The sequence below is a fragment of the Opisthocomus hoazin genome, chromosome 8 (genome assembly GCF_030867145.1).
Source record: "Opisthocomus hoazin isolate bOpiHoa1 chromosome 8, bOpiHoa1.hap1, whole genome shotgun sequence".
NCBI classification, from domain to species: Eukaryota; Metazoa; Chordata; class Aves; order Opisthocomiformes; family Opisthocomidae; genus Opisthocomus; species Opisthocomus hoazin.
Genome location: NC_134421.1, coordinates 3,144,228 through 3,198,116, shown reverse-complemented (window position 1 = coordinate 3,198,116; position 53,889 = coordinate 3,144,228). Strand labels below are relative to the sequence as shown.

Sequence of the window (53,889 nt, the reverse complement as noted above, 5' to 3'; positions counted from 1 at the left end):
TTCTTCAGATTTTTTCCAGCACAAGTTTTCTGCTCCAACTTCCTTCTCCTTTTTTTTTTTTTTTTTCCTATTTGCCACTGTTGAAGGAAGAAGGGAGGGAAGGCTGAAGGGGGAAGGAATGCAAAAAACGGGAAGGAATGAAACAGAGAATGAAGAAAGGAGATGGAAAATACAAGACATTTTGTCTTGATTTCTTTTTTAATAAACTCTTTTCCTGGCTTTCTTTTCTGGAGAGAGGGGTGAAAATGGCCTTTTTAATGAAAAAAACCCCCGAGATCCCTGAAGTGGTAATTAGGTGCTTGACAGATATCTGTCCTTTCTTCCACATACAGGGGTTTTCCTCCAACTAGGATGAGCAGCACAGTATGGCCACCTCATAACTCCCCTTGGACTTCAGCTGCAAATGCATCATGCCTTGGCACGTTATTAACAGTTATAGGGTGAAAAAAAATCTCTCCCCTCTCTCCATGCTATCCCTTCAATAGAGGATTTACAGCCCGGCGGCGTGCAGGAAGGGAGCAGTTTCCCATCAGACTCCGAGGCCTCCAGAAGCGCCCGCCTCCAGGGGCTGATGGGGACCCGTCCGTTCTGTCGTGTGCACGTGGCAATGCCCGAAGTTTAGCAAAACCATTGCCTGGTCTCTAACTATGCCGGCGTGCTGAGAGTCTCGTAGCAAAGGGCAGCCACTGGTGGCTGTTCCCCCAGCTGGGTGTGCCTGGGTCGCTGAGCTTTCCCTTAAACTTCCTGAGACTCTGTCAATCCCATCCAAAGCAGATGGATTAATTTCCTCATCCTGGGAATTTTGTAATTGCTTTCAATGGGGGCAGCAATGCTTCCTCTGACTTTATTAAAATGTGCTGCTTCCTGGCAGAGGTGAGATGCTACTATCAGATTATGTGTAAGCAGCAGAGGAATCAGTTCATGCAGTATTTATCTTCAGAAACACAGCTCCACGTTTGTGCTCAAAACCGAAAAGTGATTTATTTCTATCTAGGATCTTTGCAGCGTTATCCAACCACCTCAGAAAAAGGAGTGAACACAAGTCCACAACTTCTCTGACAGTATGACACTACCTTACACCTTAAAGGCACGGCAGCAGGAGCAAAGGGGTAGAATGTCCTACAAGAACAGAGACAGCCAGCATGGCTTCACCAAGGGCAAGTCCTGCCTCACCAACCTAGTGGCTTTCTATGATGGTGAAACAACAAGGGTGGACAAGGGAAAACCTATGGATGTCATCTATCTGGATTTTTGTAAAGCCTCTGACACGGCCCCCCACAACATCCTTCTCTCTAAATTGGAGAGCCATGGATTTGATGGGTGGACCATTTGGTGGATAAGGAATTGGTTGGATGGTCGCAGCCAAAGGGTAGTGGTCAATGGCTCAATGTCCAGATGGAGACCAGTGACGAGTGGAGTCCCTCAGGGGTCCGTACTGGGACCAGTGCTGTTCAATATATTCATCAATGACATGGACAGCGACATCGAGTGTACCCTCAGCAAGTTTGCAGATGACACCAAGCTGAGTGGTACGGTCGAGACACCAGAAGGACGGGATGCCATCCAGAGGGACCTGGACAAGCTGGAGAGGTGGGCCTGTGTGAACCTCATGAGGTTCAACACGGCCAAGTGCAAGGTCCTACACCTGGGTCGGGGTAATCCCCGCTATCAATACAGGCTGGGGGATGAAAGGATTGAGAGCAGCTCTGCTGAGAGGGACTTGGGGGTACTGATAGACGAAAGGCTGGACATGAGCCGGCAATGTGCGCTGGCAGCCCAGAGGGCCAGCCGTGTCCTGGGCTGCATCAGGAGAAGCGTGGCCATCAGGTCGAAGAGAGGTGATTCTGCCCCTCTACTCTGCTCTGGTGAGACCTCACCTGGAGTCCTGCGTTCAGCTCTGGAGCCCTCAGCACAAGAAGGACATGGAACTGTTGGAGCGGGTCCAAAGGAGGGCTACAAAAATGATCCAAGGGCTGGAGCACCTCTCCTAGGAGGACAGGCTGAGAGAGTTGGGCTTGTTCAGCCTGGAGAAGAGAAGGCTGCGGGGAGACCTGATTGCAGCCTTTCAGTGCTTAAAGGGAGCCGATAGGAAAGATGGGGACAATCTTTTTAGTAGAGACAGCAGTGACAGGACGAGGGGTGATGGCTTTAAACTAAAACAGGGTAGGTTTAGGCTGGATATAAGGAAGAAATTCTTTACAATGAGGGTGGTGAAACACTGGAACGGGTTTCCCAGAGAGGTAGTGGAGGCCCCATCCCTGGAAACATTCAAGACCAGGTTGGACAGGGCTCTGAGCAACCTGGTCTGGTTAGCGGTGTCCCTGCTCGCTGCGGGGGGGTTGGACTAGATGACCTCTAGGGGTCCCTTCCAACTCCAAACTTTCTATGATTCTATGAGAAACCCATGCTGATGCCTAAGGCTGAATCTGGATGCCCAGTCCCAGTTCTTTATCTTTCTTTTTCTGTTTCTTGAAGAAGAAAAGGCAGGTTTCCTTCTCAAAACCAACACCACCATTCTGACCATGGGTACAGCCAAGGCGGCTGCCGCCCGTCCCTGAAAGCAAACCTCTCGTGCACGGCCCTGCTGCAGCTCCAAGTGCAGGGACGCAGCTGCGGAGCAAGCACCCAGCGGACACCCGGCACCCACCGGGGCCGGTGATTCCTCCAGCTGGTCGGGCTGTGCCACCCCGGCACTGCTGCTGCTTGGCTTTTGCTCCGGCTGCGTGTAGAGACCCCGCCGCAGGGAGCTGCTCCCCCCACCAAACTGTGAGCAACACCGCTGGGACGGAGAAGGAAAATCACCAAAAGACTTACCGTAGGCCTGACTGCAAGCTTTGGGATGTCACGCTCTTCCCACAACTATTGCTGCAAGGTGACATTTAGCTCTTTCAAACATACAAATAAAATAAATGGTCTCTTACAGAATCACAGAATCACAGAATAGTAGGGGTTGGAAGGGACCTCTGTGGGTCACCCAGTCCAACCCCCTGCCGAAGCAGGGTCACCCAGAGCAGGCTGTAGAGGACCTTGTCCAGGAGGGTCTTGAATATCTCCAGAGAAGGAGACTCCACAGCCTCCCTGGGCAGCCTGTGCCAGGGCTCCGTCACCCTCAGAGGGAAGAAGTTCTTCCTCATGTTCAGACGGAACTTCCTGTGCCTCAGTTTGTGCCCGTTGCCCCTTGTCCTGTCACTGGGCACCACTGAAAAGAGTCTGGCCCCGTCCTCCTGACACCCACCCTGCAGATATTTGTAGGCATTTCTAAGGTCCCCTCTCAGCCTTCTCTTCTCCAGGCTGAACAAGCCCAGCTCCCTCAGCCTCTCCTCATAGGAGAGATGCTCCAGTCCCCTCATCATCCTCGTAGCCCTCCGCTGGACTCTCTCCAGTAGTTCTTTTGCAGGGATCAAGCAGGAGGTTTGCCAGCTGTCTCTGCCCTTTACAGCAAACCATGTCCAACCAAACAACAATGTCGCAGGGAAGTACAGGTTTTGATACTTGACTTTCAGTGTTCATTTCACCAATAGTTTTTAGTTTTTAAAGGGAAGGAAATTAAATGGGGAAAAGATTGCCCTATTCTAGTTCACCAGTCAAACTCACAGGAAACTGCAGAAGATAAGGTTCCCATAGCAATTGGAATAGGTACCGTGTTGCACAGATGAGGCCCGATTTTCCCGCTTACTTTCAGTACTGGTGGTTTATCTCCACACAGCACAGGGAAAAGCAATTACTTGGAACGAGGAGCAAGGGAAAGGAGCCTGTGGCATCTCTGGTTCCTTTTAATGGCCGTTCTCCGGTGTGGTTTGATGCGCCACGATTGCGACACAGCAGTGCGCCAGCGCGTATGCCCTCAGCCATGGCAAAGATCCTGTGGGGATCCTGCCGCTGCCTTTTCCTGTGGTTTTAGCTGTGAAATTCTTATCGGCATCCAAGCAGGTTTTGGCAGGGAGTTTTACAGCCCCAGCCTCCGCAGGACAGAGCTGCGTGGCGTCGCACCAAACGCCCCATCCGAGCGCAATCTCTCCCAGTCATCGCCTCACGTTCATGACTACCCTGGCAATGAGAGACCTTTAATTAGACACAGTCTGCTTCCAATGAACCCATCTTACCTATTAATTATCGCTTTATCTTGCCTGTGCTTATGATTATTGCACCCGATTAAGTCGTCCTCATCCCCTGCACAGCCATCTGCAGCACGAGCCTTTTCCCACCCTCGCCCCAAGGCTGCTCTGCAGCACAGTATCAGGCACATCGGCTCCTTCATTAATTCCTCTACAAAATGCCCCAGCAGTGCAGTTAAATTTGTGGGCGTGCAGTCCCCAGGGTCTCATTTCTCCCCGCTGTGCTGCAGCTCATTTTTTTTTTTTTACCAGCTGTGGTGGGACTTCTCCTGCACTCCGTGAATTTTCTGAAAGAATTGTCAGACATTCAGCTGTTTCACTCTCAGATGTGTTTTCACTGAGCCGTGTAGTTTTGACCAAGAGCGAGTCCCCTAAATAGTTATTCCTCACCCCCTTTCCATCACAGAATCACAGAATCACAGAATGGTAGGGGTTGGAAGGGACCTTTGTGGGTCATCTAGTCCAACCCCCTGCCGAAGCAGGGTCACCCAGAGCAGGCTGCACAGAACCTTGTCCAGGCGGGTCTGGAATATCTCCAGAGAAGGAGACTCCACAGCCTCCCCAGGCAGCCTGGGCCAGGGCTCCACCACCCTCAGAGGGAAGAAGTTCTTCCTCATGTTCAGCTGGAACTTCCTCTGCTTCAGTTTGTGCCCGTTGCCCCTTGTCTTGTCACTGGGCACCACTGGAAAGAGTGATCCTGAGACTGCCTTGAGATCCATCATCAGCTATGATGGCATCGAGCACCCTGCCACTCTCTTTCATCTCAGTGACAGCTGAAGCCGTAACTACTAACACTGGAGCCTCCTCTTATCGTTGCCTGTGATGTGTTCCTGGCTTGCTCTCCCTCATACGCAGATGACCTAGCAATGCACTTTTCTCTATCTTCCTCCAGCTTCTTCTGTACTTCTGAACCAGTTTACTCCCTGTGCTAACGCCCCATCGTTTTGTGCCTTTGCATCACTAATTTTGCTCCTGCAGACCTTTATTCTCTGCTCTCTCTCACCACTGTGGTTTCCTTTCCTCCTCCCAACACAACCGTGTGGGTTTTCTTGTTTTCTTTTTTTGTGAATACGTTGTTTTTCTCGTCCCCAGCAGTGTCAGTACTGGAGGACACTTCTGACAAAAGCATCCTGCTCTCTCCCCAGCTGCTGACAGGGAGAGTTGTCCCCGGGGAGTCACAAGAAACACGTCCCTGGCGGGTGCAGCCAGCTGGCTGGAAGGAGAGGGTGTCCCAGGTGCTTCTGTCTCAAACGTGAAGGAGAGAAGGGAAGAGCCCAGGAGAGAAAAGAAACCACTTTGGGAAGGAGAGAGCAAACCAGTCAGGGTATGGAGGCGACGTCCCCAGTGCCTCAGCAGTGTGTTTCTCTCTCTATGATGCTGAGCACCTCCTGGACCGGGGGGGACCATCCCTCGCGCTTCGGTTCAGACAGACCGGCCATGTGCTGCTTTGGCTGCGGCAGGTCCTCCGCTGGGGAAATCAGCTGTGCCAGCCGCTGCAGAGAGAAGTATCTGTCAATTAAGCTGATAAACCACCTGACACCCGATAGTGATCCATGACCATTGCTGGGGACAAAGGCATCTGGGGAGCTACTGCTCCCAGCTCCCCACTCCTGTCCCGCCAAATGGCTGTGAGAGGGAGAGGAAGGAGAGCAGACTCTCTTTAACTGCTCTTGATGACAATTATTCTACCTCTGGGCACAAACCTGGGCCGTGGACTGACAACCTGATGCACAGGGCTCCCTCACAGACATGTTTCTGGGAGAAAGGATGTTAGCGATTAGCCCCACAGGCATTTCCTGTGGCCATGGAAAAAGCACCATAAAGCCCTTTTTTTTCCCTATGCCAAGTACCTGTGCTTCCCGTTGGCTTTGGTGGCAGCTCTGGAGCCTTCCAAATGGTCTGACCATCAGAAGGTGCTGGGCATCTCCTGCCATGGTCTGAAACAGGGTGGCAGGCGATACCTGCCTTAGCAGCACTTCCCTGGTAAAGCAGTCCCTCCGCAGCAGGTTCCTGCCCCCAAGCCCTCCCAGCTCCCCTCTTCCAGCCAGCCAGACTGCCACGGTGCAGGCAGGGGTTGGGGGGCAGCTGCCTGCCCTTAGCTCCCCCCCGTACTCTGCAAGGTAGGGGAGCTGCCGGTTGCTTCACACACACGTGCGCTAGTCTTGTGTCAGCTCTGGGGAATTTATTCTTCAAAAATGCAAAGAATTCGGAGCTCTTTGGGCAAAAGGTGCTGGCCCGCGGAGACAGCTGCTGTGAATTTCTGCTCGCTCTCATCCTATTTCTGGAGCCCTTCTGGTGCCACACACCTTCCCGAGTGCCTGGGCAACTCCCAAAGCCAAGAAACACGCAGCGTCCTGCAGCCCTCTCCATGGGCCAGCAGATGACTTCCCTGATGAATACTGGCTTTCAGAATTACTTTTTCCGTCACGAGCTGTTCAGGCCAGGGCACGCTCCTACCTTGCAGAAAGCATCACAAGCAGAGCTGGCAATTCATCCGTGACTTGGATTTATTTCAGCGCTTCCACTCCTTGTGAAGTGCCTGCTAGAATCCTGGATTTGCTCATTTATTCATAAGTATTTGCCCCACGATTTCTGAAATCGGCCTTGGCCTGTGCTTGCCCTGTGAGCAGTTCATTGTGCGTTTTCAGTTTTTAGAGCTTGAGCTGTCTTAATCAGACACATTAGGAAACAACATTTGTGTTTCTTGGTCAGTCAAGTGTAACAAGAGGAATCAGTTCGTCACAGTGACTGATCGTAATTAGCAGTTACAAACTTGCTTTCAGTGAATGGTTTGCAATATTCAGTTGAAAGGCACTGTGCCTGGAAGCATCTGCGTCAGGAAATTAATTCACTACATTTCTGGGGTGTGAGTGGAAAAAAGGAACAGCTATATTTTGAGAAAACACGTTTTGAAAACAGGAGCAACTATTCCAGGAGGCATCACGTACTCGGCTTTGATTCTCCCCTCAATCAACCCAGGCTTAGCAGCTGATTCCTTCCTGCATGCCTCAACCACATCCTTGGAAGGTTTTTCATGCTAATATAACGGAGAAGTCCCTGGAAATTACAACTAATATCATCTAAACGAGGGCAAATAGAAAACCCCTCCATCTGAAATTGGCCAAATCAATTCCTTGGATGTGCTGTAAAATAAGCATTAACACTGCTCAGCAACGTTTCAGTCCAAAGGTTCAAAGCACTTCGCAACAGGTTAAAAATATTGCTTGTTTAGCAGGCAGGACTTCTGGGCAATTAGTTCACTGACAGCTCCAAGTCCTCATTTAGACAGCAGAAACCTCTGAGCTGTGGGGAGTCAGATGTGTTTTCAGCCACCCAGTCAAACTCTTCAAACTGGCCATGGGAAGGGACACATGCATTACCACTAAATGGCCCGGGGCACAGGAGAGGGCTGTAAGAGGCAGGAGTGAAGGTCTGAATTTGGAGCAAATTGTATCACAGGACCTTGGCACAAGATTCACTTGGAGTTCCTCGTACTGCAAAGTGTACAGCTCCCTCTCAACCTTGTCATCTCTTCATGGCCACCAACAGCAACTCGGAGGCCCAAGGGCCAAAGGCATCTAGACAGGAACTATTTCATAGCATTGTACTTCTCCTCCACCTCCCTACCTGCACAGCTTATGCCCCTCTCACTGTGTCACTGAAGTCTTTCATCACTACCGTTTCTGCCTGGGCATCACACTTCGTCTTCTCCTGAGCCTGAGATGGGCATTAGCCAGCTCTGCCACAACCCCTGTCACTCCCTATTAAGTCACTTCTCCCAGCCAGGAAATAAAAGCCCCCAAGGGAACAGATTAACCTTCTCTGCGGCAATGGAGCCAACAAGGACATCCTGCACCCATCCCATCCCCGGCTGTGTTGGCAGTGCAGGTTCCTCCTTCCCATGACCCCACAATGTGACTGTCACACCTACAATGCAGCAACAGGGATGCTCCTGTACCCTGTTCCGCTGCTCCCCACCCCAAACAGCTGCAGATGAACCTACAGTCAGAGAGGATGGGGAAGGACCAGAAATTGTGCAGAAATTTATATGCACCGTACATCACTCAGGTCTTTCTTCATGGGTCAGGTGGGGTGTCATCCCTCTGACACCATCTTCCTAGGCATGCTTCTTCCTAGGACAAGGTGTCTACAGTGAAAGAGGACAGGCTTAGTCATGGCACAGGGTAGATCTTTACAGCTCTGTGAGCATGTCCTCTTTAATAGCCACATGTCATTTCTTCAGAGAAAATGACAGTCCTTACCCAGGACTAACAGGGGAGCAGGGGCAAGGGACAAGAAGTAAAGGCAAAACAGATCCTGGTTTTGCACCTGGTTTGCACTGGCACTAGTTAGTAACAAAAGAGGAGGCAAATGTGGTGGCATGCCACCTTTACTTACATGGTCAACGAGACCACCTGAACCATAAACCAAACAAATCAGGTCGCCCACACTGAGGGGGTCCTCTGCCATCCACTGGAGCCAGCGCTAGAGACACTCTGCACATGTCCACGTATTGCAGTGAGCATGGTGGTACAATGTCTCACAGGAGACTCTGGACATTTGGTGATCACCCTGGGAGCTGTGCTGAGACTCTGCAAGCCCTCCAAACTGCCAGCAAGAGCTACGTCAGGTTCTGGTGAAGGGCCACTCACACCCCCCCTTGCCTTCTCAGAGGAGAAATGTGCCACGTACATCTTTCCTGGGGCCCTTCCCGTGAGCTGTCTGAGGCAAGCAGCAGCAGCTTGCCCAGTGACCACAATCCCAGTACCTGCTTCAGGGGTCCTTTGGTTTTCAGGAGGATGAAGATGGCGTAGAGAGGAATGCAGACCATGGAGGAGAGTGCCATCAGCCAACCCACCACATAACCCCAGGGTGGGTACAGGTAGGAATTGTTGTATTTCAAGGGTGTGTACTTGATCAGGGAAAACAGGAAGACGGCCTGAGGAGCAGAAAACACAGACATAGCCAGAGCAAAGTGAGCAGCAAAGCCGGGCACCCTGGCCACCCTGCAAGCACCATCTGGGCGGCAATGAATGTGATGTCTTGCACGAGCTAGCATGGACCTTGCTAGCTGCAGCAAGTCGGGGCTTGGTGCATGCTGACCACACAAGGAGTTACCTTGGAGCCAGGCTCCTCTGCAGTATGAAGCCTTCAGGCTTCGTAAGGGTTCAACCTAAGCAAAGTTGACAGCAGCTTTGATTGTCCAGCAACATTGAGACAGTCATTTATTCATATTAAAAGTCAGGAATTATTGTTGTCCCTGGCAGAAGCCCTCCAGAAGTATCACGTGAGCACAGATTTACCCCTCTTGGGGCTCTCTAGCCACAGAGCTCTCAGATGGTACGGGCTGGATCAGGTTTGCTTTGAAAACTACCCTGATATTCAACTCCTGCTGGAGTCCGAGCACAAAGAACTAGAAATCTTTCGTAAAATGTAGCTACAGATCCCATCTGTGTTCTCACTGAGGTCAAAGAAAACAACTCTGAACATCAGACGCAGGGGCAGAATTTGGCTCAGAAATCATGTAAAATTCAGTGAAGCGAGACTGGACATAAACACGAAACAGGCAAGAACTTGCCTGACTTAGGGTGCATTTTCTTTAAACACAATTGTCCCAGAAGTTTTAAAAGAGATTTAATAACATAGAAAGCAAATGTCCATGGAAAGACATTTCTGAACCACGGGAGGTCACAGGAACACAGGCTGAAGCAAGTATCTCAGAACGGGGTAATTCTCACTGGTCTGCTATTTGAAAGTAATTTGACCAAACCTCTCCAGCCTTTGCAAATACATTTCCCTTTGCCTTCACAGTAAACAACTGGCTTTCCAGGCTCAATTCATTTTCCAGGCAAAAGATGAGGCTTTACAAAGGAAATAAATTACCGCCTCAGCTATGGACAAGCTTCTGCTTCTTCACAGCAGTTTGAAAAAATTACAGCAGCACCTTGAAGACAAATCAAGAGTGCAGGGACCCAGCACAGTATGCCATGTTGTCATAATTGCACTTACCAAGCACAGACCCGGGGTGAACGCCATCCAGCATAGCTTGATCAAGGGCCACGGCCGGAAACCAATCATGTCCTCAATGTTGTCGTAGAAGCGGTTGGCACCTTGGCCACCAGCCAGCACAGAGACAAAGTCAGAGGTCAGATCATTGTTGTTTTCTTCAGCCACTATTCACATCAGATCCCAAATTTCTTCGTCCTCAGTATATACTCCTGGCAAAAACGTGGCTATCCTAATAATATAGCAGCAGGTAACGGGCTTTTCTAACATTGAAAAGGCCCATCTGTGGCTAAATACAGATGAAGGTTTTTAACTTCAGCCATAAATTATCAGAAAGCTTGACACAGAAGAAATGCCCTTTCCCTCAGACAGAAGCAGCTGTAAGTGGGAGTAAGCAGCCCAAGTGCCACCAAGCGCTGGCAAGGACCGGCACAAGGCAAGGAGGGGTTTATAGGTCAGCAAGGGAAAGCTCTTGCAGTTTGAGCGCAGAGTGCTGAAAGGAACAAAGATGGTGGCAGACACCAAACAAAATCCTCTCTTTTTAACCAGATCAACACACCAGGGAAGTCACGTCAAGAATTCCCAGTGAGCTGGGCATTTCCCCTGTCATGAAGAGCCTGCTTTCTACAGAATATTTTATTTTTGGCATAACCCCAGAAGACCTGGCAATCACAGCTCTGCTGGAAATCAAACATTCCATCCGCAAGTGCTGCTGTACTGTCCAATGGGAGATGTCCTGTGGGTGCCTGATCTCCTCCTTCTCCTCTCATTAGCTTCACTTACTAGATTATCTTGTTCACAGTATGCGAGACCCACCTGAATCTCATGGTGCACCAGAGTGGGATATACCTCTGAAGAGCACCTAAAAGTCCTGCCACTGGCCAGACCCTCTCCGTTGACTCTTCCCAACCCAAAGAGGAAATGTATGCAATGGCACATAGAGGAGACAGCGTAATGCAGATGGACTTCAGCAGACCTTGTAATAAGCTCTGAGACCTCTTCAAGGAACAAGAGCCTAATGTTGGCCAAAAAGAGATGTAAAATGAAGAAGAATCAAAAAGTCACACAGAAGATGCCCTAACTTCTTCCTAAATAGATCTGACCAGAGGTACTATATCAGATTGCCTCAGGTAAAATAGAGTAACAATATTAGACAAACAAATGGAGCTAGACTATCGAAAGGGTTACCAATTAAGCACCTCTGGGATGAAGCAATATTGTATTCATCTTATCAAAGTTTAATCACAGTGCTCATCTGATAAAGAAGGGCTCTGCCTTTAGGGGTGTTCATCCTGCTGTGAACTCAAGGTCACGCCACAGTTCCCACCTGCAAGCATGATGAGACCCTGCTTCTCTGCGTCTTAACACCAGAAGGCTGGGCTGGGTAAAATATGTGCCCAGAGGACTGGCCGTATTTGCGAGTGTTAGAGGTTTGGTGAGTTTTATTCTGGTTTGTGTTTTTTATGCCTTAGAGTTAAATTGCTGTATTATGTTTCCTTTAAATATATGAATTCTACAAAAGCAGATTATGTGTGCTTTTCTGTAGTGCTTTGCATTATTTTCTATATCCCATGACTAATGTTGGCAGGAAAGCTCTTTTATACCCAGATTTTTTACTTTCTTAGGTTAGGGAGGGCAGGTTCTTTGAACACCTCGTGGTTCCCATCTTGAGTTGGCAAGTTAACAAGTAGCCTCAAGCAAAGACAACAAGCTGTGGCATATCAAGGGACGTGCAAGCTTTGTGTGGGAGCCCAGCCTACACCAGAGAGCAGAACCCTGAAACTTCCAAGCTGTAAATATCATGAGGCTCCAGATAGCATTTCTGAAAATATACTGGGGATGAAAGGGAGACAGTATAAAAAATTTATATTTCCAAAAAGCCAAAATCTTCCACAGGGTGAAAAAAAAAGGAGAAAGATATAAATGATGTGACTTGCAGTTTAGAATATGAGCATAGCACAGTTTCTTCTACCATACAGGGTTTCCACAGAAACACGCTGTGATATCAGACATATGACGAATAAATTCATTCATGCTACAACTTGGTGGAAGCCAAAGTTTCACTGAAAAATTTGGATCTAGGATCTAGTGGAAGAGATGCAGCAATTAAAGAAATACAAAGATGCCAAACAGAAAAAAAGACGCAACAGACATTCATCCTCCACCAGGAAAGCAACTCAAAACTTATGTTGTTAGTTGTGGTGTGCCTCCACCGGTGCTTATCCCTGTTCTCTGTAGCACAGCCATCAGTTCCTGCATTTCCACAGCCACTGTGGCAGTCAGTAGGCGATGCAATGAAACACAACGGGGACTGACATGAATGTCCTCAGAGAGCATATGAACAGGAGGTTTTATGAGTTCTGCGTTTCTCAGGCAGAAGGAAAAGTAACCAAGCTTAAGAAGTCATCAGTTCAATCTCTCAACATTGGCTTTTTGAGCAAATTAGAAGCTGGAGGACGCGTGCAATCCCCCTTCCTTCCCAGCACATTAGAAGAATTAGATAAAGCTCCTGCAGAGAAAACTGTAAAGATTTCCTCAAAAAGATGTTTGTTGGCATGAACAAAGATGTTTGCTGTTATCCCCAGTATCCCAAGACGAGGAAGACAGGCACAGGGCAGTTATCCATGCATGCTGGTACTGCTTCTCTTGTGCTGACCAATCCCACATTCCTTCAAAGCTGTTGCATGCCTTCCTGAAGAATCATTTAATTTTGCTACACAAATTCATGGGAATAAATTTGATATGAACCCAGCAAGACATTTGCTTACACCCTTATATCTTGCCCTTATGGAGCCCTGCTCGTTTTACATAGCTTATAACAGCTGCAAGCGATACCCAAACTGAAAGGACAAAGATTTTATTTTATTTTTATGATATCCAGAAACAGTGAGTTTTACTGATCTGATAGTTTGGAGTCTATGAAAAATACCTCTCTTTTTAATCTTTTTCTCCCAAGCTGCATTTATTTGCCTTCAGCTGTAGCAAATTCCATCCACGGGACTTCAATAGGTGATGACCCCGGCTCTGTGCCATGGTGCTAAGCTTGTATCTGCTCGCTCTCTGTCTCAAACCTGCAGCGTCAGCACCTGTGCCAAACCTGTGCCAAATGCCAGCAGCAGAGGCACTATGCAACGACTGCACACCCTTTGGGCACCGGCTGCACAGAGCAGGCCCCTGATGGTCCATAAATACGCGTGGAAGACTGACTGTGCTGCTACTGGTCGCTACACTGCGTGTAAGCAAGAGAAAAATTTATACCAGCACAACTTGGGTTCACCCTAGGGCCACCCACAGGTACCTGCTGGCGTCGGTTTGCTTTAGCTCTGTAAAGTCCTGATGGTTTCAGCCCCAGCTCTCCTGCAGTGATGGGGGCACTCGCTTTCTCCTGGAACAGCTAATCCTGATGGGAATGCTGTGACCGCCTGGAAAATCTCCTCCCTGCAGCATGTTTTGGTGGCACCACGTTGTGACTCCCAGTGCTCAAAGCCCATGCCTTGTTATATGAGGGCTGCCGGTCCCAAAGTGGAAGGGAGAGAGGAAAGGGGGTGGAAAAACCCCCAAAGCCCTTCAGCACTCCCCTCTAGGGAAGGTGCTCAGCAGGTCCCACACCATGAGATCCTTTCACAGGCGGGGAGCAGCGCGCGAGGAAATCCTCAGATCTTTGCAAGAGCAGCTGCCTGGCAGCAGAGGGAAGCTGCCAAGTGGTGGGTGGTTGGCGTACATGCTGGGAGAGGGGAAACTCAGAACACATATTTGTGTTAGCAAAAACGCTGTAATTCTTCACAGTGTAAGCAAGAGGCTCAGCCCTGCCAATTCTGAGGCTGGGAAAAAAAACACATTAATTGGCACCAGGCACGTTTTTTTTTCACTGATGCTTCACCTTGGCCCTCTGACCACATTTCAGACCACAATCAGCTCAACAGATGCAAATGAAAACATGAAGAGGGTAAAATCCTGCTGTGTGGAGTGAGACAAATGAACACGTGGTGGTGAGGGAAAGAGCCATTTCTCAGTCCCCAGCTGCTCCGTCCCCCTTCCAGGCTGCTGGGACAGCATCACCTCTCCTGCTGCTCATTGTCTGCCATTACTCCTCTCCATGGGTCATCAGAAAAGGCACATGGCTTGTGTGACTGTAAAAAAGGAGGGGGGTTCTATACATTAAAGCATAATTAAGTTTAGTGTAACTGAGCATGGGGATGATGAAGCCATGTCACAGATGGATGGGAATCTCCATGCCCCCATAAATCCCACAGGGATTGGGTAGAAAGCAACTCTAAATTAAAAATCTGGCCAGGGTCTGGTATTGCAAGCTCTCAGGTGAGGTTCTCTTGCAGGACACCTCTCTAGAATAAATCTCTTCTACAAATCTGCTTCTCTCGCATTCCCCGGAGGTCAAGCCCAAGCAGCTGGACCTGCTACCATTTCAGTAAGAGAGGAGTCCATTCAGACTAGAGACTGGCTCCTGCTGTACGTAAAGCATTTGGAGAAACTGATAACCCCTTCATCAGCAACTGCACTACAGCCAATGCAACTTGTATAAGCACCAAAAAGAGAGCACAGGGACAGGTTCACTGTCTTCTAAAATCAGACAAAGGTGGCACCAAGTGAAATTATCAGGTGGTGGATTCAAAACAAAGAAAAGAGAGTGACGACTCACACAAAACCTGACCAAGCCATGGAGCTCCTTGCTGCAGCATTTTGTGGATGATAATTTCTTACCTGAGACAACTGGAAAAACTGACAGAAGAGAAACAAATAGGTTTTACTTCTGGCTCTGGAAATCCCTGGGCAACAAGCTGAGTATTTTAACTGGCTCCAGGACCCCCAGCACAAGAAAGACATGGACCTGTTGGAGCAGCTCCAGAGAAGGGCCATGAAAACAATCCGAGGGCTGGAGCACCTCTCCTGTGAAGAAAGGCTGAGAGAGTTGGGGCTCTTCAGCCTGGAGAAGAGAAGGCTCTGGGGAGAGCTTATTGCGGCCTTTCAATATATAAAGGGGGCTTGTAAGAAAGACAGAAAGTCTTTTTACTAGGGCCTGTAGTGACAGGACATGGGCAACAGTTTTAAGCTGAAAGAAGGTAGATTTAGATTGGATATCAGGAAGAAATTGTTTACTGTGAGGGTGCTGAGACACTGGAACAGGTTGCCCAGAGAAGCTGTGGATCCACCATCATTGCAAGTGTTGAAGATCAGGTTGGATGGAGCTTTGAGCAACCTGATCTAGTGAAAGATGTCCCTGCCCATGGCAGGGGGGGTGGACTAGGAGAGCTTTAAAGGTCCCTTCCAGCCCAAACCATTCCATGGTTCTATAATAAGTTGTTAGAAGCTGGAAGAGTAGTCACAGAAAGTATCATTGCTGACTTTTCTGCTATTATACTCCTTCCCGAGCATCCACTCCTAGCCAGTGAAAGAGACAGAACATGACATTCACGCCTGCAGCGTTTTTCTCAGGTTAGATGGCCACACTGCTTGGCATAGCTAGGAGCCAGCAGCTGTGTGACTGGGATGTTGAGGGTCTGGTCTAGGCTGGCATCTGCTATAGCTTTGCACGATGCTTACAGGTACTGAACTCCTGTAGCTCCATGAAGCTAGGAAGAGAGATCAGCTGCTCTGCATCGCGCACAACTAGACCCTTTGCCCGAAACCCACCAGCCTTGATGTGAACTTCAGGGAGATGAACTGCAGCCTGAGTGCTCAGGCACCATTCAGCAGGGAAGAGATCTCCCGTAGGATATCACAGGATACTCTTCTTACTGCACAGACTAAGAAGCAGTTGGTTTCCTTCTGATAGTTCGTGGAACTCAGTTTAATCCTGCTCCCGAGTAGCTCAGTTACAGACTTCACTGAGAGCCAAAGCAGTCCCTCCCGTTTCTTTTAGGAGTGTCATCACCGCAGCAGCAACACACAGCAAGCCTGCATCCCAGCATTTTGTGTTAAATTGACTGACAGGACTAAACTAAAGACACAGTGCAAGCAGCCAGTAACACAGACCAAAGAACAGCCATCACTCATCTACAGCTGATTTTCTAATTCGAACGGCAGATGGGAGGAGCAGCAAGGTAGTTCCAACATGAGGAACCTTCAGAGAGGGAAAAACCATACCTATGCTAAATGTGGAGCAATTAAGAAAAGTTGTGAGGAAACACAGTGGAAACCAGGCAAGAAAGAAGGTAATTACAGCACTTTTTTGCCCCCTAAGGATCTTTTGTATCCACTCCCACTTCTCAACCCCCCCATCCTTGCCTTCAGAAAAAGCAACACAGGTTTCTGTTCTCCACTTACCATACACCCATCCTACACAGATGACTTCAAAAATGGCCAGGAAGAGCAGGCACGTGCCGCTGGCAGCGTAGTAGTCAAAGAGCTGGAAGATGTACATCCCACCCTGTTGAATAGGTAGAGAAGAGAGAGTCATGGCAGGACTGTTCCATGTGAGGGAAAAATGACCGAGACAAGCAGGTGAATAACAACAGGAACTGCACCTAGAGCAGGTAGGAGAAGCAGAAGAGCCTTCTCTTGGGGCTGCCCCCACTCTGACCCAGAAAGACAGTCAGGCCTGGTGGAAGGAAAGCGTTTCATCCCAATTTTATGATACTGGTGGGCTAGGCTGGTTTCTGTGTCCATAGGAGCAGGAGCTGGTTTGTTTGCTTGTTTTAAATCAGTTAGCATGTTTCCTGCAACGTTTCAGAATACCATGTAGCAGTGCAGAACTTTGTACCCAAGAAACTGGGATCCTGAGGAGCAGGACATTCAGATACCTCGTTTCAGCTGCATCCATCTTTACATACTGCTCAAGGTCCAAGCCCTGCGATGGCAGAGGCATGTGGCTTCCCTGCTGCCCCTGCCTGTGAGCTGAGCCCTGCATAGTTGCCATCAGTTACCTTTCTGGGTCAGCTGAAGACCCTCTCTCATACTTTCATGTGTTTTCTCAAAGAGAAAGCCCCTCCAATACAAGCCAAGCAGATGCTTTCAAATACTCCTGAAGGGCTGTAGACACAGAGTAGCAGAGCAGTTACCCCTTCATCCCACCACGTATGAGGGGACATCCTGCAACGATGGGGGTAGATGCCTCCAGGCGAGGAGGCACGCAAAAGCCATGGGAACCCATGCTGGAGGGTCATTCAGCAGCCCCCAAGGGGTTTAGCAGGAATTAGTGGTCCCTACGCAGCACGTGGTGGCACCATGGAGGAGTGCTAAGGCCCCTGGCCACGCACCGTGCAGGAGGAGGTGCCTGGCCGTTAGCTGCAGCGCAGGGCAAACACCGAGCACTCAGCACCGCACGGACACAGCTCTGCTCCTCCTGGTCCAGGGGATCACAGCCTCCCCTCTGGCTCAGGCAGGGTTACAGTGCAGCCATTACCCCTGGCCTTCCCTCCCACCGCTCTGCTCCTGGTGGAAAGCATCCAGCAAACGACCGCTGCCCTTAGCAGAGCTTCTGCTTGTGCGGCTCGGCTTGTCTCAGCCACCAGGCCTGGGATTTGCTCAAAGCCGCATGTTGGGCAGCCTCTCTGGGCTGTGGGACCATCTCTCTGAAACCCTCAGTTGTGCAGCGAGCGCACTAGCATCACGCAGGGTAAAAGCAGCACTGGCTGTGAGAGACACCAGCTCATGCATTAGAAATGATGGATAATTAACAGCATGAAAGACGAGCTTGCTGTCTCTACCCGCTCCTCCAGGGCAGTCTAGCAGGGTTTCTGGTGCTTGGCTGTGTACCCCAGCTACTCCTTCCTTACCTCAGTTACCAGCAATAAGCCCAGCAGGTAGCATATGACTGCAATGGCCAGGATCAGCAGCTCACGACGCCCCTTCTTCCGAAACACTCCCGGGAACATGTCAATAAGAGCTGTCACCACGCTTTCCACACAGACAAACTGCAGAAGAAGAGAGGTCAGAAAAGCCAGTGTCTCTCCTTCCCCAAGCACACATTCCCTGGCACTGTCCTTTTTTCCTCCAGCCATCCAAATCCTTATTCTTTTGTCTTCTCTTTTTGTCTGTCTTGTTTCCACCAAGGGCCAGATGCCACTGCCACAGATGCTTTAAGTGTAAAAATATCACTTCTAATAATGTCTTAATGGTGTTTTGCAAAGAAAAAAAGATTTTATTACATTTCTTTGGTTCTGTTCCCTGCTCATAGTTCTGTTTTATGCATTTTGATACAAATTCATAAATGTCCCTGGAGCAGGAACTAAACCCAGGATATTCAGCCCTTCCCTGGAGAATGTCCTTCTGACTTCAGTGATGCTGTGTGAACATTAAGCTCTTCTCCAGCCCTTCTGAAAGTGGTTCTAGAATGTATTTTTTCATTGATATCTATAGAAATATCATACTTATTCAATATTCATGCACACAGGAGGTAAGAATAATTGTTCAGCTCATAAAAAACAAAACAAACAAACAAAAACAAATTTAAAAACCCATTGACAACATCAATCTAAAGTAGGGACCCGAACACAGCTCAGTCGATCTGTGAGGTCTCCTCTGGAGCTGCAAACCAAAGCCATGAACAGTACAGCCCCATGCTGGGGGGATGAACTGTGAGATATACAAGGAATTGCCTCAAACCCAACAGAGCATGCTGGTGCACAGCAGGAACGACCAAGAAATGGGCAGGCAAGGGGCAGACTGTCCCCCTCAAGTAGGGTGAGGAAGCACCTGAGATGGCACAAGGAACCCCTGTGACAGAGGGGAGCTCCCACTGCCACTGTGAAGCTAAGGGGAACCAAGTGACTGTGGGGGCACAGCTCAGCCCTAACATCAAGCAGACCCCTCGTACAGCAGGTCTGGCTGTAAAATATGCCACGACTCCCTGGGACGCTCTGCTGGGTTTTGCTTCTGGCTTAACAGGGGTATGGGAGGGCAAGAGATGGGCACATCAGTGAGGTGGGCACACAGGGATTGCTCTGGTGAGATCCAGCTGGGAGAAGACAGCCCCATTCCCCTTCACAGATTGTCCTGCTCTGTGCCAAGCCTTACCCCGCAGTGTGCAAGGTTTTGGTGCTGGCACAGAGATGGGAGGGGATGTAACTGGGACATCCTCACATATACACACAGAGAAGGATGCCAAACAGAGATGCCAGCACACATAACCACTGGCCTCCCGTCGGCCCTGGCTCTGAGCTCCCACAGCGTGAAAGTGCTGCGGACAATGTGGAGAATGTATATGAGGTGCCAGCAAAGCACACAACCACCTTATCCTTTCCCATGGCCTTGGGGTGTGCTCAGGGTGGGGACAGGCACCTGGGTGTTAGAAGAGGAGGAGGCATTTGCTGTACCTGGCTGTCCAGTCCCAAGAAGATCAGCATGAGGAAGAAAAGGCAGGACCATAGCTGAGAAGCAGGCATCATCGTTACTGCCGTTGGATACGCGATGAAAGCCAGGCCAGGACCTGCCAGTAGACCACAGGATGACCACGTGTGCCCCTGTAACCACCACCTGCCACCACCACCCTGCAGCACAGAGTGAGCTCACATACTGCTTCAAACCTCATCTCACCACAGCTCCCTGCCCACACCGGGCTGAAAGCCGTGTCGAGGAACACTGGCCCTGCAGACCTCTCTGCAGACACCCATAGTGACAGAGGATGTAGATAACATCCTGCGCTCCACTTCAGAAAAGTCCCCTCCCCTTCAGGCTTTCTGTTTTGCCTTGGCTCTGAAGTAACCTGGAACAACCTACCTGATTCGGCCACTTCTGCAATGGGTACACCTTGCTCATGAGCCATGAAGCCCAGCACAGAGAAAATGGCAAAGCCAGCAACGAAGCTGGTGGTGCTGTTCAGGAAGCAGAGCATGATGCAGTCCCTGCAGGGGGGAGACCAGAGAGAAATCGGTGTTTCTCACTACAGAAGAGGTCCGCTTGGGATCATGGCTGTGCTCAGCTTCCCCAGTCAGACAGCATGGACAAAGGAACAGCAATGCTGCTCTTAACTCCCTCAGAATTAAAAAGCTCAGAACAGAGCCTAAAATCAGCCTACCTACCTTGCACCCCACTGTTCAAGAGTTACGGGACTATACGTGCCACAGAGACACAGGGCACCGCCAGCGACTTGTGAATATATATGTAGGGATATGGCAAAAAAAAAGTTGACAGGAGTCAAAAGAATAACAGAGAAAATGAGGAAAACAGCAAATTAGAAAAGGGAAGAGGTTGCAAAAGTAAATTCAAGAAAGAAGAGCATCTTCAAGAAGGAAGAGCATCATTTCTTCAAGAAAGAGGAGCATCTGAAAGCATGGATATGTACAGGTTCAGCAGGTGTGGTAAAACAAGGAGTAATGGGTTAATAAAAATCCTCACCTGGCAAGGGTTGTGTCTACACTGTCCGTATTAACTGTGCCCAGAGGGAAGCTGGAACGTGCTACACCACTTGTCCCAAAACATTTGTGCACTTGCTCTCTGCGAAAACGGGGCACCAGTCTGAGCTGGCTGGGCTGGAAACCCCACACCCCAGCATCCTGCCTGGGCAGCTGCCAGAGCTGACCCACAGTGTCAGCTGCCATGGGGCAGCTGGACACCCAGCGTATTTGGGCCACCCAGAGCTAAGCTGCCACTCCAAGGCACCTAAGGCGTTAGAGGAAGGTGTCAGCACACAAGCTCCATTGGTGACAGATACATTTTGAGAGAGGCGGGGGAAAGTATTAATTGCCTGACCAACAGCCATGGCAGCACCTATTTGAGAACAGAAGAAGAGGAGAGATGATTGATGTCTCTAGTGTAACATTACATTTTCCTATCCGTGCTGAAGCAATACACAAAGCAATAACAAAGCCCCCATTCCTCGTGGTGCTGTGGAATGCGTCAGAAATGGTCCTCATGGTTTCTCTGAGCTCCATGTCAGGCCATGGATAAAATAGATCTGTAGTCCACAGGCACGGAGGAGGCCAGACAGACTTGATTAATCTCCTTGGTAGGATCAAAATGCCACTGGCAGTACATTACCCTGATGGCAGTAAAGCACTAGCGACAGGGAGCCCGGCCATCATCTTCGTACCATCTCCCCTGCCTACCAAGTGACAGCAGAGCTGGCCGTGCCACCCCTGCTCACTCACCCTCTCAAAATAGCCATTGGTGTCTCCACAGTGGCTGGAGACACGGTCCGTTTTCATTCCTCCCCCTCCTCCAGTCTCTCCCGTTGCCAGGCTGATAGAGGGGATTGTAAGAAACGTGAAACTATAACAAAAAGAGCCTTAATATTTTCTGGTTTTTAGTAGTCTTTAGTACTGTAACTTCTTCCTGCATGCATAGTGATCTAACGATGTAACTGTTACACTAATCCCTCTTTTCTTATTAAGGAACGTAGTGGATGGACATGGGCACAAGCTATCACTTAGTCGTTAGACAAAATAATTGAGACAAAAGTGGCCTTGGTTCCCAGCAAATAATTGGGATAATTGTGGGATAAAAGAGACTCCTAAATAATTCCACTCCAGACAGCTCGGCCTGGGGAGGGCAGATGCGCCAAGCTCCAGAGATAAGGAGGCACCAAGAGAGCAACAAGACCAGAGCCAAACAACTTGAAGGACACGATGGACATGATCTGAGAACTGAGTTTGCGCAGAAACAAAGGTCAATCAGCAAACACTGTGATGAAGAGGATGGGCCTTCATCTTGGGACCCCTAGAGACCACCCAAAGATGCTAACGACATGCATGAAAGATATTTACATATGCTAATCAGTTCTCAGAAAAGTAATGAATATGCTAATTAGTTCTTAGAAATATAATTAATATTTACATGTGTGATTGTATTTAACCTGAAGTGACAGGGTGTCTGGCACGCACGTCTGGAGGAGAAATCCCCCGTGAGCCCGGCACCGCAATAAAGAATCCCTGCTGAACACCAGACATGGTACTGTTAGGTTCTTCCTATCGGATCACAGAATCACAGAATGGTCGGGGTTGGAAGGGACCTCTGTGGGTCATCTGGTCCAACCCTCCTGCCAAAGCAGGGTCACCTACAGTAGGCTGTAGAGGACCTTGTCCAGGCAGGTCTTGAATATCTCCAGAGAAGGAGACTCCACAACCTCCCTGGGCAGCCTGGGCCAGGGCTCCGTCACCCTCAGAGGGAAGAAGTTCTTCCTCATGTTCAGACAGAACTTCCTGTGCTTCAGTTTGTGCCCATTGCCCCTTGTCCTGTCACTGGGCACCACTGAAAAGAGCTTGGCCCCATCCTCCTGACACCCACCCTGCAGATATTTAGAGGCATTTCTAAGGTCCGCTCTCAGCCTTCTCTTCTTCAGGCTGAACAAGCCCAGCTGCCCCAGCCTCTCCTCATAGGAGAGATGCTCCAGTCCCCTCATCATCCTTGTAGCCCTCCGCTGGACTCTCTCCAGTAGCTCCTCATCTTTCTTGAACTGGGGAGCCCAGAACTGGACACAGTACTCCAGATGAGGCCTCACCAGGGCAGTGTAGAGGGGAAGGAGAACCTCCCTCGACCTGCTGGCCACACTCCTCCTAATGCACCCCAGGAGAGCACTACTAAAGCCATTTTCTGGAGCTCCCGTGTTCCCTCAGCCACTCTCCATCCCTACGCTCTGCAGCTTCCACACTCTGCGCAGCTCGTTAGCCAAAGCAACGTGACCCAAGGTCTCCCCTGGGGACAGAGCCTGCCTCAGATGCAGCTCTGTGCTGTTTGTCTCCAAGCGAAGTTCCAGAAGGATACAAGGAGTCCAGGCTCCTCTTACCTGTAACAGTTGTTGTTATATTTGTTGTAGCTGCCCAGAGCTGTCAGGCACCCCTGGCAGATGGCATAAGAGAAGAGGATCTGAGTGCCTGCATCCATCCAGACCTGGGAAAGAGAAGGTCAGTGATCTCCAGACCTGGCAAAAAAATAAACAAATGGCTGTGCCCTGTCTAGCAACAGTCCCTCCACCCATGCAGAACAAACCCCATGAGATAGAGAGGGGCTCAGTGGATGTAGAAACCACGATACCTCTCTAGGAAAACTGAGCTGTAACACTGAAATTCCTTTAGGAAAAGTCTCCTGAGGGGATGGCATTTTCACATCCCACTCAAGATGACACCACTTCTCCATCCCACGCCTTTGCATTCTGGGTGCAGACGGCATCCCTGATCGCATGGCTCTGGCTGAAGTCAAGGCTGCAGGTGCCTGTGGTCCCTGCCTGGCTCGGGGTTTGCAGGGTCACTGGTGGGTCGTCCCAAACAAGGGCTGGAGAGTCCTTTTGTGTGGTCAGCGTACTCCCCTCCCTGCTCTCCAGTCTCATTTCCCCCACCTCTGAGGCCACGGGGAAGGGCAGAAAATTGCCGGGCTGAGATGTCAGGCCAGCGGGGTGTCGTGCACCCAGGTTCCTTTTTGCTCTGGCATGCATGGGAAAAGCAGAGTGGGCTTGTTCACCGCCGCTCCAGCCCTCTCCCCCGGGGAGGGGTCCCTTCCTTCCATGTGTCATGGGCTGAACTGCGGCTTAAATTCACGTGGGTCTCTCACAGACGGGCACGTACGCGGGAGCCCTTCGCGCACGGGCACAGGCAGACATCCCGCTCTACACCAAAGCCCCACGTTCTGCCTAGACTCAGTAGCAGGATCTATCTATGGTGGGTTGCAGCAGCCTGCAAAGACCATGTCAGCTTTAGTTAGGCTGTGAAATAGAGGGAGGTTTTCAGTGAACAAGCTCTGGCCATGAATAAAACACATTCAGCCCCACTCACCCCCCCTGTTATTTATTGTGATATTAAAATGCCATTTACGTTCAGCTGGCTCTTTGCATCCAGCACACCACGGATTTTGTGTTGACAACACATAATTGCGTCTGAAAGCCATTTGGGGGAAGACAGCGTGTTTGGCAGCTGGTTTGGGAGCAGTCGGGGCTTTGGCCATCTGGGAAGAGGCGGGAGGTAAGCTGAGACCGTGGGCTACGCGTATCGCTTGGCTGCCTCCACGAAAAGATTCAGCGGCGGAATAATTGGCAGCAGCGTCATTTAAACGCTCTCCTGGGCTGGGGTCTGCATGAACACCTTCCTGGGATGGCGGAGCCAGCCTGCACAGCGTTGCTGAGCCCACGGGGGGAAGGGAAGCAACCTGCTCCTCTGTAGGAGGGATGCTCCAAGGTGGGGGGTCCTGCTCCCTGCCCCCAGGAGTGCTGCCCACCTCCTGCCAGCTTCAGCTACCATGCAGGTCCTGGGTTTGGCTGCACCCTCTGTCCAAATCTGGACTTGCCCTCCCCGAGTACACAGCATCCTCCCCTGCCAGAGGAGGGTTTGCATGAGCTCCGGTGAGCGGTGGCAGGGGCTGACCCTTTGGCCAGTCCCTGACCTGGGCAGGTGGGACCACCTGGGACAGGTGAAGGGAACCTGCTGCCCAGCTGGGGCACAGCCCACGTTACCTGGGTGCATTTGGTCTCTGCAAGCACAGGGGCTCCCTGGGAGTGCTAACAAAGTGCTAACCAGGCTAGAAAAAATGAATAGTGGTAGATTATTCCTCCCCCCTCTTAATTATTTGCATTTAAGACCCAGCAAAACCATCTGCTGCTTGCTGAATACTTCATATACTCTTTTGGTTTTGCTGAGCCCATGAGTGGAAATGACCTAGTATGCCCATATGCCACAGATGCACGAGCAAAAGGGCTGTGCTGTGCAGGGGGACCAGACCCCCTCTCGGCTCTTAAGGAGGTCTCACTGGTTCGCCAGTCTCCTTTCCGAGAAGACAGCTAGATCCTCAGTTAGCAGCAGATGCAAGGGCCAGTGCTTGCCTGACCTCCACCCACCTGTGGGTCTGCCAGCCTGGAAACGTCCGGCTTCAGGTAGAAGATGATCCCCTCGCCAGCACCCGGCAGCGTGACTCCTCGCACCAGCAGGATGAGAAGCATCACGTACGGGAAGGTGGCGGTGAAGTAAACGACCTGCGGGCGCAGGGCAACGAGGAGAGGGGGTCAGCGGGGAGGGGATGCAGGCATCATCTCATCACATCTCATCTGTAGGGCCCCAACCCCAGAAAACGTTCCTGGACTCTGCCGTTGGCTATGGCTGCTACTGCGTGCGTAGAAGAGGGGTGGGAAAGAAATTAATCAAGGTTACATCTCACCAGTGATTTAGTTCATCTACACTTTGTTCCTCACCCAAGACTCTGCCACTGGTTGCTCTGCTTTATTTTCTCTTCCCAGTCACTGTAATTTCCCTGCTCTCCAGCTGTTCACTTCGTCTTTCTAGAGCTGCAGAAGAAACCTAGATCTCTTCCTGTCACTGAGTTTTAATGAGGAGTTATTAAAATGGTCCTATTCCCAGCAAGAGTTTTCCAAATTAAATAGCAACTTTTGCTGCCCAGTTTGAGACCCCTCTGAGGGGTCTCATTTCCAGGGGTGCTCATGAAGCTCCCTCATCCCCTCAATGCCTCTGAGGTCATCGGTAAAAAATGGGGGCACCTAAAAGCCTTTAAAGAAAACGTGGACCATGACTTTTGCAAAACCTTCTCTTCACTTCTTCTTGTGTGTGATGTAAATAAATATTGCAAAGGAATTAATCATCTCTAATCCATTGCCTAAAGTTAACTTTTTTTTTTCTATTTGCAAAATATCCGTGAGCAAGTTGCAACTTCCTAACATTTATTCATTATTAAAATTCATCCAAGAAATGTGAAGTCTTGTTTACTCTATGGAATTAATAGTGAAAGGCCTAAAATGACATTTTTTCTCCTTAGTGATAATTTGTCGAGTAAGTCACAGTACGTGGTATTTTTGCCGTTTCCCATTTGAGTGAGAATGCAAGCACTTTTGGCACAAGTACTAAAATCTACCTTTAGAAATCACTTCTGGGGAACATTTATACACATCAGCTGAACGCACAAGGAAATGAAACACGGAAAGAGCACAAGGGTGGCACAATGAAGAAAAGAAAAAGGCTTTTAAATAAAATGGGTCTTCACAGAGTTATCTGAAATTGTTTTCCTGAGGTCACTATTATTTCTTTAAGTTTGGACTCCTTCTAGCACAGAAGCAGAAACACAAGGGGCTGGCAGGGTTATCCGATTAGAGCAGCTCAGTCAAGCGCACCATCCTGCTCACTCCACAGCCGTTAGACAGAATTATGCACCCACTCAGAGTTCCTGGGACCTCCCTACTGCTTATCCTGACACGAAGTCAGTGAGGAAAAAGAAGAAAGGAGATGATTTTTTTTGACAGTACCCCTGTAAAACTCAAAATGACTACCTGCAGAGAAGACAGCTAGCCTGTCTGACCTGTGGTATGTCTCGGGACAGAAAAACCCACCGTGTATTGCTGCACCATGTCCCTAACGTCTGGCTGGTAAAAAGTAAGCCCTGTATCCTTAAACCTGTGATGGAAAAATTTTCTGTGGTCCCAGGAAAATCATTCCAGTTACTGCGTGCACTCACTTTCTGGTCTGACTTTGCCAAACCAAATCGTCCCATCCAGCCTGACTGAACTTCTCTATCTTTCTCCTTATTCAGGCAAGCTCTGCATGCCGGGGCAGCACCACACAAAGGAGAGACTGAGTGGAGAGGGCTGAGAGCTGAAGAGAACCTGGGGTGACTTAATTACACTTCCATGAGGATCAAACAGCCTCTCAGACCCAACCTCCCAAGATCAAAATGATAACTCTTGTGAGTATCAAGAACTACTCAAACCAGGGAGCATGAGAGACTTCAGATTTAAACTATGGAGCATCCCCTCTCCCCGTAGATGTGGAGCCTGGCTCTCCCTCCCTGAGAAATGGTGGACGGCAGGCCAGCACCAGCAAGAGCCAGAGTCATCAGCTAAGACTGGGAGAAACCTAATGAGCAGAGCAAGCTATTGTCTTGCTCAGTTAAAATGGGTGCCCAGTGTGGTTTTCAGGTGGGAGATGGGATTTAACCCTGAAACACAGGTGTCCAGTACTACGGGGAACATTTGCCAACACTAGGAATAGTGATTCGCAGGAGGAATCTGTTGCGGAAATAAGTTCCCCTCCCTTTGTTATTGGGACATCCCCTGGAGGCCCACAAGACCCAATCATCAGTAATGACCCACCCATCTCTTTGCAGCTCCAGGACGAAAGGAGGTCCGGAACAAGTCAAGGCCGTAGCAGTGTCCCTAACACCCACCCCAAGGCACCACGCACTCATTCACTCCAGAAGCATAACCAGTCCGCCTGATCTACGGGATCAACATCAGGACGGAGCACTGGCTCCAGCCTCACCAGCAAAATGCAGAAAATGACCCGCTGAGCCAAAAACTGCAGAGCCAGGGAGAGTACAAAGGAGAGCACAAAGACACCTCTCCCACCCCAAGTATTCTGCAGCGTCAAGGAGCAGGAGAGATTCATTGTCTATTCACTGAGCTGGTTACAGGCACCAGCTTGTCTGTTTTGCTCAGGTATTTCATTACTGCCAGGGATAGGAAGTCTGCCACTGCAGAGGACCTTGTCAAAAACACCAGCAAGCCACACCAGGACAGCACACTGGTGAGTGAATGATTCCCACGGGCACTTCAGGAGTACCCTATCTGTCAGCCACCGCGGGTGTCTGCAGGGGAAAAGGTGACCCAAGACTCCTCTCAGCTCCCAGGTCTTTCCCTGTTCTCCCCTCCCTGTTTGACCTACTCTTTTATTCTTTCTCTTATGGGTCAAACACAGCCAGTGTAAATCATTATGGCCCTACCAGGTTTTAGGTTTGGCTTCGGTGCTTTGTGTCTCCTGCCTCTACTTCAGGAAGAAGGAAAAGAGATTGGGAAAGAAATGTAGGATGGGTACAAGGAGGCTTATGGACCAGGAGGACAATCTCTGTTCCTACTTTGCCTGTGGACTTGACCCCTTTCCAGATGCAGAAGTAGCAGATGATCCACGCCAGCAGAAGACACAGAGCCAGCTCCCAGCGCACAGTGCCCAGTTTGTGAATACCATCCGTGAGCCCCAGGACTCGCTTCCTGCCGGTGTCCAGGGACAGGGAGAGAAGCATTAACACCCCAGATCCCACTCACCCATACAGACCTCTCCCGTATCACCCCATCCAAAGACTTAACAGGCTGCCCACAACACGCCTGCCTAGGGCTCCCAGTGGTGTGAATCACCCCAGCTCTGCCTAGGGCTCCCCGCTCTGTCTTTTCTGCTGATGCTGCTCCACCATGTCCGGTAGCTGACCCGAGCCCTACCACTCTCCAAGCCCATGGCGCCATGCCCATCAGACCCACGCAGCACAGAATCACCACTGCTCCCCATTGCTCCCCCACCCTGGCAGTTGCCAAGCAGACACTACTCAATCCAAAGCAGGCCACCAATGCCATCACCACTGCATGGCCACTCCTCTTCCTCTGTCTCCCCCATATACTACGGGTACCCTATATACAAGCATAAATGACCCTTATGATTCCTGTGCCCTTCCTTCAGCCTCATTCCTTGAAGACTCACCGTCGTGAAGATGGGCCACAGAAGATCTGAGTACTGAAGCTCACGCAGTCCCCAGAAGCCCAACCCCACACTTACGATTCCTCTGCATACCCTTCTCCAAATCAGTCTCCTCAGGGCTCTCTCACCCTTGCAACCTCTGCAGAAAACCTGAACAATCATTTCACAAGGGTCACAGCTCTCGCTAAACAGTATGTGCAAGGAATAGGGCAGGAGAGGGGGTCCAGCACTGTGTAGACTGTTTCTGCACCCATGGGTGCATATCATCTTTTATGTGCCCTGTGGTGGCTGCAAAGGACACTCAACCCTCTCAGAGGCACTTCAGGAGCCACAAATGGGGGAAAAATAATACTGTTGAAATGTAGCCCCTGGCACCCCTCTTCTTTATGAGACCTTCCTCAGCTGAGTGTGGAGAGGTCGTGTGGCCCTGGCAGCCATTTCAACTTCTCCAGGCTGCAGTGATGACCGTCTCTGAGACACTGTCTGGCCTGCTGCAGGACCCTTCCCTCAGCCCCATGACCAAACCTCCCCAAGCTCCTCTCTGGAATCTCACGCATGAGCCTCAGATCCCTGGTCTCCAGGGATGAGCCTGAGCATCCTGACATGGTCAGAAGAAGGGAAAAGGCAGTTTTGTCCCTTCCTGTTTCACTGTAGAAGACTGTTCAGTCTGCCCTGCCCTCTCATGCTTGCCTGCCAACAGTAGCCTGGAACACCCAACAAAAGTAGCCCCTGCTTACAGCAAGTGCTCATCTTCTTTTGGTGCCTCTTTCTGTGGCCACACTCACCCAGGCACCGCAGTGCCTGAAAGGGAACACACCTGTGCGTGTGCACACACGAGCACCCTTGGTCAGATACACTGCAAGCAGCCTTTGGGGTGTATCTAGTCCTTGTGTCCCTCTGCTCTGTGCTGATCTCCTTGGCAGCTCCGTGCATTGTGCTCCCCATGTTGGGGTCTGACGTGTGGCACCTCACTTGGTCTTACAGAGACGCACAGCCCTCCACCCGGATACTCCTACAGCTGCAGCCTTTGGATGAGAGAGGAGCCTGAACAAAAGGAGAGTGATCACGTACTCCCAAAACTCAACAACTGAGGAGGTGGCATTCGCAGGCAAGGTCTTGTTGTCCAGGCTGGAGCTATTCAGAATGTCCACACAGAGATCTACCAAAAGAAAAGGAAGCTGATGACCAGAGGAATTGTTCAAGGCTCCTCCATGAGGGGTGCTCCTTCCCCTCTGTACCCTAAACCCTCACTCTGGCAGCACACAGACCCTTCACCAACCGTGCTACAGAGCGTCTCATTAAACTCTTGTGTCTCATTAAGCATCTCATTAAAATCTGACCCTCCCCAGCTATGAATCCCAACCCAGCAGTAGCCAGAGGGCGTTGGGAAGGGGAGAGGGGAAGGAGAGAGCTATTCCCTGCCAAGTGGAAACCAGTTGGCTGCAAAATATAGATTATTGAGGGATGGCCACTATGCGTATCCAGGATAGGAAGTCCCATTCTTTTCCAAAAAATAATCCCTACATAATTTCTAGGAATTGGGAAGGAGCTCGAAGCTGACCAAGGGAAGGTGTACCTGAGTTCCAGGGGTTATTGCAGCTGGCCCATGGCAGCACTGCACTGAAGGAGCTGAACAAGTAGAAGAGTGCCCAGGACAGGATGATGATGTAGTAGATATTCAGATAGCACTCAATGACTTGTGAGGCATATCCAATTCCTGTGAAGGAAAGCGAAGGAGGTGAGGATAGGCCTGCCAACCAACTCCCAACACATCAGTCTTAACCCCAAAGACATAGACCATGCCATGGTAAGAAGGGTGCAACACCAATCACACATCTCAACAACCTCATGCACCAGTACAGGCTTGGGGTGGACCTGCTGGAGAGCAGCTCTGCGGAGAGGGACCTGGGCGTCCTGGTGGATGACAGGTTAACCATGAGCCAGCAGTGTGCCCTGGCTGCCAAGAAAGCCAATGGGATCCTGGGGTGCATCAAGAAGAGTGTGGGCAGCAGGACGAGGGAGGTTCTCCTTCCCCTCTACACTGCCCTGGTGAGGCCTCATCTGGAGTACTGTGTCCAGTTCTGGGCTCCCCAGTTCAAGAAAGATGAAGAGCTACTGGAGAGAGTCCAGTGGAGGGCTACGAGGATGATGAGGGGACCGGAGCATCTCTCCCACGAGGAGAGGCTGGGGGAGCTGGGCTTGTTCAGCCTGAAGAAGAGAAGGCTGAGAGGGGACCTTAGAAATGCTTACAAATATCTGCAGGGTAGGTGTCAGGAGGATGGGGCCAAGCTCTTTTAAGTGGTGCCCAGTGACAGGACAAGGGGCAATGGGCACAAACTGAGGCACAGGAAGTTCCGTCTGAACATGAGGAAGAACTTCTTCCCTCTGAGGGTGACGGAGCCCTGGAACAGGCTGCCCAGGGAGGTTGTGGAGTCTCCTTCTCTGGAGATATTCAAGCCCCGCCTGGACAAGGTCCTCTACAGCCTACTGTAGGTGACCCTGCTTTGGCAGGAGGGTTGGACTAGATGACCCACAGAGGTCCCTTCCAACCCCTACTATTCTGTGATTCTGTGAATAGGGCAAGACCTACCTCAGGGAAAAAGAAAGGATTTTGTGACTCTGCGTGCAGACAGGAAACATTGGTGGTATCTCTAGACAGGTCTCCGGTGGAACAGACAGAAAACCTTTTGCTGGCAGGAAAACTTTTTTCTGACCACCATCGTGCCAGTGCATTACACTGCCTCTCCTGCAGGAAAGCCAGCTCTAGCCTCTAAAGAAAAGAAATGCAGGCGAGTTTCTTCCTTCTAGAAAGACTCAGGCAAAAAAGGTTCTCACGGCAGATGCATATCATGCATAAAGTATGGTGCTGGGACAAAAGTACAGACTTCGGAGCCGAGCTCTGGTCTTGGGTCCTGCTTGTGCCCATTGCTCACTGAGACATCAGAACAGTAACTGGGTCAGAAAGGCTGAATTCACTTTTTTTTAAAAATGGTTGTTGGGACCCTTTGACACGTCGCGTGCCAGAGTGCAGCGGTCTCCAGTGCAGGAGGTCCCAGACTCCCAAGGGAGTTTCAAATACCACTGCACACCCGTCCCAGCAAACTAACCAGGCCTTCATCTGCCTGAGCGTGGGTTTCTCTGTCTGCAAAATGTGGGTAAGAAGCTCTCCTCTGGACAGGAGAATTGCGGACATTACATTCATTAACTTATTAATGCCATTAAACCACCTTCCCCGGGACCTCAGGAGTCCTGGTTCTTATACCTGTGCCCCAAGCCCCACCCCAGCCCACCTCAGGGCTGTCAGACTGGTGCCTGCAGTGTGGTCCCTCTCAGCTGGCAGGACATCAGGCTGCTAACGCTGCCACAGCAGCTCTGGGACTAGTGATGGGCAGGGAAATCTGCATAAGCCAGCCAGCCTTCCTCATCCTCTTCTCTCTTCAGGGTTCATCCTGGACTACACGCAGGTGTTTGTGTATTGACATTTCCATCCTCCTCCTCCTCCTGCTTGCTGGCCATCCTGCTTCTCCTCTCTCCCAGGTCTGAGCATCTCAAAGCAGAGACCGTGGCTCGACTGGACCAGCGCAGCCCCCAGCCAGCACCACACGCCCTCAGTCACCTACGGGGGTCGGGGCACTGCCCCTGCACACACAGCAGCCACCAGGAGTGATAACAAGGCTGGGAGAGAGAGGAAGGGAGGGAGAATAAAGGAGAAAGCAAAAAACAGAAGAACATTTCCAAAAAAGACTCTGAGTCACTAAATGTTAGAACGTGCTGCAGGCGATTCCGGTGGCTTGACTCACCTTCAAAGATGGGGCAGATCTTCCTCCAGGCAGTGACCCCTCCCTGGCTGGTGTACTGCCCCAGCGCCGTCTCCAGGAAGAACAGGGGGATCCCGCAGGTGAAGAGGAAGATGAGGTAAGGGATGAGGAAGGCTCCTGCAGAGAGGGGTGAGATGCTGCCTCAGAAACCTCTTTAAAACGTTACCCTCACCACCCCTTGCCAGGTACTCAGGGCCACAGCTGAAACTGGCTAGAAAACCACAAATTATTTCTCCGAATCGACTGTGCAACCTCTATTAAAAAAAACAAAGGTCTCCAACACCATCATTTCTCAGAAAAAAATATACAAGCATGGTCTGTCTTGCACTACTGCAGTACTTCTGAGTTTGGTCTTGGCCGAAACCTAGAGGTAAGGAGTAACCAGGCAAGGGGATAAAAAAATACAGTGCTGAAGAGGTTCTCCCTGCTTCACTCTCCTGATCTCGTTCTAGCTTTCAGCAGGAGTCAGGCGGAGCAAAAGGAGTCCTGGTTTCACATAACCACATTTGTTCTGCCTTTCCCAGGAGTCACAGCAAAACTCCCACTTGCCCAGAGACCTGGAGGCTGGTGACATTTCTTGGTAAGTAATAAATTTGCTGGGATATAAATTTTCTCGAGACATATTTCACGTCAAATTTGAAAAGCAGTCTGCACCAAAAGCATGGAAATAGGGGAAGGGCAACAGAGCATCGCTCCAGCATTTTCAAGATGAAGAAGTTTAAATTGTCTGTTCCGATTACATTTTTTATTAAAATATAGAGAAATGTCTTAAGAGGAATCAGCCTGAAATAAGCCTAAGATTAACCCCTGCTGAAACAGAAGATGAAGGGGAGAAAGCGCACGGTTTTTTCCCAGAAAAAACGACAAACAAAAACAATGCCTCAGAAAAGACAAACAACAAAAAAAGAGGTTTGCGCCCTTTTTTTCCCCTTCTCTTCAGTTCTACTGCCCCACTAAAGCACCCAATACTTCCATTGTTCTGCTCAAAACCACTCCTGAGATCTCAGTTTCACTGCTGACCTTCCTTCTATCGCCTCGCTCTTCCTTCTATCGCCTCGAAGGCTTTCTCCCCATCATTACTGTAGGTATTCACACTTTCACTCCCCTCCAGACAGCCCAAGGCAACTGCCTTCCTCGCTGGAACAACTGTCCAGGTCTTGCCATCCCATACAGTAAACTTCTGGTCCTGAGTACTTCCCACTGCCAGTGCCTGGAGACCATCTCAGCTGCTTGCAACCAAGATGAGGGCCCCTTTCTCAGCTGAGCCAGACCTTGCCCCCCAGGCCCTCTCCTGCCCTGTCAGCAAAGGCATTCACGCTGAAATTCCTTCCCGTGACAATTAGCAACTAGGATCGTTTCCCCTTGTTTTTAAGCCAACAACAGTTACAATAACAAGCAACATCCAAATTTCCCCGAGACACAGCTGTGCCGTAGCTGTGGGGGACCTGGGGCCAGAGGCAGGGAGGCTGGTTCACAGCATCACTCCAGGTTTGCAGAGTGAGGAACGGGAACTGCCTTTGCTGAACGAGAGGCAGCTGCTGCTTTCGCTGCTGCAAGACATCTGTCTGTATGCCAAATCTGCAAGACAGCTTTATTATTCTGCACACAGACGAGCCTTTCAGCAGGTCCCAGACCCTCTCCTCTGACACCAGTTGTCCCAGAGGTCGATCCAGTTTGGTCTCTGAGTAGTGAGAGCTTTCTTACACCTCTGCTGTCTTGCCTCTCTTAACCTTCCCAGCGCCGTTACCAGCTGAAACTCCAGTCCTGATTTCCTCCCCAGTTTTCTGCTCTGCTGGAGGAGACTCAGCCCTGAGAGAGCCCCCCAGAAACGGAATCTCTTTCCTGACAAGTCAATAACAGGTTCGGGAAGCTAAGCAATTAGACCAGATTTGAAAGTGCAACTGTAGATAAGTTTACACTCCGTTGCTTCACAGCAAGTTAGCACAATCATTTTTATGACATCTGTCTTCACACCTTTATAACTATTTCACTATAACTGAAGGTGGAGAAAGGCGGCAGGACAGCAGACTCCAGTTGATTGGGGTTGGGGGCATTTGTAGGTGAAAAATGTCCTTTTTTTGCAATTTCAAGGACTTTTTCAGTGACGAGAATATCTTTGAGTGTCATGGGAAAGACAGTGCCTTGTCCAAATTAGTTTGTTGGCCATCTGGTTCCCTAGAGCACTAGAGAGAAAAATGTACTTTCTGCGATGGCAGTGGGTGAGCTGAGAGGGAAGGACCCTCCCTTCCTGATCTTTCCCCAGCCTAGCCTTGTTGGCCTCTGAATCACAGCCTTAGATATTCCAGAGTAGTTTAATTTAAATAAAAAAATAAAAAAAGTTATTCAATAGATATCTAAAATGAACAAAAATAGCCTTTTCACACTAATTAGCATACAAATTGCAAGGACTACTGAACCAGATACCATAGGCATAAACTACTCAAAGATATCATCTGAGCTCAGGAAGGAATTTTTCATCCAAAAAACCACGATTTCTGTCTCAAAGCATGGCTGCAGAATGGGCTGTTCAATCAGATGCAGCACTAGTGTTTACTAACCTGTGCAGGTCTGACCTGCTTTTGGTGCCTCCAGTGCCTACCATCAAAACCTCAGAGAGGGATACTGGAGGATCTGCTAAAAACCATACCAGGTTCCAGAAAAACTCCATTCCATTTTCTTTAACCATCCTCTTATCTAACCCCCATTTGTTTCAGAGGAGACGTACTGACTCCTGCTTGGTTTGGACAAACTCCAGTAACAGCACAAGGGACAAGAATTTTGTAGTCCTGGGGTGAACTACAGCTGAATCACTCATCCCTGGTGAAAGCTCACTGCACCTGGGGAAAGAAAGGTCTTTGTGGCATCGTCTGCAGAGAAACGAAGTTTAAAGTGGGGGGGACATGCAAGTCCCAAGGCGTTATTTCAAGGTGTCTCTAGAGAACAAGAACAAAAGAGAAGTTTTTGCTGTATTTGACGTGTAATTTATTATTCCTCCTTTTCTTTTATGAAGTTAAACTTTCATTCACCAAGAAAAGTTAGTGACAATCAATTATTCTCTTCCTATTTCCCAGTTTCATTTTATCGTTATGAGAAAGTTTGACTATGTAATGATCTTATTGGAGTGTTAATGGAAAAGGAGTCATGCAAAAAAAAGGGAAGGGGAATGAACTCTTCCTGGGGACGGGTTTCCCTAGCAGTGGGTTGAACACCGAGAAAACTGTTCCTGGGGAAGAGGTAGCAATGTCCTCCTAGGGGGTATCTGGCCTTGGTAAGCCTTTCCTCCTCTGTAACAAGAACCTGAGAGAGGTGGGGGTGACACAGAGAGTGGGAAAAGGGAATTATGTAGAAGCAGGTTACTGATGGCTTTCTGACCACTCACAGCATTCGATGGTTTCAGACGACCACCCGTTTCTCCAGATGCCCAACAGTCTTAAAGAGTTGCAAAAGTTCAATTCAGCATCCAAACTTGGGAGAGCTGCTTTGAGAAACAGTACCCACTGCAGAGCTGGATTCACCCCTCAGTTTTTATTCCTCCTGATTTTGGCAGGAGCTAACTTGCTGGAGGAGAGAATAAGGGAGTGCATCTGGGGGCACATGAGGAGAAATGGGTCCTGGCATGCATGTACCTCTTGTCGTGCCTACAGACCTAGGAAAACTCATGCATGCTGTGAACTTACCACCACCATTCTTGTAGCAGAGGTACGGGAATCTCCACACATTACCCAGACCAATGATCTCCCCGGCCACAGACAGCACAAACTCCATTTTGCTACTCCACTGGCCTCTCTCTTCCATTTCCTCCTTTTTTATCTCTTCGGGAGCTGCAATGGCCCCATTGGGTTCTCCTTCCCCAGCCACAGCTCTTCTCATGGCTCTGTGGGACAGAAAAAAAAGAGCATGGGAGACAGGGAGCTGTTGTGGGACACACTGGTGGGAAGAGGAGAGAGTGGACCAGATGTGTCCCCAGTACCACCGTGAGGTTCCCTCATTCTCTGGAAAATGACTTCTTTCACATCAACACGAAGCATTTTCCCCAAGTTATGTCTGTGGGGCAGAAAGTCTGTGCTGAAGGGACAGAGGAAAGGTCACTGGTCAGGCGAGATGGGCCCACCTTCACTGCATCCACCCCCAAATTCATTCTCCACCCCTCCACCCCAGCCCCCTTCCTCATCCTTCCTAGACCACCAGCCTTAGTGTACCTCCACCTGCCCCTCCACACCCTGACTAAACGCTCTGCATCTCCACCACTGCTGGAAAGTTCGCTGGGACTTCAGGAACAGCAGTTCAGAGAAAAAGGAAAGGAGCTGGAGTGGGGCACGGGGGCAGAAGGAGCTTCCCTTCCCCGTGTGCTTTATACAGCAACTGTCTCCTTCTGGAGTGTTTCAGAGAGCAGGATAAAAGTGCTGCAGACTAATAGTCTGAACAAGAATGGATGACCCACCATCTCATTCCAAGGCATCGCCGGAGCACTGTCCTTGGCCCCCTGGCCACCATGTCACACCACCGTACAGCCTGCCACCTCAGCAAAACACACACACATTTACTTGACTGAGGCTCCCTTCAACAGCAAGCAGGCACGAGGAACAAACCTCCCCCTCCATGCCCAACCCTGCAAAGAATACAAAGCAAGGAGACAAAGCCCCTGAGATGATACTTGTCAGGTGTTTCGGGTCTGGGCAAGGACATACTAAGACTAGACAAGCTCAGTTACTGCAGTGAAAAGGTGAGTAGGAAAAAGCCCAGCTACGGAAACACAGAGCAAAGTCGCTGTGGAGAAGGCACACTGAACATGGCTGGGCTTGTGGGGTGGTACAAGGAAGACATTCTCCAGTCTATGCTAAATCCTGAAATATGCTTAGCATCATCTTAATTAAACAAAGTTAGTGGCTGCTTGTTACAAGATACAACTTTCTGTCACGCACAAAGTCCTTTCATTGGCTAGTTAATTTAAAACCAGCCAAAATTCACACAGACCAGACTGAATCTTCATTTCCACAACGCTTTCATATCGTTGACAGGCATCTGGTTATGAGAAGAAACTAAAGTGTGAAGAGAGAAAGCTCACTTCGACTTAGCTAAAAAAAATTCTCCTCCAAAGCTTGCTCTAACGGGGTACCTGAGGTAGGGGTGCACGTGTTAACCCAGCCAGAAAGCACAGACCTAGCACAAGCAGGGTGGCTGATGAACTGCGCCAAGGAAGTCTGAACTCTAGCTACATCGCGCTGGTGGCATCACTGAGCGGAAGCTGGCCTTCAAAGGGGTGACTGGCATCAGCAAGGGATACACATTCCGGTGCTGGGAATCGGAAACTACACTGGAAACAAGCCTCCCCACAGCAGCAGCATCTCTGCTTCCACTCCCACCAGCTGAGAGTGCTAAGAACTCAGGGTTTTGTTCCTTCACATCAACTTACAGGTTGGGTTTGCTGGTGTTTGATAGGTGTTTTCATAACACAGCTATCATTCACTCCGTGCTTCCTAAGGCAACATCCCCATCTCCAAGGAGCAGCAGGGACAGCAATCTGCGTCACCCACACTACTTCACTCTTCCGCTGTCCCCGAATCTGCTCGGGACCTCTTCAGCTTGCTCTCTCCCAGGCAAAGTCCAAGCACAGCTCTGGAGGTGGCTCAGGCCAGGGACCTCTCCCAGTCAGAAAGTCAGCAGTGGGCAAGACCTCATCACCCTTGGTGTCCTCTACCCGATAGGACCACCAAACCTACCCATCAACTTTCTGCACCAGGTTGGTGCACCAGGACCAAGATGGTAAACTATTCCCTCCCTCCTTGTGCCTAGTCTCTCTCCAGTCACCTCCCTCTGGGCTAGCATCAGGGTACGAGCCATCTCATGGGCATCAGGGAATAGCAGGGAGTCTGACCTAACTGGGAATAAAAGTGAGTGTGGTCCTAACGCCAAACTGGCCCAGCAGCCTAGAAACACCACGACACTTGCTTTGGTGTAGTTTTCAATGAGGCAAGGGGGAAGCGGGAGCAGGAACTGGCGGGCCATGTTTGCACTTACTCCACAGAAGACAGCATCGTTATCACCACATCTCATTTGCTTCTGTAAGTTGCTCAGCGCAAATGAAATTATTTCCTAAATGCTAACCCTCTGGATATATCAGGCCCTGGGGCAAAGAAAGATGCTTGCATATGAAAAGACAACTTCTACTGAATGTTCACAGCAAAGCAAGCAGTTTTTTGGCACAAGGCATGTTTCCTCCCTCTTTTATTCAAGAAAAGAAAGGAAACCAGATCCCACAGCGTAATACACCGATTGCTCTCTAAATGCCCTGGGCAACAACAGGCTTCGTTCGCCCATCTGCCTCAGCGCCGAAGGGCCCATCCTGCTCCCTCTGAAATCAGCAGCGGGTTTCCACAGACTCCGAACGCCATGCAAAGCTTTAACGCTGCCTGTAGTAAGAGGGGCTGCAGCAAGAGCAGGGGAGTGTAAACCACGGAGGAGGGTGGTGAGACCATCCTCCAGCTATATAACTGCCTCTTCAGAAACACTGCAGAAAGATTCTAGTCCCCTATTAAATCTGAGAGTTTTTCCGAGTTGTTTCCAATAAGGGCTTACTTGTAGGCAGTACCATGGCGGGCACAACCAGTTTCAGTGTCAAATGCAGATGCACCAGGGAACGAAGAAAGAAACCTCCCTTTTTTCCACAGCCCTTGCCCTTTGTGTTCCATATGCTGAAAAGCACCTATGGCTTGCACTGCCCCAAACCCGCCAAGTTCCACAACACGTGTGGGTCTACACTGGAGTGTGAAGCTGAATCAGTCCTCTAACAGGCTCCTGCAAACCTCTGACCCCACGGTTGAAGAAGGTGGCTCAACCCAGAAATCAAGGCACGTGTCCGGAATGCTGGCTGGTGCAGAGCTAGAAGCTCTGCAGCCCTCCAACAGCTCACCAGCGCAGAGGTCTTCCCAGTCCTAACTTTGCCCCCTTCACTTAGCTGGGTTGGGTCGCGAGGTGGAAACATCAGGTCCTCCTGCCAGTCTTTTCTCAGCTTCTGAAGCCCAGGCCCCTTTCCTCACTGCCTGCCTGCGGCAAGCCTGCCAGCTGGCTAATCGGTTCATGCAGATGCTGCAGCACAACCTCCTCGTCTCCGAGAGGAGCAGAGCTCCACGCGCAGTCGGACGCGGGAGAGAAAACAACACATACTTAATGAAACCTGTTTGATCTGTCACAGTCCTTGGCACGTTCCAATTTGCTGCAGTCCAGGGCACGTTATCCAGTACAATGGTGCTGAAGTCTGGGCTTGTTGAGGGTGTCGTGAGAAGCTGACAGGAGAGGACTACGAGGGCTACGAGGATGGTGAGGGGACTGGAGCATCTCCCCTACGAGGAGAGGTTGAGGGAACTGGGCTTGTTCAGCCTGAAGAAGAGAAGGCTGTGAGGGGACCTTGTAAATGCCTACAAATATCTGCAGGGTGGGTGTCAGGAGGATGGGCACAAGCTCTTTTCAGTGGTGCCCAGCGACAGGACAAGGGGCAATGGGCACAAACTGAGGCACAGGAAGTTCCGTCTGAACATGAGGAGGAACTTCTTCCCTCTGAGGGTGATGGAGCCCTGGAACAGGCTGCCCAGGGAGGTTGTGGAGTCTCCTTCTCTGGAGATATTCAAGACCCGCCTGGACGGGGTCCTGTGCGGCCTGCTGTAGGTGACCCTGCTTCGGCAGCGGGGTTGGACTGGGTGACCCACAGAGGTCCCTTCCAACCCCTACTATTCTGTGGTTCTGTGACTCAGCTAATTCTTTGCTTTTATTCTTTTAATGCAAGGTGTCTCCAAGAGCCAGCCTATTTCTACTAATATTTGTGTTTTGCCTGGTTTGGTGTTGGAGCTGTTAGGCACACGGACGCGGGGGAATATCATGATCAGGGAGTCACCTCCTCTCACCTAACCCTAGGAAGGGAATGCCCCGAGCGCCAGCCCACGGCCGCAGCCTCTGCCTCAGGGGTAACCCAGACCAGGGCTTTGGCTGTGCACCCGTCCTCTGACTCCTGGGTGGCCCAACATGAAGGACAGGCGCTGGGACGCTGCGACAGGGAACGGCCTTCTCAGGCAGAACGATATGCAGCGTCGCACATCCCTGCTGCTTCCCTCTCCGCTTTGCCTGCTGTTCCTATCAGAAGGCCTATTCACACACCTCCTGGCTCTTCTCCTGAACATCTAATCCTACTGTGCCCCTGCCCTATATGTTCTCGGGCCAGATGGGGACTCAAATAACTCCGTGTTTCCAGCTAGGAACAATTTGACTCTCCCAGAGCAGCTGCAGCCACCCACTGTGTTACATCCTCTGCAAAGGGCAGACATTTTCTCCCTTTGGATGCCCCTCTCCTTAATACACCAGTTCAGAGAACACTTCGCCCCTCACTGCTTGCCTGTGCTTTTTCTGCTGTTTCCTCACCAAAGTTTGGAGAAAAATCCTCTGACTCCTTCATTCCCAGCCTCTTTTTTCCCCGCTGCCACGAAGTTTTTCCAACTTTTAAGATGCCACCCAATGCAGTTCACAGTCAACCCCCCCTCTCCTGGAGCCGCTCAGCCACCATTGCCATCATCACCTTCCCTCCTCAGCTCCCTCAGACCTTGCCAGACTCTTCTAGAGGTGCCCTGCTGTACTTTCAACCGTCAGCACTTCGAGGAGGTGCCTTTTTCTGGGTCTGGAGTACCCTTTGCAGACATGACCCCCAGCCTGTCATCCTCCCACAGAGAGGAGGGGGCTTCCTCTGTGCCCAGCGCAACAAGCAGCTCCGTGTGAAATGGTGCTGGACTTGGTACTGGGCTTGGTGCACGGAGGTTGAAATGTTTTTCACCTGAAGATTTGTTGCTGAGAAAATCAGAGTACACCTGGATTCCCTCAGGCACTGGAAAGGGAGCAGGCAGCATTCAGGCAGCCGTAAACGCGGACCACACCAAGAAGTTCCCTTCTTCAATATCCAAATGAGGTAGCCCAGTCTCCCCTTGGTCACAAATTTTGGGCTGTGTTGGTCCCACACCTACCACCATGGGATCCTTCAAGTCTGGCCACAAAAGCCAAGGATGGCCAAGGACACCTCTGAAGTGCTGTGGACGCTCACCAGGTGGCTCCGATGTGCGGAACGCGTGATGCAGAGGTGCAGGAGAACAGCATTTGTTGGCTTGATTTGGGAGCAAGCTGGGTGGCAGGAAGCAGAAAAAAGAGGAGAATGGAAGTGTCCTTTGAAAGCAACACATGGTGGTATTCTTAGCCTCTCCCAGGGCAACAAGGGCTTATTCATGGCTGCTCAGGTGAGACAAGAAACAAGAGAGAGAGACGAGAGAGAAGCTGCCTGGGGTTTTGGCAGCACAGGAAGAAGCCATTAGAGATTCTCCTAAAGCTTTTCTTTCCACAAACTTACTGCCTGTTCCCGACTGGAACTGGAGGTTGTGGAGTCTCCTTCTCTGGAGATATTCCAGACCCGCCTGGACAAGGTCCTGTGCAGCCTGCTGTAGGTGACCCTGCTTCGGCAGGAGGGTTGGACTGGGTGACCCACAGAGGTCCCTTCCAACCCCTGCTATTCTGTGATTCTGTGATTCTGTGACTGCCGTTACACAGGAGCTCCTGCTGCTGGGAAGTTACCATCCTCCATTTGACATCTGTCGCTGTTTTATCTTAAGGCACATGAGAGGAGGACGATCTCAAGAGCAAACAGTGCAGCAGAGCGAACAGAGATGTCATTAAAAAGCAGACGATAACACTTATTAGAGGAAGCAGAGTTTTAAAGCACCTTTCGAGGCTCGTGGGTGCTGCAGAAGGCAGGAGCGCAGGTGACGCTGCAGACAGTGGCACCGCATTTCTGTCGTCTTGGTTTCGTTTTGAAACAAGCAGCAACCAAGCACATAAATTGCAACTGAGGGCGGGGAAGCAGGAATCGGCAAGCAAGCAGGCTGGGCTGCGTTACAAAAGCAGGAGGACGAAGGAGATTCTCTGGTTTCACAACACGAGCCAGCAGTCAGTCAGCAGCTGAAATCCTGCGTTGCATTTCGATGGCGGGAGGCGGGGGTGGTTGTGGGAGGCAGAAAATCAGGGCTCGGTGAGGAAAAGCGGCGCAAAGGTACAGCTTAAAGAACAAACCCAGTTGGATTAGCGCATGGGGGCTGCTGCTGGAATAGGTCATATCTGCAAGATGGACAGGAAAATATTAGCAGTAGAAGTAAGTGCTTTCCAGCCAAGGTAAGAGCAGCTACGTGAGTGGGATGGCTGCTTCCAGACCCAAATGCTGCTGGAGAACGGCTCACTCCAGCTGCAAAAAGGAGAAAGGCAAGGAAAGACGTAGCAAGAGAAAAACTGATCAGCTCCAGGACAGCAGTCGAAATTAAAATGCCTTTTGTTTCAAGCTGTTGAAAGCTAGTTGGCTTCTTTACACCTTCTAATTAACTTCCAGGCTGTGTAGGCTGCAGGGCATTCTCAAAGCATCTATTCGGCAAGGTCCACGGGGCACAGGAGGCTGTCACAAGGATCAGATCCTGCTTGTATTTTCTCCAATGGGAAACAAGAGCAACACTTCTGCAGTCAGTGAGTTTGCTGCTTACCGACACCAGCAAGAGCGAGATTCAGTGGTGCCCAGTGACAGGACAAGGGGCAATGGGCACAAACTGAGGCACAGGAAGTTCCGTCTGAACGTGAGGAAGAACTTCTTCCCTCTGAGGGTGACAGAGCCCTGGCACAGGCTGCCCAGGGAGGCTGTGGAGTCTCCTTCTCTGGAGATAGCAAGATCCACCTGGACAAGGTCCTCTGCAGCCTGCTGTAGGTGACCCTGCTTCGGCGGGGGGGTTGGACTGGGTGACCCACAGAGGTCCCTTCCAACCCCTACTATTCTGTGATTCTGTGAACTGTGAGTTGACTAACGATCTGTACATCTGTGATATGTGCTGCAAGGATTACAGAGCATCACCCTTCAGAACGCACACTCCCAGCTCGGGAGGGGACCAAACGCCTCCTGCTCTGTCTTCTGCTGCCAGCACAGGAGAGCCTCTCGAGTACCTAACGGTGGCTGGACTTTCCTGAGGACCAGTGGCAAATCCCTTGCTAACAGCAGTATAGGCTGCTGTTCTCAGTGCCAGTTCAGTCTCTGTCAGTGTCTGTGGCTCCCCATCCCTGCTCCGGGCTACAGAGACACAGAGATGGATTTTTACTTCAGCCTGGGAAACCATCAGACTAACTGATGCAGTCTGTGAGTGGGGTGCAAAGATGATCGGAAACCAGCCTCTACCTTTGCACGAAACGTGTCCAAGCTCTGTGGAGAGGGACCTGGGTGTCCTGGTGGACAGCAGGTTGACCATGAGCCAGCAGTGTGCCCTGGCTGCCAAGAAGGCCAATGGGATCCTGGGGTGCATCAAGAGGAGTGTGGCCAGCAGGGCGAGGGAGGTTCTCCTTCCCCTCTGCTCTGCCCTGGTGAGGCACCATCTGGAGTACTGTGTCCAGTTCTGGGCTCCCCAGTTCAAGAAAGATGAGGAGCTACTGGAGAGAGTCCAGCGGAGGGCTACGAGGATGATGAGGGGACTGGAGCATCTCTCCTACGAGGAGAGGCTGAGGGAGCTGGGCTTGTTCAGCCTGGTGAAGAGAAGGCTGAGAGGGGACCTTAGAAATGCTTCTAAATATCTGCAGGGTGGGTGTCAGGAGGATGGGGCCAAGCTCTTTCCAGTGGTGCCCAGTGACAGGACAAGGGGCAACGGGCACAAACTGAGGCACAGGAAGTTCCATCTGAACATGAGGAAGAACTTCTTCCCTCTGAGGGTGACGGAGCCCTGGCCCAGGCTGCCCAGGGAGGCTGTGGAGTCTCCTTCTCTGGAGATATTCAAGCCCCACCTGGACAAGGTCCTGTGCAGCCTGCTCTGGGTGACCCTGCTTCGGCAGGGGGTTGGACTGGGTGACCCACAGAGGTCCCTTCCAACCCCTACCATTCTGTCATTCTGTGATTCTGTGAAGACCTTCACTCAGCCCATAGCACAGTTGTATCTGCTGCCACACAGCACGGGGCGCGGTGGCACGTGGCCACAGCAGACTCCATCTCTCTTACAGAGCATCCCAGCATCAGGAGTCACAGAATCACAGAAGCAGGGTCACCTACAGCAAGCTGCACAGGACCTTGTCCAGGCGGGTCTTGAATATCTCCAGAGACAGACAGCCTGGCCCAGTCCCGCGCCGCTGGAGCCCCGACAGCCACCCATCTGGTGGCCAGGGCTGCCTGGCCAGAGTCCCACGGCTGCGTCAGGCTTGCTCAGAGGTCCTTGTGCACAGCCAGATCGTGGGGACAGCATGGCGGGTCCCATCGCTGGCCGGAGGTGAACAACACAGAGGGCAAACGCCACGCTGCTCTGGCACCCGCTCTGCAAACAGGCGCAGCAGGGTCACGACGGGTTCAGCGACCTGTGGTGCAGCCCAGGGCTGCCCCACAGGGATGGGACAGAGTCCTCAGGAGGGGACAGGGTGGCTACAGGGCTGCCATCCCCCAGGGCAGCAAAGCCTGGAGACACCCGCTATGGGAGCAACGAGAGATGGAGGAGCACGAGAGAGCAGTACTCCAGCAAAGCTTTTCTGACGGGCAGGTGAAGCTATGGCAGGAGATGTTACCTTCTGCCTCCCAGCCACCACGGAGCAGCGGGGCCACGCCGCGCGCCTCCCTACCGCCATCATCCCCGCAGCCCACGCCGAGCGCCCCGTCCAGCCCCGCGCCGGAGCCCAGTGCCCCGTGTCCCGCTCAGGTGCGGGCTCAGAACCCCGGGGAGGCTCAGCCATCTCCGGTTAGCCCGCAGGACGAGGCACTTCGTGGGAAATCGGGACAGGCAGAGGCATCATGTGTGGACTTGACTCTAAAAGTGCCATCGCCCCTTCCTAGCAGTGCCTGCTGCCCCAGACACACAGTCCTGTTCACCCGGCGTGACGGGGACCGCATCCCCGCTGCGTCCTCTGAGAGGAGAGGCATCTGCTCTCCAACCCGGAGCACCAAACCTTTCCTACGCCCCAGCCCAGGAGCACGGGTGGGTAGAGATACGGCGCAGGGCTCCTCGGCTGCCCTCTGCGAGGACCACATCAGCACCCATGAGTCCAGCAGAGCTGGGGTCTGGCAGGGCTGAACAGGTCAGGTCCAAGGTTCAGCCTCTCAAAAAGGAAAAACTGGGGCAGCGGCATTTCCAGTGGCATTGGATGAAAGCTCCGTCACCCTCAGAGGGAAGTTCTTCCTCATGTTCCGTCTGGAGAAGAGAAGGCTGAGAGGGGACCTTAGAAATGCTTACAAATATCTCAAGGGTGGGTGTCAGGAGGGACTTCTTCCCTCTGAGGGTGATGGAGCCCTGGCCCAGGCTGCCCAGGGAGGCTGTGGAGTCTCCTTCTCTGGAGATATTCCAGACCCGCCTGGGCAAGGTCCTGTGCAGCCTGCTCTGGGTGACCCTGCTTCAGCAGGGGGTGGGACTGGGTGACCCACAGAGGTCCCTTCCAACCCCTACTATTCTGTGATTCTGTGATTCTGAGCAGAGATTACTTTAAAAGCACTGTTGATTTAAGGAGACACAGATCAGGTGTTATGAAACCCCCACGTACTCTGCCAGGGTTTGTTCACCCATACGCCCGGAGATGCCCAGAGTTTAACACGTGCACAAGCTGTGCTGCGTCCCTGCCTCACCCCTGCGTGGAAACAAATCTGATGAAGCCTCTGAGAGAAGAAGCAGGAGCACAGACCCAGGCCCGTTCCTCAGTGCTGCAGCCCCCCGGCCAGCGCGCCAGGGCCAGCACCTCGGCCGGGCAGCACGGGAGGAGAGGGAGTCACGGCCTCGTGTCTGCGGGAGCTGAAACGCCTGCAGCCTACCCGGCTCGTGGCACCTTTCCTCCTCTACCTGCTATCACCTGGTCATCGCTGCCCTGCATCCTCGTCCCGGTCTGGGCCACTCTCATCTCTCTTCTCAATCTTTCTGCTGTCTGAGTCCTTTTCTTTTCCTCTCCCTGCTGCTGCAGCCTTCACTACCCGTTATCGATCCTTCAGGCACCCCTTTGTAGCACAGAATCACAGAATGGTCGCGGTTGGAAGGGACCTCTGTGGGTCACCCAGTCCAACCCCCTGCCGAAGCAGGGTCACCCAGAGCAGGCTGCACAGGACCTTGTCCAGGCGGGGCTGGAATATCTCCAGAGAAGGAGACTCCACAGCCTCCCTGGGCAGCCTGTTCCAGGGCTCCGTCACCCTCAGAGGGAAGAAGTTCTTCCTCATGTTCAGACAGAACTTCCTGTGCCTCAGTTTGTGCCCATTGCCCCTTGTCCTGTCACTGGGCACCACTGAAAAGAGTCTGGCCCCATCCTCCTGACACCCACCCTGCAGATATTTATAAGCATTTATAAGGTCCCCTCTCAGCCTTCTCTTCTTCAGGCTGAACAAGCCCAGCTCCCTCAGCCTCTCCTCATACGGGAGATGCTCCAGTCCGCTCACCATCCTTGTAGCCCTCCGCTGGACTCTCTCCAGTAGCTCTTCATCTTTCTTGAACTGGGGAGCCCAGAACTGGACAGAGTACTCCAGATGAGGCCTCACTAGGGCAGAGCAGAGGGGAAGGAGAACCTCCCTCATCCTGCTGGCCACACTCCTCTTGATGCACCCCAGGATCCCACTGGCCTTCTTGGCAGCCAGGGAAGAAGCATCCCGACAGCATCCCCGCCTGTTCTCTCCTGTAGGAACCATGGAAAGAAAAACCTTTTCTCTCGGTTGGTCTAAGCTATTTGCTCCCCACCCTCCAGCTCTCTCTTCCTCTGCTTAACGCTGGGAAGCGTTTCCCCTTGCAGATTTGCCGGCCCGCTCCCCGGAGCACGGCGGGCAGCTGGCGCGTCGCAGCCGGCCGTGGGAGAACTGGAGGCACCGGCACTCCCAGCGTGACACGCACGTCCCGCCACATCCGCGCAACGAGCAAACGCCCGACTCACCTGAACCCGGCGTTCGGTCTCCCCCGGGCAAGCCCGTCCTGTCCCGTTCCAGCCCGTCCCTTCCCGCCGGAGTCCAGACGGAGCGTTCGCTGAGTGCCAGAAAGATATGGCCAGAGTCAGGGCAACGACTCCTCTCCCTCCTCCTCCTCCCTCTCCCCACCAGGTTCTCACCCAGCTCACACGTGGGCGGTGGGAGGGCAGGGAGGGAGGCGCGTTGGGGCGGAAGAACATTCTCCTCAGCTCCCTCACAACACACGCCTCTCCAGGCCTTGAACCATGGACCTGACAGGAAAAGAAGGAAAGAAAGCGGCCGTGGTCAGGCAGGGTGAAGGCCCATAATGTGCAAAGATCAGCTGTGGCAGTCAGTTCAATGCCTCCAGGTCCTCTCCACCTCAGCAGAAGGAAGGTCTCCCCTTGCAGGCATGGTCTGGGCTGGCTGCCCCGTGTCCCTGCTGCTCTGGGGCTCCGGCACTTTAATGGGATAGCGGCATCCCTCGGGATCATTCTGGAACCACACGGAACAAATCGTCTCCATCTCTAGGGTCTGCTACGCTAAGCCTGCTTCAGCGGCTAAGCTCGAGGCTCACCAGCACCTCTGGCAGATGGAGACCAGGGGGTAGAGGCGGGGTGTTTGTCCCAGCCTCACGCAGACCCGGAGGTCTGTGCCGTATGCTGCAAACGCCGCTCACAGCAGAGAGCTCTGTCAGCAGGGACAGGTAGTGCTGGAGTCTTTATCTCGACAGCGTCTGTGCGCTCGCTGTAAGGGAGCGCACCCTCTGTGCCTTCGCCCTGGTGTCTTTCTTCATACCCACCTTAGCCCTGATGCACCTTTCCAGGGCTTCTTCTGACCAACACCAGCAGCGGGCATTCCATTTACGCCATTTTTCTCAAGATCGTTCAGCTCAGATTTTTTTTTTTTTAATGTTATGTTTAATAATATTAATGTTTTGTCTTCTGCTTTGTCTTCTAATGCGCCTGCCAAATTCCTGTTGTTCTTTTCACATTCCCGTGTGGTCAAACCACGGCAACACGCAGGATGGAAGCTGGGACACATCCACCACACGCTCCCATCTGCTCGCCTGCATCGGAGCTCACCAGATCAGCACCCCCTGGCCCGCCCAGTGGGAAACCTGGGAGCTGACAAAAGCCCTCACCCCTGCAGAGTGGGGAAGCGGCAGGTTTACGTGCCTGCACATTCTATAGGGGTCATCTGTAATGTTGTCTCAAAGAAATCCTCCTCGAGTGCCAGAAGCCAGTGAATCAGGTGGCATTAGAGCATGCCGCATTGCCCTGGGGACAAGCGATGCTGGAGACATGCATGAAGGCAGTCACCCCTGTGCCTGGCAGGATCCTCAGGATAAACCACTGAGGCCAGCACTGGAGGCAGAAGGGGAAAACATCTCCTTCTACTTTGGGGTATTTATTTACTACCTCGGCTGACACCGGGGGCAGCCGGTCTGAGCCCACGCTGCTGTGCAGCCCAAAGATGGCGCAGAGCAGCTCGGCGTGAGCGCTGGGGGACGTCCCCGAGGCTGGGGAGCTCTGAGCCAGCCCAGCCCCAGCCCAGAGGCCCCCGTCAGGCAGTGAGGCTGTGAGGGCAGAGGGCTGGGGTAGCAGCTGGAGCAGTCGATGCCTCTTCACAGGCAGCAGAAGACAAGATGCAGTGCCCTGTCTCCAGGATTAAACTTTACAAGCGTGCCATTTTTCAAAGCCCTGGATTTTACCTGCCGTTTGGGCTGGTTGAAGGGATTAGTCCCATACCCAAAGAAATACAGGCTGACTCTTCCCTTGCATGGGCTGGGACCAGCGTCAGCGGGGCCAGGCTTCGTCTTCTGCCTTCTGGGGGCTGTTTCTGAAGCCCTGACAGACAGAATCACAGAATCACAGAATAGTAGGGGTTGGAAGGGACCTCTGTGGGTCATCTAGTCCAACCCTCCTGCCAAAGCAGGGTCACCCAGAGCAGGCTGCACAGGACCTTGTCCAGGTGGGTCTTAAATATCTCCAGAGAAGGAGACTCCACAACCTCCCTGGGCAGCCTGGGCCAGGGCTCCGTCACCCTCAGAGGGAAGAAGTTCTTCCTCGTGTTCAGCTGGAGCTTCCTCTGCTTCAGTTTGTGCCCATTGCCCCTTGTCCTGTCACTGGGCACCACTGAAAAGAGTCTGGCCCCATCCTCCTGACACCCACCCTGCAGATATTTGTAAGCATTTATAAGGTCCCCTCTCAGCCTTCTCTTCACCAGGCTGAACAAGCCCAGCTCCCTCAGCCTCTCCTCGTAGGGGAGATGCTCCAGTCCCCTCCTCATCCTCATAGCCCTCCGCTGGACTCTCTCCAGTAGCTCCTCATCGTTCTTGAACTGGGGAGCCCAGCGTCGTGTGCAGCTGGCCGTCCAACGCAGGCACGGCCCTGCCTCCGTCCCCACCAACGCCGGGCAGCGCGGCTGCCCGTCCTGCCATGGAGGACTGCTGTGACCCAGCGCAGCTGGGGAAAAGGTGCAGTAGAGGTTATCCAGATATGAAAAGGGGATTGAGATAAGCCTAGGTAAGCAGAGCTGACCTAAAAACTTGATTTATCCATACTGAAGTGTTTCACGGGAACATCGCAGTTTTTTGCAAAACTGTGGATGGGAAATGACCTGTGACGTTAAGGTGAAACAAGAAGAAAGTCAACCTAAATGAAAACTTTATCTAGCAGTATGTGAAAATCATTCTCCAGCAGGAAAAAAGGCTGCTATTTCTGCTTTCCAGCCCAGAAGGTACCAGAAGTTACACTCAGGCTTCAGAGTTTCCCACTAGGCAATAGTTCACTTTGGTTTTAAATCCTGATGGGGCACCTTTACCCCGCTGCGGCAGCCTTCACGTAAGGGGTTGCACTCGTGGGACAGCCCAGACTTTAAACCAGAAATCACCTCCTGACCAGCTCAGCTGTGGGGGTACGGTCTGTCCTCAGCCCCGTCCCAGGAGGGGGCAAGGGAAGGGGTGGCACACTCCCTGACCACTCCTTGCCCCCTTTGCTGGCAGAGACAGCCCCTGGGCAGGCACCCTGGGCTGCGCAGCTGGGTAGGTAGGACAGGGCTGCTACAGGACCAGCGATCTGACTCCGGGTCTCCCCACGGCACGGGTTCCTCCTCCGCCATCGCCACGGGCAGAGGCAGCGTCCCACAGGGGCTCGCAGGAGGATTACGTGGCGGGATGCAAATCTGCGACCAAGCACAAGGAGAGGAGCCATAGCCAAGGCTTGCAATAAATCCTGGAAACGTTCAAACCACCCCCCTGCTCAGCCCCTCCCCGGGCAGCATGAACCCCTCTCGGAGCTGGGACTCACCCCTGTGCGTGGCTCTGACACCGGCAGCATCCAGCTCTCCGTAGTCCTCCTCCCTAGCGCTTCGTAAAGGAAGGGATGGCAGCATCTGCTCTTGCAGGCAGGAAAACCAAGACAAGAGGAAGCCCCATCACTGTGTCCAAGGGGCAGCAGCTTGCTTGTTGGTAGGTCCTACCTGCGACCTCGAGCTGTAGGATACTCACCTGCCTGGGACTCAATGGGCTCACCACATGGCTGGTCCCACCCAGCCCTCTGACTGAGGTTTGGCTGCCTTTGCCTTTTTCAGCCATTTTGAACCCCCTGCCATGAGGATCCAACTGATGGGGATGGGTTTCCCCAGACCGCTGAGCTCCCTGGGAGCCACCTCAGGTCAGCAGGACCCAGTGGCCGTCAGAGGAGGGAGCAGTTTTTTGCAAAACTGTGGATGGGAAATGACCTGTGACGTTAAGGTGAAACAAGAAGAAAGTCAACCTAAATGAAAACTTTATCTAGCAATATGTGAAAATCATTCTCTAGCAGGAAAAAGCTGAGCACAAACTGAGGCACAGGAAGTTCCATCTGAACATGCGGAAGAACTTCTTCCCTCTGAGGGTGACGGAGCCCTGGAACAGGCTGCCCAGGGAGGTTGTGGAGTCTCCTTCTCTGGAGATATTCCAGCCCCGCCTGGACAAGGTCCTGTGCAGCCTGCTCTGGGTGACCCTGCTTGGGCAGGGGGTTGGGCTGGGTGACCCACAGAGGTCCCTTCCAACCCCTACTATTCTGTGATTCTGTGATTCTGAGCTTCCCCGAGTAGGGGGAAGGAAGGGTGCGTAGGAGGAATGGGAAAGCACTGCTGTCCCACCACACAGAAGGACCTGCTCCCTCTGCAGCTGCCAGCCCAGAGCCTGCTGTGTGGGTTTCCATCCCCTCCCATCAGCAGAAGGGCAAAACTCTGCTTGAAACGCCCCGATTCCCTCCGCCGGCCAGCCCCGGGGCAGCTGGAGGCCAGGACTCAGCCTGCCAGACGGATGGCGAACACCAACCTCGGAGACATACTGCAACTCCACAAAGGTCTCCTCCTCCCCACCCAGCTCACCGCCTGCCAGCTGGCCACGCACTCTCACCTCCCTTTTTACCCTCTTTGTTCTTTCCTCGGAGTGTTGGCTTTTCCCACCCCTTGGGTCTCCCCGGCGTTACCTCCCTTTCAGCCGGCTCTGCCGTGCCTGCCGAAGAGCCAGCCCGGAGCGGCACGCTGCCGACACCAGCCCACGCCGGGGCCACGCTCCCCGGCAGCAGCGAGCCCCGGGTCCCACGACGCCTTCCTCCTCCAGGAGCCAGCCAGGTGCAGGGCTTCCAGCCAAAGCCTGTCAACCGAAACGTGCTCCTGCTTTCCAGACGTTAGGGGTTGGGAGAGGAGGTGTTTTCGTTGGAGACAGAGGAGCCCGGCTGCCCCCCTCGCTGGGCCACCGGCAGGAGAAGCCACCACTGCCCTGGCTTGTCTGGACTCATCCCACCTTTTGACACCTTTGCTGGGGAAACGGGAGGACGCTGGTTTCCCCCCGTGGGCACAGCACCGCTGCTTCTTCTGCCAGGAACTTGCCCAGCTGCCTGCTGAGCTTGCAGAGGGGTTTCCCCCTAGGCATTCATGTAATTCATTTTTTATGTTTATGGCTAATTCCTGCTTGAGTAAGCTTGGGACTTCCTACAACAGTTTCACCGTAACTTATCACGAGTTAACATAAGCAAAATAACAAGCGCTAACGAGGGCCCACAGCAGCGTGACGGGCTCCGGCAGCCGCGGCACCGCTCCTGCGCTGGGCGCCCAGGGAAGAGGAAGCTGTCAGGAGCCTCCAGCTTTGCAAGAATCTACCAGGTGGGACATCCCCTATTACACAGCTTCCCCGGTGGGAGAGAGGACGAGGCAAAGGCAAACGACTTAGGAGCCCAGTGTCAGCAACAGAGGTGGTCAGGAGGCAGGATCTAGGCGGACCTGCTGGAGAGCAGCTCTGCGGAGAGGGACCTGGGAGTGCTGGTGGATGACAGGTTGACCATGAGCCAGCAGTGTGCCCTGGCTGCCAAGAAGGCCAATGGGATCCTGGGGTGCATCAAGAGGAGTGTGGGCAGCAGGGCGAGGGAGGTTCTCCTTCCCCTCTGCTCTGCACTGGTGAGGCCCCATCTGGAGTACTGTGTCCAGTTCTGGGCTCCCCAGTTCAAGAAAGATGAGGAGCTACTGGAGAGAGTCCAGCGGAGGGCTACGAGGATGAGGAGGGGATTGGAGCATCTCTGCTACGAGGAGAGGCTGAGGGAGCTGGGCTTGTTCAGCCTGAAGAAAAGAAGGCTGCGAGGGGACCTTAGAAATGTTTATAAATATCTGCAGGGTGGGTCTCAGGAGGATGGGGCCAGACTCTGTTCAGTGGTGCCCAGCGACAGGACAAGGGGCAACGGGCACAAACTGAAGCAGAGGAAGTTCCAGCTGAACATGAGGAAGAACTTCTTCCCTCTGAGGGTGACGGAGCCCTGGCCCAGGCTGCCCAGGGAGGCTGTGGAGTCTCCTTCTCTGGAGATATTCCAGCCCCGCCTGGACAAGGTCCTGTGCAGCCTGCTCTGGGTGACCCTGCTTTGATAGGGGAGTTGGACCAGGTGACCCACAGAGGTCCCTTCCAACCCCGACCATGCTGTGAAAGCTGGCGACCCCCTTCCGCCATCCACCCATCTCCCATCTCAGGTCACCAGCCTCCAGCACCACCAAATCGGGCACAACCAAGCCCAAGCAAACCAGCCCCAAAAATTTGCCGTTGCCCAGAGGTCCGAACCAGCGCGTGCCGCAGCTGGGGTCCCTGGGGGAGGGCAGAAAATGGGGGGGGGGGTGGGGGGGGTGTTGGGGCCGGGGGGGGTGCGGGGGCCCCGTCACGTCCCGGCGCGGCGGCGGGCGGAGGCCTGGCGCCCCCTGGTGGCCGACGGCGCCCGCCGCCCCCCGCAGCCGCAGCGCAGGACCCCCCGGTGCCGGTGCGGGGGGCCGAGGGGCTCCGGTGCGGCTGCTGCTGGCTCGGCCTCCAGCTCCCTGGGGGTTTGCTGGGAGCCATCCAGCTTCCCGGGGCTGCGCGTCCTCTGGCTGCCCTCCTCGGATGCTGCGGCGCTGAGAACACGCTCTGGGGATTTTTGTGGATTTTTATGGATTTTTTTTTTTTTTAACCCAAAAAGCCTGGAAGACAGGGGGGGCCCCGTGCGGTGACATCACCTGCGGGTCCCGCTTCAACCCCGCAGCCTTTCTCCCCTAGGCAGGAGAACCGAGATTGTCCGGCTCTCGAGCACCCGGAAAGCGGTCGGCACGAAACCGGCACAGACCCGCGGCGAGGAGCGAGAGTTTCCCACCGCCCTTCGCTTGCA

General features: G+C 52.1%; 1 protein-coding gene across 2 annotated transcripts; it reads right to left on the bottom strand.

Annotated features, from left to right (window-relative positions):
* Positions 1-4,039: 4,039 nt before the first annotated feature.
* Positions 4,040-47,378, bottom strand: LOC104330278 (sodium- and chloride-dependent betaine transporter). Of its 2 annotated transcripts, none has more exons than XM_075429597.1 (15): positions 47,206-47,378; positions 35,961-36,157; positions 32,266-32,400; positions 30,042-30,182; positions 29,537-29,624; positions 27,855-27,987; positions 24,838-24,972; positions 22,801-22,904; positions 19,797-19,921; positions 19,394-19,506; positions 17,855-17,992; positions 16,404-16,506; positions 10,125-10,225; positions 8,884-9,054; positions 4,040-5,608 (listed from the first exon to the last, which is right to left on the bottom strand). In XM_075429597.1, the coding sequence occupies exons 2-15, from the start codon at positions 36,151-36,153 to the stop codon at positions 5,465-5,467; spliced, it is 1,824 nt and encodes a 607-aa protein (XP_075285712.1). In that variant the 5' UTR covers positions 36,154-36,157; positions 47,206-47,378; the 3' UTR covers positions 4,040-5,464. The 2 variants fall into 2 exon arrangements, with proteins under 2 accessions (XP_075285712.1, XP_075285713.1); XM_075429598.1 differs by lacking the exon at positions 47,206-47,378 and adding an exon at positions 43,517-43,597.
* Between the last annotated feature and the right edge of the window lie 6,511 nt (positions 47,379-53,889).

Bases quoted from the DNA above. Each gene is read 5' to 3' on its own strand.
- LOC104330278 (XM_075429597.1), bottom strand. From the start codon at position 36,153: ATGAGAAGAGCTGTGGCTGGGGAAGGAGAACCCAATGGGGCCATTGCA. The intron at 22,905-24,837 runs GTGGGTGGAGGT...TCTCTTTCCCAG, and splicing joins CCAGGCTGGCAGACCCACAG to GTCTGGATGGATGCAGGCAC. The intron at 9,055-10,124 runs GTAAGTGCAATT...TCTGCTCCTCAG, and splicing joins TCACCCCGGGTCTGTGCTTG to GCCGTCTTCCTGTTTTCCCT.